Here is a 65,229-nt window from a genome sequence, read left to right on the forward strand (position 1 = left end):
ACGAGTTCACTATTTATTCCATTTGTTAAAAATTCAGTTTTGATGAATATATAGAGCAAGTGAATTTTGACTGCTTGAGTTAAGAGAGAATAAAAAAATTAATGATAATTGTTAATGACTGAAATTTTGAGAATTGTCGGGCGGTCATTAATGACTGAAAATTGTTATTGACCGCTCATGGATAACCCAAATTCAACGTTGTCAGCGCCAAATTGATGGCTGCAGTGGGAATGCTGGCCTATTACGATTATAGCAAATCTGCCGTGTCAGCTTCCTTCTGTCGGTTGATGATTGATGTCTCGTAGCATAATCCTTGTGAAAAAACCTAGGCAGCAGGAGACTAGGCCTAGAGTCGACCGACGCTGACTTAGCGCTAACACTCAAAGCAATGCGCGGGCCATTGCTCGAGTCGAGATGCACTTTATGTGGGCCACCCTGGACAAATTTCACCGGCAAATGGGCGTATCAATGTTATATACTAGTGCGTTCTCTGCTGTGGGCAATATAGTGAGTCACTACTTGGACAATGACACATGAATTTTTTCCTAGTTTGCGTCGGCGTATTCTCAATGCGCGGGAAACTGTCCAGTGATCTTCCGTAATCCCACGACGCAGATTCGTGATCAATTAAGACCAGCGCGAGAAGGAAATTCTTTCCTTGATTCGTACATCATTAATCTCAAAATAATGGCATGTCTAATACGTGCCGCTCACCGTCCGCCTGCTTCCCTGCAGTTCGTCTTTGTAGCTCTAAATGGAAAAATTCTCGACCGATTTTCATGTTGTTTCTATAGTTGTCTTGAGAAACTAATTAAAATCAAAGCGAACTGCCTGAAATTGTGTTCAGTATTTTCTTCAAGTTCAACAACTTCATTATATTCTTCAAAATTTTCTTCAATACAGAAATCGATAATACGTTCTGAAATCAAAGATAATGATTAAGTTCAAACTATAGCAGTGTACCCACCACTTTATTATTCGAATTGTTTTTTTTTTGACATGCTGTTTATCCCGGCCTTAATACTGACTACAGACTTTCATAATCATTTCCTAGAGAAGAAATTTGTATTTTTATAATTGAGGAAAATTCGTGTTATAAACATATGAAATGAACCATAATGGAGCACTGGTTATACGTTGACTAGGAGCAGTTAATATATATTGATATTTAAAGACGTTGACTATATAGGAGCAGTTAATATATATTGATATTTAAAGTCCAAGAATATTGGTTTTCTCGAGCTATTTTAGAAGTGTAATACTTTGTTACAATAATTAATGTCAAACCAACTCTTATTTAAGGTTATGCGAAGGTTAGTTTAGTTAAATGCATATTAACTAGATCGCAGGCGAGGTCCTAATACCAATTGTCATGTTACTTTGGCTTATCTGTAGTAATTCATTTAGCTACCAGACAAACTCCTGCCAAGAAGTTGTTAAATAAACAATTTCAGGAGTTCTATGGCTAAACTAAATCAATGACATTGGCGGCTCTGAGTCTTTAATTATGATGGTATTTATTTAAAATAGCATTTCTTGATACATTGCAATTATAACATTTTTTTATTAATTTTCAATCATAAAATGCAAGTGAATAATGAATGGTAATTATAATGAGTTGGCGATGTATGAAATTCATAAGCCATTACCCGTAGCGATTGGGTGGTTATAACGGGAGAAAATTGATTAATAATATAATAAGTGCACTGAAGTTAATTTTTACTGTGAATTCCCTTTTTTCAGACATCGAAACATGATATTTAAAAACAATATGTCATTTACTGCGGGTCAGTTGCTTGAATAAAAAATTTAAAAATATATGTTTAACAATCATCTATTATTGTGGTCAAACTGACGCGTATATGGCAATCCGCGCAATCTGCTTCAGATGGCTGCAAAGTATAATTCTTCGGCTAGTGTGGTGACAGATCATTAATTATGTAGAATTTTATCAAGGCTGTTGTGAGAAAATTGCGTCAACTTTAGCTGCGGAGTAGTTTAATATAATGCGCACTCCCACGTATAACACTGCAAAGCTGTGACCTACATCAAATGTTGAACTTTATTATCACTCTGAGATCTACGCGCCTGTTTCCGGTGGTCGACAAAATTGCCAACTGTCCGTGGACAGTGATTTGGCTCTGGATTTTATAAGGGATGTTGTGTACTTAAGAGCACTATATAATGCCGAGTTTTTATGTACATAAGAGCGCTATAGTGTTGAGTTTTGAAACAGGTGCAACTGAAAGATTTGCTGCCATCTGCCTGTTGCGAATGATGATCTTCTAACGCGCTTCTCAATCGTTTTTAAGGGATTACTTTATCAGGTTTTACTCAAAATACATTTGTCTTCAACTTCACTAAACACAATTCGTTTGCGGTGCTAGGGTTGCCGTATCTTCATATAATTTCTAATAGACATTTTGCTTTTGTCGCAGCTCTGTTTGCCCTTTTAACAGACATCCTGTTTATGATTTGCACTCCTCGGTTGCAGTAGGGCGCGTTCTGTTCTCCGTGATTTCCGTAACGTGACGCAACGCGTTCACTCTCTTCTACGACGATGTTTGACGCTTCATTTCCCTGGTTTGAGACGACATGCGTCGCACTTCCTTGTCCTTATAGAAGGAGCAGTGCGGCGCATCAGCAGTTCCTTGCACGAATGTAAGTGCCAGCGTCGTTACCGCTAGCACATGTCGCTCTACTACTGGCTTCATAGAAGGGCAGGCCGTGTGGGAGGCGTTGAAGCACACAACGCTCGTCAATTCCCAACTCATGAACCGGACGTTCCATGCAGACTTGACAGTTTAACGCCCAACTCTTGAACACCTCACTCTGACATGCCAGTTTGAATAAGAAGATGATGTGGCGCTCTAAGTCAGCTGAATTTAACTTGCAACTCGAGCGGAGTTAGATCATGAATACATGGTAATTAATTATCTCTTCAGCTGTAAGAGATCACCTCATCTACATCTGACTCATAACTCACGTGGGAGAAGACGTCTCAACTCTGAGTAAACACTGAATATGCGTGGATGGGCGTTCTCCAACCGTGCATGAACGGTGAACTATGCCTGGGTATTGTCTTCCTAAAATCATTATAGTTCTAAATATATTTTATTTTAACTTCAGTGTTTTTTCTAGGAGTTGCGTCTGACGGTATGCGTTGTTGCTGACATTTCGTCTGCCATGAAACGGTTGATGAACTGACCGTTGGGTTTATGTACATGAATGCAATCCTGCGTTTATTCTGTTTGAAATGTGCTTAATATGGACAATTTGATATTGGGAGCAGTTTTTCACGCCGTTCTCGCAATTATCGGTAAAGATGCTTGGTTATTGTCCTCCCAGCTAAATGTCGCAGGTAGTAGCAACATTGAAGACTATATATGAGCAATGTTTTTATAGTTATTTAGTCTAGGGGCCAATATAGTCCAATTAGTATTGTGTGTTCGTGGCTGATTGCTTATTCTTAACAGATAATAATAGCTATATGATGTTATTGTTCCAAGTTCTAGGGCTATAATTATAGAATTTTTCTATCGTACGTTGCATGCAACTGGCTGTGTCACTGAGCCCCTCCCACGCGTCTTAGACCGAGCGCAACACATGGTTGGACCGAGCGCAACCCATGGTAGGACCGAGCGCAACACATGGTTGGACCGAGCGCAACCCATAGTTGGACCGAGCGCAACCCATGGTTGGACCGAGCGCAACCCATGGTTGGACCGAGCGCAACCCATGGTAATTGGACCGAGCGCAACCCATGGTTGGACCGAGCGCAACCCATGGTTGGACCGAGCGCAACCCATGGTTGGACCGAGCGCAACACATGGTTGGACCGAGCGCAACCCATGGTTGGACCGAGCCCAACCCATGGTTGGACCGAGCCCAACCCATGGTTGGACCGAGCCCAACCCATGGTTAACTGGACACATAGGTCCAATATACATCTCTGAAGTTCAGGGCTGTATACCCCCTCACTGGGTTGGTCAGTTTCACGATGGTCGTGAAACCTGCCTTCATGTATACTATTGACCGGTTTATTGAGAAACCTAAATGGTTATTGGCTGCGGGATTTACGATGGTATAATGATGCGTAAAATATAGGGCACCCATAGGCGTTCTTCTTCTCCTATGCAGGAACTTGGACTGACATACGACAGGGAAATTTAATTGCACGAAAAGAACTTAGGATTCATGGATTAGGCGGATGTATATGTCCACTTAGTTTTTTTGATTAACATAATACATGACGCTCTGGCCATTCATCAAACAATAAGACGCTCCATGTGATTAAACTTTTGAGTCTTAGATTCTAAATGCTGAAAAATATTCATGAGATTAAACAAACTCCTTCTATTTCAAGGTCGAACGGATGGTTTTCATTACTCATAATGACTCAAGTACTAAATCATGAAATATACACTTTTGAATTGGTTGGTGTATATAGGCGTTCTGAAATGTCCTTGTAAACTCGTAATTGTATTGTTGATTTAGTCGTAATAATTTAATTCGACTAACCGTATTTAGTCGTAAGACGTAACCCATCTGAAGATGACCTCACGGTCTGGATGACTGGTCGTCGCCGTGGGCGTTAAGGAAACTATTTCGAGTGTGTGGGCGAGATCGTGATTCTCTGCACGTCTTTTATTGCCGTGTTGAGATTGTATGGAATTCGTTTAGTTACATGTGGAATACCTATAGCTTTATATTCCTCATTAGGTTATTGATATTCATAAATTTAATTGTCGACAATTGATGCCTAATTCAATTCTTCACACATATGCATCTATTTTCATTTTCAAGAACTATGCTTCGTTAGCAAAGATTTTCGAAATTACTTCAAAACGAAGTTAGTACTATACGCACACTATGTAGTGTATATGTACACGGACCGCCACTTGTTCTATGGCATCGCACCAACTGCCACCACCATCAATTCAACAACTGTGCAACACCACACGTGCCACCATCATCAATTCAACAACTGTGCATCGCACCACCTACCACCATCATCAATTCAACAACTGTGCATCGCACCACCTTCCACCATCATCAATTCAACAAGTGTTGAATTGATGTTGGAATTGAATCGTAACAAGTGTTGAATTTAATCGCAACCATCATCACCAACACCACTATATATACCAACTTTAGAGTAGGCCAGCGTGGTCGAGGAAAGACGTGTGCTTGTTTTCCAGCTAGAATTTTGCTGCTCGTTAGTTGTAAATTGTAGCGATTACAAGAGCGGTTTCTTGCGACGGGCTTTCTAATTTCGACCACCACTGACCCTTGCTGGTGTGCATTGCTTGCTCAATCATACGAGCGAATACTTGCGCTATGTGTGAAGTGAAAGCCATCGCTTTCGTGACATTTTGCGAGCTGTTGACAGCGGTACGAAATAGAACGTTATTTTGAAGATTCTTGGGAAAATTATAGTACTTTTTTCACTTTGCCTCATGCCAAAGATACATCTGTATGATGAATTTATTATAAATTAGGTTTAAAGACGATCGCGCGCACGAAAAAAACTATAATTCTGTTAAATGTCCTCTTTTTAAACGTTTTACAAATGATCATTTCTCCTCCAAATCGCCTGTAAATTTTATTTGTGTTTTTTGAGAACGAACATTGATGTAAAAAGGAAATGTGTTGAAAATTTCAGAAAAATTTGAAATTACATGTTTCTAGTTAGCCGTCAAGAGCAGCCGTTGACGTATTTAAATTGTTGAAAGAAGTGAAATTTAAGTTGTAAATTTGGATCAGTATACGAAGAAGATATAGCCGAAGCTAAACAACTTTATTAATAGTAATAATAATAACAATAATAACAGCTTTTGCAGCGCATGCGCGTCCAACAAATCTCACGGCGACGTTCGCGATGCCTACTTATGCCGTATAGAGCAGGTCTCCCGCGGTAAACTTTTTACCGCCAGCAAATTTGAACCCTTATTACTTACTATAATTGAAATTCACTTGCTATTTCTTTGGCTTCTCTCTTTTTCGGGTTAGAACTGTCATGCTGAGAAAGTGTATGCCTGCAGTTTCGATTGATTAGCTGGACGGAAATCACGCTTATCTTATATAAATGATACTTGGCAATGAAAGAACACCACATTAATACGGAATAATTTCGTGTCCTGCATGAGCAAATTCGAATACGAATCGTATTGTCCTTTAGAAATACGGCTATTTTGCGAATATAATTTTTAAAGACCATTTTTTTTCTCTGGGACAGAGCACGGCCCCATAAATGGTCATGATAACATACAATAACTGGTGGGAACGACGTTTAATTAAGAGAGTCTCAGACTCTCAGTCAAAAATAATTTGTGCCTACTTAAATATAAATGAAACTAACCATAGCTTGGCAAGACATTTACCTTTAATAGACAAAGGATCTGTACCTGTGGAACGCGCAACTAACGTATTCGCAACCGTATTCACGCAACACTTGAGCAACATAACGTATTCGCATGTTGCTCAAGTGTTGCACTCACTTGTGAGCTGCGCGTCACAGTTCGCATTGATTTTGTGTGTAGCAGATGCATATCTTCACAGCTGCCTTCTGCTTTTATGAATTCTACTTTGGTCAATCTCACAGTTCTTGGTTTTTGCGTTATCAGAATTTCGCACGCTGCATCCAAAGAAAAGTTATAACACTTAGTGCGGATTGTCAGTAGAATTCTAGTGTTTATGCAGAATTTGTGTGACGTGTGAAGAATTTTTCTATTTCGTGCAAATTTTGTATTGTCTACGAAAAGTTGTTCATACTACAGGAATTTCTTCTCTGTACACATGTTTCAAATACAAAATTAAGTTAATCACCCGCAGTCGAGATGTTAATGACTTGCTGTCTGGAGTAGGTTTTCTCATTTGTTCCATTTACGTATTCGGGATTTCGATTGGTCAACTTCTTGATTCACTTCTTGCTTCTATTCTCTACTCTTTAACTAGAATAAGTCTCCTCCAGGCTAGATTATACTCTGCTAAAATGACTATATTACATTTATGCTAACCCAATTCACTTACTATGATCGTCTAATTATTCGGTTTATTCTTCAGTCTGTACGTGTAATTCTTCCACTTTCTCTAAAGTCTTTGTTTACCAGAGCCTCAAGGCTGGCGTCGTCTCGTTGCCAGTAAAGAACCATTGCTTTTCCTGGTTGAAGAAAATTGTTTTGAAAACTCCCTAAAGAATTTGGTATTAAATTCTCGCGTCTTTTCAACTCGTGCAGTATTTTGTGGACAGAGTTACGCACGAAATTTTGTTTACGCTACACGAAAATAATCGATCTTATCATATTCCTTTTAATGCACGAAGGAGGAAAATTCCGACTGAAGCCAGAGACCTGAGAAAGATCTTTATGACATTTTTTCTTCATGGAACATTTTTTGCTCTCAATGAATGATTTTTGCTTCCTGAATGATATTTTTAACTACTCCCTGCTTCTGATAGTAAATTAATAATGTGTAGTCGCTTAACTTCTCTAGTAACTAAATGAATCGAGTGCACGTGACCGCTATGGTTGACAAAGGTTCTCGTTAGCGCTTATCGTGCGCATTTTTATTCTATGCATTCTTTGTGAAGCATACGGCCGAGGCGAATGCGTATAACATTTGTCTCTTTACATTTTTGTGCATTGCTATCCGCTAAATGTCGCATCTGTGCAAGCAAACAAAATTAATGCGAACACAATTTCTAATAACCATAATTGCGATTTTCCTTCTCTCTTTTGTTCAGTTTCTCTTCTAAGCTTGTCAATCAATGAAGTAGTGGTTGTAAGAATGTGCTGGTATCTTCATGCTTATTGACCCATGCATATAAGTTATAAGATGATCGACAAAGTCCACAGCGTGTATTTAAAAAAAATTAAGTTAAAAAAAATTAGTTTATGTTTAAGTTAAGTTAAGTTTTAAGTTAAAATTAGTTTAAGTTTTTACTTAGTTTTAAAATTAGTTTAAGTTTAATTAAGTTTGAAAAAATTAAAATTAGCCACCTACGGAAAACACCTTTCGCCATCTGAAAGTTATTTCCGCGCGTGTCAAAATGAAAGTAATATATGAGGTATTGCGCCCATGTGTTAATAGTAGTTTTTACGCATGCGTGAGTCGCAAGGAACATATGGCGCGGCGCGGCCCCTGGTTGCATGGCGTTTTGCGTAACCTTGACATCTTCGTAAACGCGCGGACCTTCTCTGTGGGAAGGGACGGTGTGGAGCTTACACAGCTGTGCCCCAACCTGCTACTCTTCGATATTTGACGGTTAATCGGAGGCCATTCAATGACTCGTGTTTGCACTGAGTATATAAATTCTAAGAAGAAATGTTGTGCTAATACGGACACCTGTTCCTCGTATACCAGTTGTGTAGACGATCATCTTGCCAGGATGTTTGTAGTCGAGGCTGTGACCACATTTGAGGATACGAACTTGTCGATGGTCATGATGGCCACTCGATAACTGAGAGTATAAGCTGTTCGTTAGGCTCTTCTATATTACAGGTGTAATATGCTTGGAATAGTTTGAGTGTTGAATAATTTCGTTTGCGACTGTCCTCGAAATTATAAGTTTTGCCTCTTATCTGAAATACTATCCTGAGTGTATTAAATTGGCTATTACGCTTGAAGTGATTTCATATATTTAATTCATGCCGAATTCTCTTAACTGGCCCGTGATGAACCAGCAACGTAATTTGATGCACCTCTAATTTATGAAAAATTATCTTTTTGCTAATATGTAAAATGGATCCAGTTGGAGTCCACGCCAGAATCAGTAACTGTAAATTGAAATGATCAACCCTTCAGAAGTTCAGATTTGCGTTCACTGCGTAGCATTATTTGGTAATTACGTCCGCTATTTTCGACATTGCTGAACGACCATGAACTGGTTTGACTCCCGTATAGTCGTTGAAGGGCATTACTCAAATGAATATGCGAGTGGTGAACGTCGGGAATATAATATTTAGGATAAACATTATCTAGCGTTTGACTCTAGGCCAGTTAAGATTATTATTTGCAATTTAAAATACACTGTTGAAACTTTTATGATCAAATTTCGACCGTTCAAATTATTTTGCAGCACGCTTGGCATGAGTACGCAGCGAGCGTTGCGTATGAGCGACCTTCATACCCCCCATATTTGGTGCTCTACTACGACCGGAACATTCCAGCGTCCACCTGCCTCTACTCTCTTATTTACTTTCATACTTCAAGTTCCGTTGTAACATTTTAGCTATGCCGCTTTCGGTTTCGCAGTCTACTTTGAAGTTTCGATTCGTTTTCATTTTTTGTATCATTTTTTTTTTTGTTTTCCTCCATTTTATAACAAAATTTCTTCCCATTCTGCCCCATGTTCTTTTACTTCTTCCATTTTTCTCAATTACATTTCATTTTCGTTGTTTACATATCACTCTCACCCCGCTCTGTTTTTCAATCACGAAAATTTTCTAGCCCAGGGCCTGTACTCTCAAAAAAAAGTTGAGAGATCGTAAGTTCATCAGCCAATCATTGACGGCCTTTCAAGCTAAATCTACCAATTTTAGGCAAGAGAATAGTGCGTATGTACTTACGTTCACTTAGCGAGTTTTGAAAGTATGGCCCCTGGACATGACTAGCTTGCTCTTGGAACTGAGCGCCTGAGCCGCCGTTGATAATCGAGACACGGCCGTCAAATTGTGGATTTTCTTCAGGTCTGATTTCCGTTTAGGTCGCGACGCCTGCTGATTATTAAAAAGTAATGTCGTTTTTAGAAGCCAAGAAAATCAACTGAAATTCGAGTCAAATATGGTTGCACAATTAACCTTGAACTTGCATCACTGCCTTGTAATTCTTGATTCTACGTTAAGCGATTACAACCTTCTACTTACATCCATAGCTTTCGAAAAGACGAACACATTTTCTTTTGAACCCATCGATAGGAAAGGCGGTGGAGGTGTCTAAACCTACTTCAACACGAACTAAACATATGAATTTTAGTTCTGTGTCGGGCGCCGGGTTTTTGACCAAATAACTGTTATTACTCTTATAAATAACGTTTAATTCTCAATTTCTCCCTGGGTTATTTTTCTTAATGTCATTAACGCGACTATTGGATTATTAGACTACATAAGTCAGGTATGATTAATGGCATTTAAGAAACGTGCAATGATCAATCACTAGTCATCCAAACTGGAGATACAAGCTTGTTAGTGACTTCTAATTGAGAGAAACTGATTTATAAATATAAATACCAATTTAAGGAATGCCGGAACAAACCTAAAATAGAATAATTCAAATAAGTAATAATTTTAAACGTGGTTGGGGACATAAATAAAAAAAAAAGTGCCCCAGGACCGGTCATGCGGAGCTATTTGTAGTAGCCGACCCGTGCCCTGGCCTTGAGAAACAGCGGCGCGAGAAATGTGCAGAAAAAGCAGCGGTGAGCGGTCGCCCAGTAACCGGCCGCTGCCGCGCTGTCCAGATATCGGTTGCGCTCGACTGGACCGCGTCTACGAAGACCCTTTCAGTAACGTAAAGGCACTGAAGTAATATACGCACGTATTGTGCTTTGTAACCGGACGCTTCATCTGAAAAGGAAAAGGTATTGCATTTTAAATAATTCCATTCCTTAGTCGTAGCTCACCTCCTATAGAAAGGTACAAATTGAATAGTTTTCGTTCTGTTATTCCCGTCTATCGGTTGTACTGTTATTCCCATGTATCGGTCGTCTGATGGAAGTGCTCGAAGGAAATTCATATAATGACGATCGTCCCGCCTTGTTTAATATTTAATTATGACAAAAATTTATTATGCAACGTTAATGTATTTTCATGAAATTCGACCAAAAGCTAAACTTATTTCGCGCGTTCGCTTGACTCGACTTTTTTCATTCGCACTACCGCAGACAAACGTCTGCATCGTATTCTTGTCGCAGTTCCCAAGAGATTTCGTTACAAATTTAGTCAATAAAACTGCCTATTCGGGAATGAGTACGCTGCTTAGGTTTTTCTAAAACATCCATCACTAATTAAACTGAAACCTATTCGATTTTTCTGTTTTTTATTGATAAAATTTAATCAGAGGAATTGAAAGAATAGGGATCGCCTATTACAAGGCGACTCATGCACCTGGCATAGAGTATCATTGAGTTCATTTATCTATACTTGAAAATCGGTTAATTTAGGCCCATAATTTCACTGGATACATTTTCTCGTATTATTATTCAGCAAATATCATTGGTAGTGAAGGCCCACCTTGAGCAGGTACACACCACGCGTGTTAAAAAGCTCAAAATTGGTCAATCCATAGCTGCAGCTAACCCTCGCATGGTTCCGCAGCTAATGTTGATACTGTTCTAAAATAGCGCGTTTCCATGTTGACCCAAGTTAATTCTTGTTTCTTTAAAACCGTAATATTTTTTTATGTAGAATGTGAGGTAAATTTACACCTCTGCCGTTACGAGCGTATGGTTTCATCGATCTCGGCCAATAGAAGAACAAATGCAGTTTAGGAGCCAGCTGCAGTTAACATTCTACGCTATATACAGTCTCTTGCATTTTTTAAGCCATCGTCAGTGCGACCTGTCTAAAAGAAGAATGCGTACTCCGCGCCTAAGCAAACCTTATAGGTTCTCACCGTGTTTTTTGTTCTTTTGACCTTGCTTTCTCAGGCATGGGTTGCAGGCCTGGTTGATTGAAATTGTTCCTCATATGCTTGCTTTGGTGGCGTGTGATGTAATTGCAAAATTCCCGAGGATGTCGTTTATACGATACTAGATGGATAATATACCGGGTGTACTTTTAAAAGAAGATTACGAATATTCCACTAGAGACAGTGCAACGGGAAATTTGTACGAGTTTGAGATTTTGGTTTGTGCATGCGTTCGAATCAATGTCATGTAGGACATTATGCCAGATGGTGGTTCGTAGGCCTAGCCGACTGTTGGCCCATGTGTGGGCAACCTGTGATGTCACTCCGACCTTCGCATGCATTCACTCCTTCTAGTGCATATGTCCATTATAATTCTGATATTACATTGTCTTTGGTGAGTGTTTCTTTGTACGTTTATGAGATGGAGTTTAAGTTATTTTGTTTGTAATGACGGCGTGTGTATTAATATTAAAAATTAATTTTTAACTAATTCAACTGGTTTAAGCTGAAAATGGGGATAAATGCTGCGCATGAGGTCGCGGTTCTATTTGGCTTAGCGCTCAATAAAAAACAGTTGTAATTTTTTCAAAAATCTAACTTACTATTATTTCTAAAGTGTTATGCATAATTTCAGTATAACTTTGATATGGCTACCTTGATACCTAAACTAACGCACGCGTTAGTTTCGAGTGCGTACTCCTATTTTCGGATGCGTACTCCTATTTAGATGCGTACTACTTTTCTGCTTATTCCTTGGCAGAAAGCACTCTTTCTTCACCTAACGTTCAAGTTTATGAAATGGATTTTGAAATTGTGTAATTGATCATTTTTAATGCGCATTACGCAATTCGATGTCAATTCAAACTCCCGACAAAATACCACGTGTGTGATCATTGGTTGTTTACTGTGCATTATGCATTAATATGACGTTATAGTGGGGTCACAAGTGATCAGCTGCAATGCAAGTATATTGCAGCGGTGAAGACGTGTCCCTGAAACATGCTGGTCCAGTGAAAGCCTTTCTTGAGCCTCGGATACACTGATGTCTTGAGTACACTGAGATCTTGAGTAAACACTCCTGCAAAACATGAATATTTCAAGTAAAAACTGCATAACATGACTGGACGCAGTGCACACTGCTGAAGACAGCAACAGGATTAGATGATGCGTAAACGTGAACGGACATTTTCTAACGGACTGAGTGTGAAAAAACTGGACTGCGTGAGAGAAGATTGAGCTAAAGAGGTTAAGGAAACTAGATGAAGAGAGCGACAAATGAAGTGTCATATATAGTCAAGGGAAAAGCTAGGAAGAGACGTCNCATGTCTTCATTATTTTACTACATAGACAATGCAGATAATTACTGTGGCTCTGAGAAAATTTAGCAAGCAAGTCGCATTTTATGCAGGGTAAGCAACTTGGATATTTCCGTGAATTATCATTACACATTATAATAGGATTTCACGTGTTTTTTTATACATCAGACTCTATGACTAGTTGTTTTCGTCATAATTCCGAGGAATGTAATTTAACTTCCCATATTTCAGAACGCCCACCTACTACAAGTCTACTCCCTGCACTTATCATTTCAATGATAAGTACTAGGAGCATCAAAAATTAACATCCAAATTGCGAGATATATTTTTACTCACTAAACGTTACAGCTGCGTGCAGACCGATCCGCCATGACTGAGCACGCGCGTATTTCAGCTATGACTAAGCTATTCCACAACTTTAGTCAAACCTCAGCCGCCATTGTCGACTGCATGTATATTCTATAACCTTTATTACAATGAGGACATACATCATGTATGTGTGTATTTCAGTGCAGAAAATTACTGAACACGAAATTTTTTCCCTCGTATATGTAATAATTTTATTGTCTCGACCGCATGATATATGAAACCATCAGTCGGATGTGCTGCCATGCCGGCAAGCTAATGGCGGAATTATTCATAAATTTACCCAGAGAAAATACAGTAAGTTTTAGCTTATGGTGACCTGAAATAAGGTAATTATTTCACCATCATTGTTATCTTCGAACTGTCAGATTGACAAAAAAATATTAATTATATCACTCTATTGCTCGAATCGCAGGGTAATCATGAATATTCAAAGACGAATATTTGCTTCTATAATTATTTGTGTTGTCTAAACTTTGGTTTTAAATCTACGGGCAATCTAAATTTCATCTATAGATCGAAATAATGTGAATAAAATAGTGTCAAGTGTGACGCATGTATTTTCAAATTAGTTACCCCAATACAGTGGCTAAGCGCTGCGTGCTTTGTGATGTCACTATTCCCTCCTTGTCAACTGTCCCTCCGTATCACTTGTCCCTCTTTGCCACTTGTGCCTCCTTGTCACCTGTCCCTCCTTGTCACCTGTCCTTCCTTGTCACCTGTCCCTCCTTGTCACCTGTCCCTCCTTGTCACCTGTCCCTCCTTGTCACCTGTCCTTCCTTGTCACTTGTCCCTCCTTGTCACTTGTCCCTCCTTGCCAATTGTCCCTCTTTGTACCTGTCCCTGTCTCTTATACACATCTAGATGTGTATAAGAGACAGCACCTGTCCCTCCTTGTCACCTGTCCCTCCTTGTCACTTGTCCCTCCTTGTCACTTGTCCCTCCTTGCCACTTGTCCCTCCTTGTTACTTGTCCTTCCTTGCCACTTGTCCCTCCTTGTCACCGGTCCCTGCTTGTCACCTGTCCATCCTTGTCACCTGTCCCTCGTTGTCACCTCACTCACCTGTCCCTCCTTGTCACCTGTCCCCCCTTGTCACTTCGTCTCTTTGAGATGCTAACGCTGCTTCTTCTAAGCCAGCTTCAGCGGGCTGGACAATTGAGACCTACCGCCCCATGTGGGTGATGAACAATTTTTGATTTGAGAATCTTTCTATAACTGAGACCTTCCAACTCGTTGGCGATGTTCATCTTGACTTTCTTTGCGAGATAGCTAAAGACCTGAAGCGCTAGTAAACCTGTGGCTGCTAAACTAATTTATTTATTGAACGCACTTCTTATATAGGTATCGTTGAATTGCAGCTTAATCGATCTAATTCCAGTTAATAAGCTTCGCACCAAACCATCTTCAAGATGGTCGGTAGAAGCTTCAAAAATATTCAGCGCACTTGATTGCACTTTATACTTCGTACGCAATAGCATGGCAGAATGGATGTAACACAGTCAAGACTGAGCACGCAAATGTCTCGAGCGCTGACTAAACTATTCCATATTGCTGGCAATCTTCAGCACGCCATCATCGACCGTAAACAAATTTATTAACATCATCACAACGAATACATGCATCAAGCATGTGTAAGAATCAGAGCTGAAATATGCTTAGCGTGGAACACTTCCTTATATAATTTTGTATACGACTGCATTTGCCATGGAGTAGGAGGATCGATTTGTCATAGTCTCTCCTGGAATTAATTGAAAGAAAATTTCTGAGATGTGATGCTTCATCATGATCTTGTTACCAAACTTTAGTCAAAAATACTTGAGTACGCCTCCCAAAAAATTTTGCGTTCATTAATCCATTATTTGCAATTAAAGATGTTGTCATTGTATATAATTCTGCAAGAAATCTGTCAATATTATTTTTATCCACGAATCTATAGAGGAAGAAAAGTTTGATGCATTTTCTTGCCTTGGACTTCTTTTTCTTCTAGTCTTCATCTGAAAAGGAACAGATGGTCGGCCACCGCTGCTGTACATCTACTCTTGCCACGAAGAATTTGTTGCGCATGAAGCAAAAAATTTTTCGTGGCAGCCAGGAGTTGATGTACAGCAGCGGTGGCCGACCATCTGTTACACGTCGTGAAACGACGAGTATAACTCTCGACATACGTTACATATGACCAACAGCGGCTCTATATCATCTTCTTTGTGAAGCTAATATATTACACTCATAGTTGTACCTTTTTGAAATCAAAGTCAAGAATCACTGAACATTACAAATAATTGATCACCAACTATTTTATTTTCCAATCAGGTCCCAATAAAACGGTAACAATTTTGTCATAACACAGGACCCACCAATCAATCAACACCGAGAAGGATTGATTGATTACACCGAGAAGTAATCCTTGTCGCAATATCCTGCATAACAAGCATCAGTAATTATGTTCAGACAAGCATCAGTAATTATGTATGTTTATTAATCTTGCTAGAGACGTTAAAACAATTTTTAACCAAAATACTCTTTCATCCTCGCAATATACAATTTCTTAAGTGAATCGGATTGATAAAATTGGTATAAGTGCAATATTTCAATTCAAAATCAAATTCAACGTCATCCAGTCAAACATGGGGACCTCACTTTCTTGTGTGCCGCCGATTGGTGCGTGCAGTCTCGTGAAAACAGGGGGAAACATTTCAATGGTTTGAGACACATGTCCCATGTGCTGCGCTAGTGAGAGCTACCCACTAAAATCCTATAGGGTTACACTCCATTATTCCTCAAGTTGATTACTAGCGGGATTCACACCTCAAAAAAAGTAAGTGACTGAATAAGACGTGCTGGATTGAACTCCGTAACAGGGGACCCAGTGGACACCGTACCAGGACAACTGATAACTCTTATACACATCTAGATGTGTATAAGAGACAGCTTGTCACCTGTCCCTCCTTGTCACCTGTCCCTCCTTGTCACCTGTCCCTCCTTGTCACCTGTCCCTCCTTATCACCTGTCCCTCCTTGTCACCTGTCCCTCCTTGTTGGAGAATCTCTTTCCGGAAAGCGGTCTTCAAAACACTGAACAACTTGATGTAAACTTCTTGCCTCAAAATAGTTTTCGACTCTTTGCTCTTTTGTGAGTTGCATAATGAAGGGATTTTTCAGCAGTGAAAACGAAATACCTTGTTGCACTCAACATTTTACTGGATCGAAGATGTATCAAGGATACAAAAAATGAAACAGCGAAAAGAAAACATGCCAAGACAACGTAATGATTATGCAAAATTATTTTACTAAAACTTTGCGCAATCACGATTTTAGCACGTTACTGAAAGTTCTATCAAACGCTTATGGCTACATCGATCTGTCTGATTTTTTGGTGGAGAGATGGAGAAAAACATAGGAAACAAATCCTGACCTTCCAAATTTTTTTAACTGTATTACTTTTCGAGTTACAGCCATTCAAAGTTGAATATCGTTTTTTTGGACACACGGTATATACCGTCTATCAGTATGCATGGTATGTAATTTAGATGAAGTAGTTTAGGGCATTTATTAAAGAGTAAATCTTGGTATGATGAAATTAAGATGGTGAGGTTTAAACAAACTGACTATTGTCTTCTTTGATGGAATGATATTCAACTCCGATGAGCATTACATTTGCTTTCTATCCCAGTATATTTTTGTTGTACAACAATTTTGAGAAGTAACGACCCTTACCGCAATTATTCATTGCAAAATAGTGCTAAATATTATTTTCTAATTGAATTCTTGCGAATTATTGGACTTATGGGAGCTTTCGTTCTTGCAGGGAATACTATACTCCTATTTTTAAAGTGAGTTGATACATGGTCACTTTATATGTTATGCGAGACAATAAATCGAAATAAAAGTTATGAGAAATAAATAAAGTTTATGAGAAATAAATAAGTTTATTATGGTTAGAAAAAATTTCTTCGGACGACCTTGTCACCTGTCCCACCTTGTCACCTGTCCCTGCCAGTTGCACCTGTCCCTCCAAGCTAGCTGCAGCGAAGTGGACTTCCACTTTGTTAATAATGTTTACGCATGACTTACGGCGCGAGACCGCTTTATTGCTGAAGCATAAGCTAGTATATCAACTGACCGGTAAACTAACTATATAACTTACTAACTTACATATCTATCTTTGTGCCGTTATTGTATATCAGTATATGCTGTGGCATAATTGTGCCGTAATTTTATATGCTGTGACATAATTGTTACATTGCCCTCAGTCTTTGATTCTTATTAGAACTGCGTTCTCTTCCTTCTTTGTATCTCCTATACTTTGCTACCATCATTTAATCTGTTCCGCGAATTAATAACGAATCCAATTCCAAGTACACTTTTCAATCTAATCAGTTGCATACAATCATTGCTGAAAATACGAGTTCGTGGCGATCCACATGAGCTTCGTGTCTTAAATATCAGGTACCAATATTCGACGCATTGAACAGCAAGGATAATAAAAGACAGCATAGCTTATGAGTTGTATGAGAGGTATGGGCGCTACATGCCGTTGGTTGGGCTACACTGAGCTATACTGAGGCTACACCTACGGAGGTATGGTGGAATCATCGACTACGCAAAATGAGTGTGCGTGTTATGAGTCGATATATTAGACTGTGAAGTTTAGTCAGTGTCCCGAACTGAGCCTCCTACAGAGTCGTGTATAGAATGAATCAGATTCCTGAGACAGTGTAAGGAATGATTTTGATTACTAAGATACTATATGGAGTGAAAGATGCTCCTGCGTAACTCAATGTTCCTCATTGGAAATACGACGCATTTACGGTTAGACTATAATGAGTCAAATGAATCGATAAATATAAATAAATCACACTATTGCAAGCAGCCTCCCACTGTACACAGTATTACACTACAAATAGCATCACACTGCATCATATTACCATACATTTTTGTTTAATAATTCCTGAATGACGACATGGCTGAAACGGAAGGCAAGTCTATTCGAAGCATTGGATGAAAGAGATGTTTTAAAATTATCTTTTATTTCTAAAGTCTTCGATTTCCTAATGCAACTTAGGCGCAGTGCCTGCAGTCGACGGCTTACACAATGAATCCTAATACACCAGACATTAATTATACAATGAATATTAACACTTAAGACGGCAATTATACATTCGGGTTGAAACACAGAGAATCTTGATACCACAACGGCCACTTGACAACACAAAAATCATCAAGTCAACATTCAACGCCAAACTTATGAATCCATTTAATGAACACAAATGCCGCTTAACCTGCACTATTTGAAATTGAGAAAATGTTGCAGCAAATAGAATTTTCTTAAATTTCAAAGAAATTTATAATAAAATATTTTCTCTTGCCGATGTAATACAATTATTGGCATAAAAATATAAGCATTGTTAAATGTTTTACGCATAAATTATTATATTTAGATGCCTCTAACATTGAGTTCAGTTCTTCAAATGATAATTTGCTATCAATGGCAGCTGACGATATTCACTAAAACTGAAACCTTCTGTCCCTGTGCCACTTGTCCACTTGTAAGACAGACAATTTGTTTCGGATTCCATTAACTTTGTTAGGTTGATTCAACGGGTGTAATAATTTATTTTGAATATTTGTCTCGTGTATTAGCTCGCTCACATGTTCAGAATAATCTAAAAATACAAATTTTGTATAGTTAATCTGTGGCTGCAAATTGGCGCAGCAGCTTAAGTATGTGAGATGAAGAGCTACGTACTGGTTTAGCTGCACTATTAATACCGTTACAATGACAACCTTAAACAGGAATCAACACTGTTACAATGACATCCTTAAACAGGAATCAACTGTTACAATGACTCCTTCAAACAGAAGGTGCAGTGGTAATGTTAGCCCAAAGCCTTAGGGACGAAGGTATGTACATTTATCTAATTAGCTTATTGGGAACAACAAATATCTTTTAGACTCATTATAATCAACTATTTACATCTTATTAGTACGAAAGCAAGACTTGGCCGCAATATTACAACAAACAAGCAAGCGATATTTCAAATTCCAAGCATTTAAACGTAGATAATCATTGTGAATACATTTTATAAATCTATAAATTTACATTAATTTCTAGAAATCGATTTGACAAACATTATATTATTACATATTTGAATGATAACGGAATAATGGATATATTGTTAAAATTTAATGTAGAGCAACAAAAACTTTTAGCGCTAAATAAGTTTGCATTGTTTCATCGTCAAGTGTCAGGGAATTTAAGGAAGGGATATCCATAAACAACGCATAAACTATCACTATAGCAACTCTCAAACATACAATGTAGCTTCCTTAAATATTTTCATATTATACATCACCTTTAGTGAGGATCAATTTGTTTACCCACGAGTATATGTAGGTCGTGAAATTAATATTATTCTTGTATCGTACTTTGTATCAAATACCGAGAATAATTTTAACCAAATTTACTAGCAAAATATTCACTACTGCAAATGCTATAGCGCTCATAGAAGTTCATTTTCTAGATAATTGTGTCATACTTTATTTAATTCGCAAGTCAACAATGAATATATAAGCATTTAAGCAAAGGAAACGCCCAGTGAAATCGCCATCACTAATTAACTGATAAAAATATCTAATACTTGTTTTAAATGAAGACATGGTGCATTTATTGGAAATTTTGTGTGTTTTTAAATTCTCTATTAACTTGCAATTTAAGTAAACAAATGATATAATTACCATGCATTTTTATAACATTTGGAATTTGGTTCATGTGAGTTGGATCCATATTATGGGCACAACATTATAATTTAATTATTTTAAAAACATCTTTAAAGTACAGATAAACTTTAGGAATACGATGAACGCGATTCAAAAAACTATGTACATATTTTCATTAAATAATTATAACTTGAAATTTTGATGCTCAGGTTTGTGCTGAATACCGGCGCGTGCTCGGGCAAAATATCAAATATGACTCAACAAATTCATCGAATATACTAACAAAACATGTTGGAATATGTACAATGTTTTATGCTGCGTCGCTACGACTTGAAAAATTAATACCATAATTTTTGGATTGAAATTAAGCTATAAAATCTCAGAATTATGATAGCCCTAACCAATGCTAAATTAAATCAGTATATTTAAAATTTTAATTTGTCATATAAGTTTTCATCGTCCGATTTGTGTTGATAGTGTGTGTGTCTGCGGATCTGATTTTTTTTATTGCAGTTGTGCACAGTTGACAATTTTTGTATTAATACCGGCAGCTGGAATCTTCATTATAAGTTATTTTATAGTTATTTTATTACCTATTCATTAATTTATTATCAATTATTTAACATAAATAATGCTAAAGGAGCGACTCGTTTCTCGCTAACTCTTCCAGAAAAACTGATGGAGTCTCGGAGATGAGGTGCACTGTTGAACAATAACTTATTTTAATAACAATATCATATCAGCCTTCCATTCTGCGAATTCATTGTTAGTGTAAGAAAATGATATTAGGAAATGAGATTTGATATTTTGTTAGCAATAAATGCTCGTCAGTATCTGAACAATATATATTTGTTTTAATCTTAGGGCTGGCGATCGTTTGTTCGTAATTTTCATATCTTTGCAGGTGCGTGAAAATGGAAATGGAACTGAAAATTTGTGAATGTAATAAGTGAGGTATCAATTAATATATACAATATGTTATTGTGTAGCTTAGGCGTCGAGTCAATGAGTTAGAACAATATTCAATATTCGAACGAACCTTGTAATATCGGAAGCTTATAATATAAATAATCTCAATTGGTAAAAATTTCTTAAAACATCGAATAAAGTTTTGTTGTTGAGGGAACTCTATAACTAGACATCTAAAATAATACATACATTAAAACTACACTGTCCGACTAAGATCATACAATTCATCATCTATTGCAATCAGAATTCATCTGTAACGCTATATATTATATACAGAGTACGTTTGTATGAGTCGCAGAAAATCTTTTTCACCATGTTAAGTAATAGAATAAATTTGATTGAAAATATCATTGTAAAATCTTTAACACTTGCAGTCAGTACTCTTGAATATGCGCGCTCACGCGAATGCATGAGATTTCACCTATTATTATTTAAATCGGCCTAAAAAATGCTATCAGGAGCATATCGTATGTAACATTTTTTATTATCTTAAGTGTAAAACACAAATTTTTGCTCATCCATGATAAGAATATTTGCTGCTAATCCAATCGTGAACGAATTTTTTCGAATAGATTTGTGTGAGCTGAACAGGAGTTGTCACAAACTATATATGGATAAATAGTAAGAGATCTTTGGTTGCACTGTTTTGTTCATGTTTATCTAATTTGAATGTGGTTTATGCTTTCTCATACCTAGTGAACGTGCAATCATTTTGATTTAATATCACTTACGTAACTTCATTTTCAAGTTTTATTTTCTACACGGAATGACGAACAGAGTTTCAATTTCCACCGACACTCTTACGATACATCAGTCTGATTTGCCAGATTAATCTGGTAACTCACATTTTCGCACTCTTGAAAAATTAAAATATGTTGCTACAATATTATTGTGTATATGAAATGTATTGATGAGTTAACAGTCTACCTAGAGCCGCAATTAATTACATCGTAAAGAACCATTATAATGTTATTCTATTCGCCTCACCGTCCACTTCGCTTATATCGCTATCCATTTCGTCTGTCAACTAACTTCATAAGTTTATAATTATCATTTCTAAACCGCAAATGCTTATGCTTTTAAATTTCTTCGAATTGCGAGGTTTCTTCATTCTTTGAATGTTCTAGATATTTCATCGAGCAACGTAACATATATAGCAAGGTAAGATTTTGTTATATCGTCTCCTTGCGTTTCACAAAATTACACAAAAAATTAGTGCATTCTAACCACCACAACAAGTGAACTTAATGAATAATTTTAAATGTACTACCCTATCTTAAGTCTACATCTACTCACGTCATAATTATTCGAGTATAATAATCTTCTATCCATACCCTCGACAGTCAGCCTTAGCCTTCATGTTTATTTGCTACTCTCTTCTCAAGTTCTTACTTACAGTTTTATTCCAGAAAATAAAGTAATTGATCTTAATCTTCATTAATTTCTGTGACAATAATCACTATTTAAAGAAGAAGCTTGTTGTTTACTTTACATAAATTCTTTACTAGTGATAATGAGTGTAATTCTCATAATTTTTTCAACATCATCAACATTCAAGTGCGGATTAGTTTACTGTCAAGTTTACCGTAAAGTTGTTCATGGAATCCACTTCTCTAACGACAGCGATCCATTTTAAATTTCCAGAATTTCACCGAAAAAATAAAAAAAAATTTGTACTTTCTTTAACGCATTTCTTAAATAAAGAATATTTTAATCTATCAACTTATCCGGCATATAATTTAGAATGCGGTGGCCTCTTCGAGAGAATCTTGTGCATCAGTTCTATGTTTTCTCTGAAGAACTTGTTGTTCATGCCGTGACGATGGACTGCCTAGCTGGAAACTCAGTTCAGAAAGTTGTTGCACTTGTGCTGGCTGTCGGGGGCGATTGCTAAAAAGAAGTATCATTTTCCGGTCGCTTCCTGCAGTTGCGACAAACCAAAATGATGACCCCGACTGCTACGACGGCTCCTCCAGCGGCACCCAAACCGAGCGCAACATAGTTCAAGTGAGCCGAGGTGCGGGCGTAGCAAATTTCGGGTGCCTCGTCGTGCATGTTGGTGTTGTTGCTGCCGGGGCAGTTGTGGACACCATTACACACTAAATCTTCATGAATACAAGCCGCTTGTCCTGGACACACAAACTTACACTCTCCAGGGGCCGAAAGTTTCGAAGTCATGATAGTACCATCGCTGTTACGTGGAAGCTCCACTAGCTCTGTCCATGTGAGCTGGAAGTTTGAGTGCCCAGGTGCTTGTGACTTGAAATGTACAATCAAGGAGCCATCGCGAATGTCCTTGGATTTCACTGTTAAGCTCCTGGCTTCCTCAGGAGCTGTTGCACAAACTGTGAACACTCGTCGTCCACTGACCTCCACCTCGAGAACTTCCTGGGAGCAATCCTCCAACGAAAAGTCCATCCTTTCCAAAGATATCCAGAGATCCCGTTCTGGGCTGACTTTAACCTCCCACATACAATGAACGTCTTCTCCATATCCTCCGTACACATAAGGTTCATATTTCGGGTAGACAATACTACCCTCTGACGCCGCTGCCATCACAGTCGGCCCACAGATGGGACTATGAATAAACTTATATGTTCCTTCAAAGATTGGAATGTTTGATTTGAAGTAATTTTGTGTGGCGTGCCGCCGGTCAACATGGAGACTTAGCTCCAAGGAAGGTCCGTTAGAAACTACAATGGCTGGTAGCCGTTGTGAATGGACGATACTGTCGCAGATACAAACGTCCGTCCCGTTCCGGAATGGATCTCGAATGATAATTTTGTCAACTGCGTCGTTCAGGCAATCCAGACAGGCATCCTCATTGTGCTTGAAGTGGGTATCGTTAATAGTAACGAGAATCCTGCGGTACTGGTATCGAGGAGCCTTGAAGCTGTAGCGGCAACGAACGTCTTCATCAGTCTTGTAGATGAGGGTGTTAAGAGGAGAGCCAAACCTTCCTTCAGGTCGAACGTAGGACTCAAAAAGTTCATCACAGACCGAATCTTCCACCGGTCGGCCATAATGGGTGTTGTTGAAAAAGTCGTATTGAGCCCAATAATAGAGGGAGGAACCGTCGTAACTGCCTGTGCGACTGTCGAACTTGACGAACATCGAACTTCCCGAGGAGATGAAGTCGTGCTTCTCTAATGGACGCGAAAATGTATCGCAGAACATCTTCATGATACGCGAGTCGTCTGGGCGATCAGAATCATAAATAATGAGAGTTTCGCCACAGTCTCCATCGTAGGGTCGTATCGGAGCCTCAATGGGTCGCACTCGAAATGACGGGAAATACATGCGTACAATTTCCCCAGGTCTTCCTCGTATTAGGTATGAACAGCTCGTCCCAGCCTTGTACCAGTGAGCAAGGGAAAGGAAAATAGACTCTTGACCTTGCTCCACAGTGTCACTGCTGAAAACCCAATCACATGTACCGTTACGAGATCCGGCTGATTCGACATGTCCAGGCCAGTTGCCTACGTTGAAGTGAAATCCAGTGTTAAGGAAAGGGCCGGCAGGAGATGAAATAAATTCAACCATAATATCTTGTCCTGATCCGATAATTGAGTGTGGGAAACGTCCCATGCCGCAAAAAGTGCCGATCAGAGGAGCCTGTTCGTTCTTACCATCGTATATGCGAATGAAGTCATAAGGACAGTCGGAACCTACCGGTCTCATTGGGCACATCATTGGGTTTTCGCACCTCTGCCCATCGATATTGAACTCTTCATTTTCGATGTAGAGTTTGATGAACGGAAGCCGGGTGTTGAGATAGTACTTGCAATGAAGGTTACGTGGGTAAACGCTCGGATACCCCGGAGATTGGACGAAGCATGATTGCAATTTACAGTCGGTAAAGATGCGTTCGCAATATGTTCCTGGGACTATCTCCCCCCTGCGGAACGGGTATAGCACAGGGTTGGGACCGTAGCGCCCGAACACTTCTTTTTGCTGTTCAACACGAGAGTCGAAGCTGAAGTAAGTCTCTTCAGTGAAATTCTGCACATCGAAGATTACTTTTACGAAGGAAGTCTCCGAAATGAAAGAACGGGTCTGCTCGATCTCTCCACAGAACATCCCCAGCGTTCGTCGGTTCGACACCTCCGTCTGGGAATTACCGTCCATAATCTGCAAGAAAATAACTGAGGTTACGAAAATTATCACCTTTAAAAAAATTTCGTCATGTGTACAGATAGTATAATTAAATAAAATTTTTTAATAAGCAAGACAAAACTGATATCAACAAAGTCTGAATGATGATTAGGAAAAAGATGAAATTTTTATAAATGAAACTTACACACTACGACATATCGATAAGGTTTGTGCTTGCATTCAGTAGCACAGTAGGTATGTAAGAAACTATTTTATTGGAAAACCGTTATAGAAAAATTTTCATAAAAACAATTTTGAATTATACAAGTACATTAAAATATAAATCCTAGGCATACGTAACTCATTATTGATTAACATGATTTGTATTAGTTTAACCCATATCATCGTAACTTCAGTATCAAGTTCCTAAGTATTTATTTACTTTTTCAATGATGAAATGTGTCCCCCAAAATTTACAAATAATTGTCGGCTCCTTAATCATTATCGGCCTGTTCATCATCTCGATCATCTAATTCAATACTTCTTACAACCAGAACCTTTACAGCTGATCACCGTCGGCTGTAATCATCGATATCATCACCTCATCACCACCTGCAACCACCACCAACTCATCATCATCACTTCTATCCCTGCTCCGACAATCACGCAGAAGCCTTCATCAATCGCCAACTCTCCGTTTTAAGCAGCAATCACGAGAAGTTTCCATCTGAGCGCTGGAGCGGAGCCAGATGCTGCTGCTCCTTCTCACGCCAGCGGCCAACCTCTCAAATCATTGCACGAATATTAAAAAGGAAATAATGAAAAATGAATGAAAAATTATTTATTACATCAATTTTAAATGAATAAGAATCCTTATGGTTGCTTGCTCTCTGTGACGCTTGTTCTGAGCCTATATGAATACAAATTTTTAGTTCATTTTCTCTTTTATGGAAAAAAAGGCGCTATTGTGCTCGTCATGTCCGTCCGTCTGTCTGTCCGTCTGTCTGTCCGTCCGTGACTTCACGTTTTCGTCGACGAGAAAATGCGCTCTTTGTCACTCACTGCAGTGAATACCGAGTTATATTTTTTACCGCTCGCTTCGAGGATTGTTCGAAGACGGAGAGAGATCAAGTCTACTTCGTGCCCTAAAAGTTTCTATTTAGAAAAGAGCACAATGTTTCACAAAATATTCTATTGGTTTTAAAATATCGCAGTAATTCGCTTCGAAATCTGGACAACTCCGTTACCCGAAAATTAAAATATAGGTTAGGTTAGGGTTTGTAACACTCCACTGGGTTGTGTAACATAACATAACATAACAGTGTCATATTACAGAATAGCAAATTTTATTACTTCAGTCTTAATCGAGAAAGCTTACGACACTCAGTGAGTCTTCTCGGTTCAAATTTATATCTGTCCAAATATTTATATGAAATTTTAACTTTTGCACGTCTCTTAGTTCTCCAAATGTTCTCTTGTTTTTCTCATTATTCTATTTTTATTTAAAGCCCAACTGGCCCATGTCAACTTTCTTGTGGTGTTCTTACCCTCCAAATATTTTTCTACGTCCGTTCTAGTTCTTCTAAATCTTCTCGTCGGCCAATGATAAAGAAACAGATTCGTCTCTGCATTCAGAAAAACGCTAAAAATATTCTTGAAAATCTGGAGAGGCTCAAGTTACTCTCAAGAAAAAAAGAGGTCGAAGTTTGATGACGGGGAGCTTTTTTTACCATAAACTGTACGACTTGTAGACCTTCCTCCGTACCTTGGTGAAAATTATAATTTGAGAGATTTTTACAGGCCTATTCAGGAGCAGGTTGGAACTTGGAATGCGATGAAGAGTTATGAAGTTTTCATAGGTCCTGTTAGGAGTAAGTTTGAATGGAATGATAATATAAGAGGTTTATGCATATCTACTTAGGAGTAGGTTGAAATGCAATTGTAATATGAGAAGTTTTTGTAGACATAATAAATGATAAAATGTAATGTCATGATAATATCAGAGGTTTATATAGCCATGCTCATTTTTCATTTTTTTTTCAATCCTATTTAGGCGGGAAACATTAGCTATTGCTGGAGTGCTGTGAGTAATGTATTCAGTAAAATACATTTTTTGTGCCCGACATTTTTTGTGACTTGAGGGCTCTTTTCGCTTCTGCAGTCATTGCTATAAAATAAAAATATTCACAGTGTTATACTTTCTTACGGATATAAGAGCACTGATAAAAATGGGAGAGAAATATCTGCGAACGCGCTTAAAGGATGAGGAAAATTACGAAAAGTACTTTAGATGCAAGAGAGTAAGTGAATAAGAGAAATGAAGAAAGAACTTAACAACTAATATAAGAGTCGCCCATTCATCATCTGTGCATACTTCTGTGGTCATCTGTCAATGCTTTTGTAATATATTCATCATTGCCACTAACAAAACAAAACTCCTCGTCTTTACATTATTTCAATTCTTTTTAGCGCATTTTCTCATTTATGGAAAAAATAAGGCGCTATTGTGCTCGGCATGTACGTCTGTCTGTCCGTCTGTCCGTCCGTGACTTCACGCTTTCACAGACGAGAGAATGCGCTCTCTGTCACTCACTGCAGTGAGTACTGAGTTATATCTTTTTTCCTTATTTTCACCATCATTAATCTTCTCTACCCAGCACTTCCCTATCTTTCAGGCCACATCTCCACACTCTATCTCATTTTACCCATAGTCATCTCATCTCTCTCTATCAATTTCCTTCTATTTCTCGTTCATATAATCCACTGCCCTCTAAATTTGTTTTCTCTATTAATTCGATCCATCTTACATCCCTTTCATTCGACCAAGATTCTTTCTTCACTTCCATCTATAACCTCCAATTATGCTTTATCCTAACATTGTCAATCATTCTTACTTAAATTTTTCTCATACCTTGTGAGGAATTTATCATTAAAATAACATATCGGTTATACCGAAAGCGATTATGAAGTTTGTTAGAAACGGAGACCGGATTTCCCGAGGGACTTGGTATTGAATATTTTGGATTGTTGACGCTTATTTCTCATCTTCTTCTGAATTTGGCGTCCTTGGATATGCTTTCCGACTTTTTTCTCCGTGTGTACTATCTGAATTGCAGCTTACTTCAAGAAATATTAGTCTTGGGAGCGTGATCTCTTGGAAAGCTGGCAGGATGAAAACATTTACTAAGTTTGATATACCTTCTCTCCCTATACATTCACATTTGCCTTCTTCACGACCCCTTCTGTTCTCTTCCTTGAAATCTTCACGACGCGACCGTTCGCAAAACCGCACCATTTTCACCGCGCGCTCGCTGGCAACACCGCAATATCTTAACAGCACCCGATGGCAACACCGAAATATCTTCAGCGCACCTGATGGCAACACCGACACGTCTTTGCCGCGTATTAGCTGGCAACATCGCAATATCTATTATTGCACGCCCGATGGTAACACCGCAATATTTTAACCGCACCCGATGGCAACACCGCAATATCTTTAGCGCACCTGATGGCAACACCGCAGTATCTTTATTGCACGTCCGATGGTAACACCGCAATATCTTAACAGCACCCGATGGCAACACTGCAATATCTTTATTGCACGTCCGATGGTAACACCGCAATATCTTAACAGCGCCCGATGGCAACACTGCAATATCTTTACCACCCGCCCGAAGGCAACACCGCAGCGCCGGTCCGAGGGCAGCCCCTCATTTGTCAGCGCAGCCCTCACATCGCCGCTGTTGCCCTCGGTTGTCCTCTACTGTCCACAGCCTGTCGGAAATTCCTATATTTTTATTCCATTGGCACCAAATAATAAGTCGAATAAATATTCGGTTTTCTTCCCATCTCTTCGCTGACCTTCTTGATCATTCAATCTTAGATTCCCTGCGAATCTATTTCTTTAAGGTATATACAATTCTCCTTCCTTTAATATACATTCTTTTCTTTCATCAGATTTGTCCCTTCTTCCTGCACTTTATCTTCTCTTGGTCTCTTCTTTCCTCTTCCCAAGCATTCTTTTTTTCTCAATTTTCACCATCTGTGTTCGCTTCTTCCCCTCGTTCTTTGCCCTCTTTCTTCTATCATCTCCCGTCTACTCTATGTTTCATAAATGATTTTTCTATTCTATATATTAGACTTTATCTACTCTTTTCCTCTCATTCAATCCTCATTTATTTCATTATTGAACTACTTAATATCTGATCAGAATTTGAGTGCGGTTCGCCCTCTTGTTTAGTACATTAGAGGCGATTAAGGGCGCATTACAGGCGTGTGGCCGCCGTGCCTGAAACACGAAGAGTTTACTCTAAAAATTACGTCAGAGAATGTTTTTTTAAGTACATAATACCAGTGTTAAATGTAGGCACAATTGAATTTTTCCTTTACACATCAATCCATAAATATTTTCATGCAGTTTAGAAATAATGATGAAGTTCCACTGAGCTTAAACTGAAAACGCTCGCACCCTAAAGTGTTTGTCCCCTTGTGCATTGTTTTATAAACAAACAAAATTTTATCAAAATAACAATTATAAAATAAAGTTATGAAACTAATTGTCCTCCATCAAATATGGGTTGGTTAAATACTAACTACTTTTGTTACCATGTTTGAACTCCCGTACACTAAAAGACTACACGCAATATTCCCTAATTTAGTAAACTTTTCATAAACATTCAGTCTGACATTCATCAGGAGTACTTAAGTTACACGCGAAGTCATTGAGAACTTGCAAGAGCCTTAATTAGCATCGCAGTAAACAACTTAGTGCAGCTGGCCTCTCCTCCAGCGATCTCATTAGGAGTCGTTTTCTGAAGCAGGCACTCAAATAAATTAGAGGGCCCGTCTAAACTGAGCACTTTAAATGGAAAGTGTCTCATTTATACGCGCTCTATTTTTAAGGCAGGGAGAAGAGGTAAAATAGGGTGAAAAAGTTGTTGAGTTGAGAGGGATTAGAGTGCAAGTACTGGCGTGTAGTTGAGAGGGATTAGAGTGCTATTGAAGACATATGCGTTGATGGGGAGTAACTAGGAATGTAATGAAATCCCCAAAAGGGCATGAGAAGTGTAACTTTAGTGAGATCCCCAATAATTAGGAAAAGGAGAAGCTTAAGAGCTTCCCTTGAAATGAATGAGGGTTGAGGAGGCTCAGGCTCCTTAGGGGGTTCAGGGGATTGTTACGGCTCATATGGCACAAGGGGCTGAGGGGTTAAAGAGGCTCAAGGAGTTCAGAAGGCTCAAGAAAATCAAAGGATTCAGGAAGCTCAAGCGTGGAATGTTGATAGGAAAAAACTTGCATGGAGCCACTGCAGTAATGAACATTCCAGGCCGGAGTTTAAGACCTGGGAATGTGGCCCTCCATTGCACAGCTGCACAGCTGCCGCGTGTGTACAGCTGCACAGCTGCCGTGCGTGTACAGCTGCACAGCTGCCGCATGTGTACAGCTGCACAGCAGCCGCGCGTGTACAGCTGCACAGCTGCCGCGCGTGTACAGCTGCACAGCAACCGCGTGTGTACAGCTGCACAGCTGCTGCGCGTGTACAGCTGCACAGCAGCCGCGCGTGTACAGCTGCACAGCTGCCGCGCGTGTACAGCTGCTCAGCTGCCGCGCGTGTACAGCTGCACAGCTGCCGCGCGTGTACAGCTGTACAGCTGCACAGCTGCCGCGCGTGTACAGCTGCACAGCTGCCGCGCGTGTACAGCTGCACAGCTGCCGCGCGTGTACAGCTGTGCAGCTGTCGCGTGTTCTCCTTTAATTGGATGGCGCAGGCTGTGGTGGTGATGGTGCAAGCGTCGTAAGTGATGGTGAGCCTCACCACTCAAAGTTCACGCTGCATACGACAGCCATGGCATATATTGTGGTGGTGTCATCACACGGTGCACCATACAGCACCATTTTCTCTAGTATGAGATTTGTTGTCGGAATGGCTTTCGAAAAATAAATTTTTTTTCCTCTTTATCATCACAATATAACGAATTATCATCACACTTTAACGCCTCATCTTCACAATAGAACACGACAGCTGTGCTGATCGCAGCAGCTGTGGTGATCGCAGCAGCTGTGGTGATCGCTGCAGCTGTGGTGATCGCTGCAGCTGTGGTGATCGCTGCAGCTGTGGTGATCGCTGCAGCTGTGGTGATCGCTGCAGCTGTGGTGATGGCTGCAGCTGTGGTGATGGCTGCAGCTGTGGTGATCGCTGCAGCTGTGGTGATCGCTGCAGCTGTGGTGATCGCTGCAGCTGTAACAAGTTTTATTGCGCGTCGCAACTTTAAATTGGGCAGCAAGTCCCACAAGTTGGGGACGCTGGCCGGGACAGAGCCGCAACTGCACGGGACAGCGGGACCAAGTACAGGACACAACTGCGGGGAAGTGAGGGGAAGCGAGGGGAATGTGAGGGGGGAAATGGGGTAAGAAAAGAGGGAGAATTAGTGGAAATAAAAGAATAAGTAGTGGATATAGAGAGAGGAGAAATGGAAGCAGTGAAAGTGGATAGAGACTGAAAAGTGGAATATAAAGTGGAAGTGAATAGAGATTTTATGAAATAGAAGAGAATACGTGGAAATAGATGGGGAAATTGTGAAATAGAAGGAGTAGTGGAAGTAAAGGGTGAAGCAGAACGATCTGCTCGCTACGAGATGAAAAAGAAACGAAGAATGAAACTTGTGTGTTTGTCTAGCAAGGTGAGAACAATAATACTGTAATGCAGTATATATGAGATGGTTATGCAAGAACTGTTGCGATATACTGAAATACTAGAAAACGTGTTTAGAAACGATTATAGGGAATCTTCGTATACTTCGTAGGCATAACGGGCAAATTTTCAAGCGTAGAGTCTATATGACAGAGATGCAAACCGTGAGTTTGATGTTCGCGCCACGTCTCACGTCCATGTTTGCCGCGGGCATTCCTTCTCCTTACCACGGAAATTATTACTCTTCATTGCATACACACTTCCTCTTTATCGATATTATTTGCATTCACCATATTTCCCCTTAATTACTTTCAATTCTATTTTGTACTAAGTACACCATTATCTTTATTTCAAGCATATCTTTATCTCGATCATACTACAGTAATTTAACCCTACAGCCGAGCAAGCAATCCTCGGTCCCCTCAATCTTCATTTTTACGTCAAACCAACGTAATGGAATATCTTAGCATCACAACGACAACCTAGAAGTAGTTGCTATCAAAGTGAGTGACCTTGATGGCATTACTCACATCAATGTTCAGATATTTATTTATACCACCTAATAAATTAAACATATGTACCCTGAGGCATGCGTTACAGTGCGCGGCGTTGATGATGGAGTGTCATGTAACTTGATAATATTTAGTTTAATTAATATCCCATTTGACCTACCTTGAGGTATCCGTTACCACAGTGCGAATAGTTCATGAGTTCATAGCGTAACCTTATATCATAGTATTCATAACATTAACACCCCATTTGTCCCACCTTGAGGTATCCGTTATCACAGTGCGAAGCGTTGATTAGTTTATAGCGTAACCTTATAGTATTCATTACACTAACTCCCTATTTGACCTACCTTGAGGTATCCGTTATCACTGTGCGAAGCGTTGATGAGTTTATAGCTTAACATTATAGTATTCAAAACCTTAACACCCATATGTCCCACCTTGAGGTATCCGTTATCACAGTGGGTGGCGTTGACGACGTTGCCGACTTTGAAGCTCTTGAACCTGACGACGATGACCCAGTCATCCTTGAGCTGCGGCTTGGTGACCCTGAAGCGGTAGTAGCAGCGCAGGGGCTTGTAGCGGTTCTCCCGGTCCAGGTCGGGTGACGTCACGTCCTCGTAGATCTCAACCGTCTTGTTGCAGTGACTCCGTGCCCGCTCGTCTGGGGGAAATAACGGATGAAAAAGTTAATTATTTTCCTTTAACAGGGAAATAACGGGTAGAGGTTAATTCTATTCTTTTAATCAGGAAGTAACAGGGTGAAGCTTATTTCAATTATTTTAACGGGGGAAGAACAGGGGAAAGGTTAATTTTTTTAGATGTACGTTGCATGGAATAATCAACGTAATTAGCAGTATTAACCGTGCTTCTCTTTCTGCAGTCACCAGGAATTAATCGGATGCCATCATTTTACACACAATGATGAGTGGATGTTTTGCGATTTCTACGTCGAAGTTAATGATAGTTTCTTTGTTAATAATAGTAAGATGAAAGTTACAGTTTAGTTGCAAAAGCATTCTTGCAAATTAATGCAAACAATTAGGGCGCCACAAATTTTTTATGTTTGGAAAGGATTGAACATTGAATTATTTGTATATGAAAAATTCGATTATTTTCGGCTTCGATTAATTCTATTCTTTACCAACTTACAAATAAGTTTGGATTAACTACACGGAAAATGATGATAATTACATCAGGTTTTGCTGTTATTCATAAAGTGAAAATGAATGAAACCCAGAAATTAAATATTTTTTATTGTTTTTTTACTCATGTTATTTGCTGCCTTTCTCTCAACTCATGTCTGAAAGTTGAAAATTTTTAAGTTTTTGCCCGAAGTACCAAATGCAAGCGAAACAACATTGCCATAGTTATCCCTCGTATAACTGTACAAGGTATGCAGAGGACGTTTGAAATAATACAGGCGTTTGCAATTCTTTTGGCGTGCCGTTTAAAGTGTTCAGGCATGACGCTGAATGAATCGAGACGCTATCGTAATAAAGGTATTACTTTGTTGTTGGGAATGCTTCCAACTTTGTCGTTGGGAATGCTTCCAATAATTATTAATAAAAAATGATAACAGGTAATCACTAGCTTCACTGCTGGAGCCATCATCTTGAAAAACGTAAATCCCAGTCCGATTTACATCGGGTATATATCGCATCATTGCAACTTTTCCATTATGCAAATCCTATCCATTATCTAGTTGCTATTTATTAATTTAACATACTTTCCTTGGGTCGAAATGAAAGCGGAAAAGAATTAGTTACCGATAGAATACAACCAAATTTTTTCCTCGTTCACCTGAGGTTCTGAACCCCTCTTCCCCTCTGCCCTCGCCCTCATCTCGCCTTAAAGCGGAAGGGTTTTCTCTCACCTGCAGCACGCCAGACCCTGACTACAAATGATAAGTTTTATTCGTGCTTTAAAGACTGAGTTTGGAACCGTGATATGACTAATGGGTTCACGGTTCATTTAAAAAATTTTGAACACTGCAAAGGAAGCGGATGCTGGCAAAACATGCATTTGGTTTTGCGTTGTTGTGTAAATGACCAATCTCATGTTAAGTTATGCAATAATTGTTTAATAATGTCTATTTTTTGCTAATGAATTAAATTGCAGCTGGCCGTCGCAACGTACAACTTTTGTAGGTACGATCGTAACTCTTTAAAGTACATATATGTATCTTTTTAAGAGCTTACGTCTGAGAACTTGCAAAGAAATTGTAGTTAACGGAATGTAGCCTAGTCCCGAAATCGGAATTAGAGCTTTCTTGAGGATAAAAACATGTACACTATGTAATGCGTATAAACGAACTGAAACTTTCATTATAATGTAATGGCACTTATTAAAGGCCTATATGACATGAATCACATGCCAACACATTTAAGGTATATTATGGGCTGTGCTATATCAGAACAAATTTTGACTGTGCCTAGGCCTAACTCAATGGGCTCACTGAACCTAACTGGCTCTGCCCACTACCCTAACGTTCTGTTACAGCATTATTACATATTTTTCTCGATCGATGTGCATTTTCATAAGAAATAAATTTACTAAATTATTCTTTTAGATATTACGTGGTTATCAACCCCTTCATACGATTATATTCCCCGTTTTCTTTTATACATTACTCTAACATCGATAAGCTTTTATTCCAGTAAGGTTTCCTTGTAGAAACGTAAATACACAGATATTTACCATTTTCGTAAGAATTTTCATTAATTCCAGTCAGAAAATTTAGTGCTGACATCAAGGTTTCGTGCTGGCCAATCAGGCTCTAGCCGTCGCCCACAATCCCGAGCAATCGGCGCCGGATCCTCCTGATCAAAGGCTCGGGTTAATCAGGCAGTAATCAGGTATCCTGCACATAGGATAGTCTTTTCTTCTGCTCTTTCTTGCCTGATTAGAGTCTCGGGTTAATCAGTTAGTAATCAGGTATCCTGCACATAGGATAGTCTTTTCTTCCACTATTTCTTGCCTGATTAGAGGCTGGGGTTAATGACAGCCTGCGTACGTAGTTGTTCGAGCATTTCTTAACAGATTTAAACTTTTTCGTATTGCTCTAGCCCTTAATAATTGGTGCAAGGAAAGACAGTGATAAGAGTAAGACAAAGAGGAAAACAGTGAAGGCCACTCATGAAATGAAAAGAAAATTATAGCAAAATATGAAAGTGGTGTACGAGTGGCCTACCTCGCATCGCAGTACAAACTGACAAAGTCAACCATTTCCACTATCATGAAGCATTAGGAAGTGTTAAAGAAAGCTGATGTTGCAATGGGAATAGCAAATAGTAAGCAAAGGCTTCACATAATGGAAGAAATGAAGAAGTTGCTTCTTATCTTCAATAAGGAAAAGATGTTGGCAGGGGACAACATTAGTAATTAAAGCTCTCACAAATTACGTACCTAAATTATACAAAATTGTTTATAATGCTTTATCTTTCTTTATCGTGTACTACTTGTGCACATTTAAGTCTTCATGGTTGTTTAGATACACGCTCATATAATATTTTAGGTATTTTTTAATGGTAAGAACAGATTAAAACACTTTCCATTACTTCTTATGAGAAAATTTGTTTATCACCGTCTCAGAACGGATCATGGTCGAGTACCGATCTGCTCTCTTTTCGAGTCTCGAGGTACTACTGTATTTGTCTTCCAATTACGCGATTTAGAATCAATAATTGGACCTAACTTTGGTTCGATTATTGCAGTACCTAATTTATTACTAATTTTTCCAGCGTTTATCATGATTAGTGACAAAGAAGCTACTAATTCAGTTTCTTTATTTCTTTAATAAAGTTTCTCAAGTGAAAAAAACTTTTCGAATATTTTTCACCGTGATTTTATCGTCATTTATTATCTTTCATTTTGAGTATTATAGTTCAAGTATTAACTTCCTCAGAATCTTTATTTAACTTCCATATACTCTCTACTTCCGTACTGTTATTGCTTTCGGAAATGTTCTGTTTTTGGTCTCATACATCACGCGTGATAATTAAAGTGTTGAACGGACTCCATTTGTTGGCGCTATTCCGCTTATCAGAGGTCGTTAGGGCAGACCATTACACGCCCGAAACTGCCCTTTTGCCCTCTACACAATACTGCCCTCTGCCCTCTGCCCTCTGGCCTCTGCACTCTGCACTCTGCTCTTACACGCCCCTGTGCCCTCTTCTCTGAAGTGTCATTTCAATCACTACCCAAACTTTCATCTGCCTATATTTTTGAGTGCAAATAGAATTGGCCTATTAAATCTGAATTATGCAGCAAAACTTTTGGACCGAAAAAATTTTAATAACTCTTTAAAAATATTGGTGTTATATTGCCTTGTTCAACGCCGGCTAACTCTTCTCCACCACTTTGGGATCCAGCAGGATTGGGCAGTTTCCCGACTCAGGGGACTATATCGAGTTTGCAAGAAGACTTTTGAATTGGTTAAAGAACTCAACAGACTTTGCAAGATCTGATCTTGTAGGACTCTAATTTTTTTAGAACTGTGAAGTTTGCAGGAGGGCAGAATTTATAGTACTGTAATGTTCGGAGAAAGGGAGGGTTTGGCGAGCTGAAAAAGTTAGGTTTACTGTAGCCTGATGTGTAGAGTTGGCTGAGTGAGAGACATAACTCCCATGGTCGGAAGCAGTCGATCGGAACAGCTTCGGGGAAAACAAGTTGGCCATCGCAAACAAGGCACTGTCGATAACAGGAAATGATAACAGGATGCCAGGGCCAAGCGCAGGAAACTCTTGTGAAAACAGAGAGCTTTGAGCGGAGCTGCCGGCAGAGCTTTCAGCCGACCAGCCTCATCCAGTGCACAAACTTGCTGCAATCCGATCTCGTGTTTACTTGAACAATTGCAAGATATTGTGGAATCATTTGATCATTTATGTTCGATCTTTACGTAACTACATGGAGCATTAAGACATAAATGTGGAATACCTGATATCATCAGTGATATGTTGCCTCGCTAATTTCATTATAACTTACTGTACTATACAATTTCATAAACTTGAAAAATAAAAAATTCAAATTACCCTACATATGTCGTCAACACACACATGTAAGCGAACAAATTCCAATGATAATTTGTATTATATTATATTTTTTAATAATATGATTTATTTTCATAAAAAATAGTTCCCTTTGCGACGTAAAAAAATCCGATTTGATTAGTATTCCAATAATTCAATTCCCACCGCGACGATCGACTTTTCGTTAATTTATTTAATGTTTATCAATTTTTTTTTCATATTAACAGATTTATGATAAAATGAACCATGATTTCTATTATTGAAGTAGTTGAATGAAACTATTATACTCTACGATGGCCTCTGCTACATAAGGTGCCGAGTTCGTAGTTTAAGATGCCAGAGTATATAGGCACGCTCGTTGGGTTACAGGACTTCGTAAGGACATGACTTTATTCTTCAGGTTAGCGACGATGGCCCATTCAGTATGGCGGCACTTACAAATCCAAAATGGCTCTTGTTCATGGATTTTCAGAATAGGCATCGACCGACTTCGCTGCGTATGAGGTCTTCGCTGCGTCGGGAATGCTGGGAATGTCTTGGAATTGCATTGAAGCCACTCAAGAGCTTGTGGCTGTTGTGGCCTCGCATGATGCATCGGGAACTCTGGCAAACTGAGCGAACAAATTAATTGAGAAACTCAAAATGTAAATAGGCAGACTGATTTTGAAGCGTTGGAAATGACAGACTGATTTTGAAGCGTTGGAAACGGCAGACTGATTTTGAAGCGTTGGAAATGGCAGACTGATTTTGAAGCGTCGGAAATGGCAGACTGATTTTGAAGTGTTGGAAACGGCAGACTGATTTTGAAGCGTTGGAAACGGCAGACTGATTTTGAAGCGTTGGAAATGGCAGACTGATTTTGAAGCGTCGGAAATGGCAGACTGATTTTGAAGTGTTGGAAACGGCAGACTGATTTTGAAGCGTTTTGAATGACAGACTGATTTTGAAGCGTTTTGAATGACAGACTGGTGCTATAACTGCGGGTATAACAGACTAGTTTTTAAACAGTGGTAATAACAGCCTGATTTTTGAACAGTAGATTTTTGAAGCTGTTCCAGACTATGATACAATCCACGTAATGCAAGTAAAGACAGCATTGCGAATCCCAGAGTATTACTTTATTATCGTCTTTTTATTACGTATATATTGTTTCATTTGATATCTACTACTTCTTTCAACATTTTTACTTCTATTTTATTAGGACTTCTGGCCCATGAATGTCCTACGGAATCATTCCATTAACAACTCTTCCCATTATTCACACTCACATATTTAACTTTTCGTTGTTTCTTCATTTTTCTTACACTAAAGAAAATTTTGTACTAGTACATCCTAATAATTCAGCAATTTTTATAGATCTTTTTATAATTTTTAAAGCATTAAATTGCTTTATGCGTTTATTAAATTGCGTTGCAATACCCTGATCTTTAATATGATCATGATTCTTGCACGTCAGTGAATAAAACCCAATAAGAGAGAATCAGAGGACGTCAGAGAATCGTGATTCTTGGACGTCCATTTCCCTTCCGTGTTTCAGTTCAGACTCTGATTCTTCTTTACCAACAGGAACTTGGAACAGGAAAGCCATTACCGTTGCCGGTCTTTCTTCGGGATTGGCATAGGAACGTGAGCTGATAAGACGCATGGAGAAAGCTAACCAAAAAGCTTCACTTTTAATACTTTTAATTGTTTATTTACTGAAATAATTGAAAGCATAAGTTCTATTATTTAGATAGTGATAGGAAGTTTTTATTAGAATGTAATATTCGAAAGAAGAGAGCTTTAGAGCATTTCTTATTGTCAGCTAATTATGTTTTAATTCACAAATAATTGATATAATTATTAGTATAATTCTCCATTCGATAATTATACGCTCTTTTGGCCAAAAATCGATTTAATTGGCAATTTTTACAGGAAGCAATAATTAAAGCATAAGTTAAGCAGTTGACTGCTTTGCAATCTGAGAAACTTTGCCAACAAGTAGTATAAATCTACGGAGTTGACTACCAGGATTTAATTATAATTACTCGTGTAGAAGATCTTTCAGTCAATGATGACTATTTTCACTATTATAATTCCCGTAATTTTCTTATCGAGAATTTTTCCCGTTAGAAAATATCATAATATTCTCTTATGTCTTCTGTCTTGGTATAACTAACACTCAACACTTCTCAGAGTTCCAAAAAAACGTCCCGAAAATGCCTTAAAAGAAAGCAACAGAATTCTGATCGATTTTTCATCTATATTCCTACAATCACGAGAATAATTTTGCCTGTTCCCTTTTTAAGTTTTCTTGGATAAAATTGTTTACAACTATCGATTTACTCGATTGAATCTTATTTATTTCCATACACATCTTCAAATTACTCATTTAAACTCACCTTAGTGACTAAAGACTAGCGTCTTTAGAGTCAAAACTTGAGTAATTATTTATAAATAAATTTCCAACCCATTGAGTAGTTCATTTAATCAAGTACGTTACTCCAAATAAAGGATAACCCACACAACTATTAATAATAGCTACCCGTGGAGCTACACATTTGTAAGCATTAACTCAGCTTCCAGCAAGGCTACTAAAGTTAACTAGCGCGGCTAGGTCGTAACATTGCTCACGGTTAATCTCGTACGAAAGCGCCAGTTAAGCTCAACATTTAGTCGTAACTCTGGGGCTTCTGATGTAAACGTTCATTTACAGCGGGCTTCTCGCACCCGCTGTGGCAATACCTTTGTTCGGCCTGAAGCAATAGGCACAAGCCTCAGTAAAGCCTGAATGCTTTCGATCGTAAATATCTCAACATATGACTAGTTTAAATCCAGACATATACGCTGGATTATATCTAAATGATTGCGCTAGCCGCTAGCGTACGTATACATTTGAACGCAGCAACGAATAAACGTGATTGTGATCACAAAAACATCCCAATGAGTACCCAGTTGTATAAGAAGCAATTTACAAGCCTTCCATTTTATATATAATAAAGGTTCTTGCATAAATCAACGAGGTATAAGAGACAGCACTCTCTTCTCGCTTAGTCCATGTTCTCGAACGCCCTGTGGCAAATTAGGCTCTGAAGATGCCCTTTACAAGCCGCTCCGCAATTTTAATTGGGGCTTTTGCATAAAATTCCGGAATATCCTTGCCACACAATCATTGTAAATTTAGAAAATTAAATAGTATTGCCGATAATATCGCCTCTACAGTTCAGAATCAATTTTCAATAGCACGCTCAAAAGATTGCGGGCATATATAAAATGTACACATGCTGTGATATACAGATGCAGCTTTAAGGAATCATAAACGTTTCAATGTCGTTGCGTGTATGGTAATAATTTATTTCAGCCTACACGTGCATCAGCCTAACTCAGAAATTTGTACAATTGCAAACGAATATTAATTGTTGAGAAAATGGCATGGTGTACAGGAAGTCAAATAACATTCATCATATGAATGCACTTCTGATGCACTTCATATGATGAATTTCATATGAAATTCATCATATGAAACAACGCCTGGTCTTCGAAACCTGAAAAGACCAGGTGGTCTTCCCTAGATGGCATCTAGAGGACGAAAAAAAGTTAGGTTTTTAGCAGTCTATGTATGAAAACAACACCGGGTCTTCGAAAGTTGTCATCTAGGAAATATCACCGATTACAGGCGGACTGCAAGGGAAAGAACAACACATGATTTTCGGCAGATGTCATCTAGAAAATATTGCCGGTCTAGGTGGGCGGCTAGTGAGTAAACAATGCCGGGTCTTCGACAGATGTTATCTGAAGAATACCGTCGGTTCTAGGTGGGCCGCAAATTAGAAAACATCGCATGATTTTTTAAATTTACATCTAGAGAAGACCACCAGCTCTAGTTAGGCCGCCCGCTAGAGACGAGCAGCAGGTTTGGGTTCGCGCCAGTTAGACAAGATCCCAGTTTCCGAGGGGTCGGTCCAGGCAATTTACGAGGCATTAACGGCCGATGTTTTGGCGGAAGTGAACAGCGCGAGAGCGTGCGCACTGAGTTACGTCGACACCCATTGCCTGCGGAGCGTCTGCTGTAGAGTTGATGCGTCCACTAGTGTTTTCTTGAAATATATGTTACAGTCTTGGATACAGTTTATTTTCAGAGCCTCACCAATTGTCGAAGTTTTTATTAACAAATTTGGTTTACACCCACGGCCTTCATCGCTCAATCAGTGCAAAGGGTTTGAAAATAAGTGCATATATAATTTTATTTTAAATAAAATTCCTATTAAAATATATCAAAACTTGATATAATACTTCTTTATAATATATCGTTTTTAATGTCCTATTACGACCATCTGTCTCTTAAATGATTTCGTTCGTGTGATAATTTAGTAGTAACTATTTGCTTGAATATATGATGAATATATCAGAAATTGTGATTTTGTCCAATTCTATGAATATTCCTCCAAAAAACTTTCATGAATTATTGTCACGCAAATCAAAAACCTCAAAAGTTATCACCATAAAAACATCAATCTCCACATTATTACATTAGATATTATTACAATTTTCTCGTGCAATCACAAAAGAGTGAATAAGATAACAATATTCAGTCATTTCCCCCTGAATTTCTGTTATTCAATATTAAAAAAATTAAACTAATTTGTGGCTAGGCAATAAGAAGTTTCCGTTGGCATTATCGATATCCGCCTGATGTCCACGGCCACGCGAGCGCCATAGCGGCCGCGCGGCCCATCGGAAACCGTTGCCGGTGAGCGCTCGATAGCGGCATCGGCGCACGCATCATCGTTCTCGCGCACAGCACAAACTGCGGCGAGCAGTTGAGCGAAAACTGCGCAAAGCTATTGAGCAGCGGCTCAGTAGTGATGCGAATTGCGTATGGCAGTTGAGCAGGATGACGTTGATGATAAAAAAATGGCGTTTGGCAGACAAGAAACAGTAGCTACGAATTGAGCAAGACTATTTCGATCACTTCTGTTTCCCGTGTTCTACATGACACTCAATCTTTTATATCAAGAGGCCTCGTCTTGAAGCTGGAATACACTTGCTTGACTCAGCTTCAAAGTCCCGTTCAATTTTCGAGGATTTCGCAATATTCGCTGCTGGTCGGAAGCTCGTCGATCAGAATGATGATATCTTGTGGCCATGAGAATGGGATTGTTTGTCCAGAATTACAGGGCTGCATTGTGGAGATGTGCTCGGGGGCGGAAACGTTTACTTGTTCTATTATCGAGTTTAGATATAAAATCTGGTTAAATGTTCACATTTTCTGTTATTTATTGTTTGAAAAAAGAGGCGGCGTTCTTCTTGCTTGAGAAAATTGTATATAAATTGAGTTTTCTTTTTCAATACCTGGAAAAACTCGTATTAATATAAATATCGTTTTGTAGAGACGATTAGATGCATAAAATCGCATCGCATTTATCTCCTAACGACAATCTTCCACAAACTTGAGTGCGAAAGTAACCTAAAGTTTATACGAGCTTTAAGTAGTCCAGTTTACTTAAGCGGACGGTGGCAAGTTTAGCACAAGCTGCGACAAAAGAGAGCGTCGGTGTCGCCGGGAGAGGAATGGCCTTCCTGAAAAATTGCTTTGCTTCATCAGCGTTGAAAACACATGGTACGCGGCAGCCATGTTGGCAGGTCTGGTAAACTTGGTGAGTATGAGCCTAGTATTTTGAACTTTATTGATAAAATTAACTGTTGAAACTTTCTGATGAATTTTCATTTAGAGAAGTTTTTAGAATTTAAAAAATTTCAATAAGGAATTTTTAGAATTTCAATAAATAAGTTTTTGGGAATAAATATTTTTAAAGTTCAAACTGCTGCATTGAAACTGTTGCATCATCTTCGCGAACAGAAAACAAAATTGTCATTGAATAACACAGTTTCCTCGGATAGTAAAAAGAAGGCACCTCTTTTTTTAGCCAAGAAACAAATGGCGACAGTAAAAGCTACAAATTTTGCTACCTATGTTAAAGTGTCAGCCTAACTCAAAAACAAAACTATAGTTTTGAAACCAAACAAGCCCTTGTAAAAAAAACTACGAAGAGGAATCCCAGCGCTGATCTACAGCTTTTGGTCTCGGCGAATCCCGCAAAAAAAATACCGGAAAAACTACCCCGAAAAAATACCCGTGTGATGCATGGTTGCCGGTTTGTACGAGCCTAAATGTGGGCGAATATTTTGGAAAGATAAATGCATAGAAATGTTGGGGTCTATATAAGGAATGTTTCTGGTTTTTGGGAAACGTTAGTAAATGTTAGAGGTAATTAAAAATAAATGCTGAAAAATTTTAGGAAATGTCAAGAAATGTTAGAGGTAATGTAAGAGAAATGCTGAGGAAAGTTTTATTGTTTTGGGGGAATGCTGATTTATGTTGGATGTCATGCATGATAAATGCAGTCAAAAATGTTAAATGATGTTAGCGGTCGCGTATTGGTATGGGTGATGAATGCTTCTATATTTTGGGAGAATGTTACGTAATTTCAAATTCCCTAAATAGGTAACGTCGAAAGAAGTACTTGTTTGCGGACATTTTGTTGTAGGTTAGTGCGTCCACCCGAGCAATAAAATATAGTAATTTTTTAAATCTAATAATATTTTCAAACACTGAAAAATGTGGCATGTTTAGCAAATGTTAAGAAACATTCGGAAATATGTCTTTATGCTTGGAAAGTGACAAAACACGGTCCTTACGTCAGCACGACATCATTAACGAACTGCACGAACGTCCGCAACGCACGGCACGTCCGTCAGCATCGCCCGATACGAACGTCGGCAGCACACGACGCGAATGTCGGCAACGTATGACACGAACGTCAGCTTATACGCACGACACGAACGCCAGGAACGCACGACACGAACGCCAGCAACGAACGGCACGAATGCTAGCGACGAACGTAAATCAGATAGGACATATGGCTGCCCTTGCCAAGGCAATTGGACGCGTCTAACAAGACAAGTTGTGCGATAGCGACTTGATGCATCGCCTTTCTCAAGGAGGAACGCAATATTTTTCTGAAGAGACATTTATATGTTTTGTAGTCCTGTCATGACTTTTTGAGGACAAGCCACAATGAACTTTAAATTTTAATTTAGCGTGACCTTCTTTAGTTTATTACTTTTTCTATGGACATTTAAAACAGTCCCACTTCTCATTTAATGTTTTCGGATTCCGTTTACCTCTTACTATGGGAACACGACCTTCATTTCCTCACAAATGTACCGTATATTTTTCACTTAAACCCACCTATATTCTTCATCTATTGTTTCATGCAGCTCCTCCCATGAACAAGTATTTCTTAAAATGTTCTAGTAAAGGTCAGCTTCTCCTAAATTTTTCTACTATTTCCCTAACTAATGTCAGGACTAACATAACTGGAAAGGTCTATGAACCGTACCTAGATATTCTATAACTCGGACCATGAACATGGTATGGAATATCTAAGATTTTATTAAAGGACACAACAGCTAGCAGGTCACATCTCATGACATATTTTAACCGCAGGCTTGACATTCCCGGCCGCGCCTGCGTCGGGAGGCGAGACGTCAAAATAGCTCCTGGCCTTTGCTTTGTTTTCTATGCACCCCCCAGGGGTCTACCTTCTGACATTTCTCCCCTTCTCTCTTCGGTCCACTTTAGCAGTATATTGGGACGACCTTACGATAATACATAATACAATACAGAACAACAATACATATTGTTATGTTGGGATGACCTTACACTACAAAGTAGCATGCTGCAATGGCATTGTTTTAATAAATAATTGCATTGCATAGCCAATCCTTTTGAGCGATAGCTCATTAAAATTTCCCGTGGTCCTTTCAATCATCAGGCATAAGACGCTAAAAAATGCTAATATGAAAATTAATTAAAATCTGCTAGAATTATGTCTTTGTGTTGCTGGGATTTTCAAAATAAACTGAAAGTTTCACTCAGCCTTTACGATGGCGATCGTGACGTTCAAGAATGGCCAGAATAAGCCCGCGGGCACTAACTTACGAGGATTACTTAAAATAGATCAGTGAATTTTCAAAGGCGATAAGGTTTATTTTAATGTAGTAGAGAATCCGCAGCAACGACGCAGAACTATAACTAAATGCAAATAAATTGATAAATGTTCATTAATGTCTGGCCTATTAAATTTAGAAACATTACAAAGTGTGGTTAGGCAAGCAAAAGTGGGCTGCATACTCGTAATCAGCTGCTTCCCGAGTAAACTACCTACTAGTGATTTTTCTCTTCAGTCTTTGTCAGAAAGGCCGGCTACTGATGAAACTAATAGCGCTTAAAGCGCGACCAAGGCTGGCCCGCTACATGCCTCCCCCAAAACGTACCAGGCCACTCTTCCACGTACCAAATACGCCACTCATACCAGGTACCATATATCCCACTCATACCAGGTACCAAATACGCCACTCATACCAGGTACCATATACGCCACTCGTACCAGATACCATATATGCCACTCATACCAGGTACCAAATACGCCACTCATACCAGGTACCATATATGCCACTCATACCAGGTACCACATGCGCTACTCATAAATGGCTTAAGGACATGCGGTTTTTATAGAAGTCAGATGCTCCCTGAGTCTTTCAAGATTATCGGCAATCGTTCAATGACCATCTCCTGATTTCCTTCAGTCTACAACCAAAAACCCGTTGCTCACAACGATTGACGAGAGTTAACAATTGGAGAGATTTTTAAGCGAGATTTTGAGAGATTTTGAAAATCTCGATCAAAAATGTCTCTAAATTTGTTGACACAAAAACATTCTGAACGTCGGGACTTGTTAAGTTTCGCAGCAATGTAGTTTCGCTGCAACGTTACAACGTTGTACAGTTGTAAATAACACAATAAAGGTAATTTCTCTGCAATGGTCTCTTCTGATGAAATTCAGGACAGCGTTAACAAGCAAATGGAGCGCTCTTATGACAGCCAACCTACAATTGTAAAATTGTAAATGAGAATTTCAAGCGCTAATCACAGATACAGCAACGTGTATTACCATCGAGTGCTTCGGTCCTATCATTACTTTTAGATAAAGTAAATTAACTGTTGGTAGTAAGTAAATTATGCAAGCAACTCTCATATTGGCTCGGTTACGGTGACTGCCCACCGAATTAAGATAGATTTACGACCAGCGCTGGTGCATTTACGACTATTTCTGGTCCGTTTAGGGCGCATTACGACATCAGGAGCCTAGACAGGCGAGTAGCATCTGCTGTAGGTCTCATCTTGCCAGTATCGACCTGAGCTGTGAGACTCGGACTGCTCTTTACCGAGTGCTCTTTACCTACTGCTTTTAACCTGCAGCTCTTTACCTACTGCTTTTTACCTACTGCTCTTTACCTACTGCTCTTTACCTACTGCTCTTTACCTGCTGCTCTTTACCTACTGCTCTTTACCTACTGCTCTTTACCTACTGATGCTGCTCTTTACCTGCTGCTCTTTACCTGCTGCTCTTTACCTGCTGCTCTTTACTTGCTGCTCTTTACCTGCTGCTCTTTACCTGCTGCTCTCTACCTGCTGCTCTCTCCCAGCCGGACACGCCTCCCCTGATATTTGTGTTTCTCGAGAAAAATTTACAGTCTACAGTTTACTTCATCTCAGTTTTAAAGATTCTTAAATTTTTCTTTCCATCCGCTCGACCAAGTTGTCCTTTTTAGTTCCTCGCTCCGAAGCTAATCTCGCGAGCATTCTTTTCCTATTGCCTGTAACGTGCCTCGACAAAAATTCCGCTTTTAGCAAAGGTATGTAAAGGTCAAACCTCAGCGCTCTGCTCTACTTGTAAATTGTCATCCTTTCTACTTTAAATTTTCATTACTTTTGTAAAGAGCGGATACTATTGCACAATTTAACTGAATTTCTATTCATTTACTAATTTTAATAGCAGGGAACTGTTGAATTGTTTTTTGGAGCAGAAATAATACACGAGATTATGACTGTCGAGAGGCTGAACCTCGGTTCTCTGGGTGCAGTTTTTACGTGAGATTTTCATGAAAATTTAGTGGCGAGATCGCGTTTTAAAATATTTGGGATGCGCTGAGCCCAGTCACGCGAATTCGTGTATGCTTGACACGGTTACTCAGTGTTCTTGTACTTGTAATTGTAGAATTAATGCTGTAGAATTAATTTGTAGTTGTAGAATTAGTGATGGCAATATAAGATACTTTACTCTGTCGAAGTCAGCTATCTACAGAGCTGAACGATCTGGCATTCTATGACTGATCTATTTTAATTAAACAATTCATTCCAAGTGTAGGTTTATCGCTCATATATAACCAAAGTCATCAACAATTTTTAGCGATCTGGGTGAATTATTTCTCATGAATCCTTGTTTATACGAAATAATTACCAAATAAAAACATTAGGGTCGATTTTAAATTCTTGATCTCAACTTAACTCGTTTTCTGGTAAACGTAGTTCGCTTTAGGTGCGGTCACATTCTTCTTAACAAAATTGCATCATGAAGCCATATCCTCATTAACCTTTGTATTTCGTCACCCAGGTAAATTTGACCTCGTCGAATTTAGGCAGATAATTCTACTTAATCTTCGATGGAACAACTATTGTTTTTTTATTTTTTGACTGTGTTTTCCACTGATTTTTAAATGCAGTTATCCTAAGGTCACTCGTGTATTCTTGCTTCAGAAGACAGAAAATTGTTTCTCTTTGTTGCTACTTGAGGTGTATTGAAATATTCTTAAGAATTTTTACTTGAATAACATACGCAAACAGCATTAAATACTGGTTGAAGCTTCAACATTCACACTGTTCAAGTATTTTTAAAATCAAAATTATTAGCCCAATATTTCATAAGAACTAAACAACAGTTTCGTACATGCATGGATAATTAGTAATCTCTGATTTCAGCGTTCCCTTCTTACTACGTTCCCATTTGACTGCAGCAATTGAGTACAGAATTGACTGGTGCATCATTCTTTTCTTCCCGGCCGTCATAACTTGAAGCGCTCGGCAGAACTTGGTCCGTTTTTCCGGAACTCGCGTAAAAGAATCAGCAATTGCCATATGCTAACCGTGCTCTCAATTCCAGAATGTCTCTCTAAGGAAATCACGCGAGCGCGGCCCGCTGGCAACCGTGAAGTTGTGAGGCGTCTTACCGATACTGATCTTACTGATGGCAATACCGATACAATTTCCAGGGATAGTGCAGTGCCGATCTAATGAAATTGTGCAATGTTATTCGAACAAATACTGAGAACGTTACAATGATCTGATTGCTTTGCACTCGAGTGTTCGAAATTGAAACTAAATCGGCCAAGATTTATACCTGCGTTTTTTGAATGCTTGTATTAAAATGAAATTATATTCCAATCTCCTCTTGGCATTACAGATTTCATTGCACGACCTCCCCAGGTGCTTTATATTATGGAAATTGCAGTTGTGCTCTTCATTATGAGCTATATATTATTATGCATGCAGGATTGCATCTTCGAAGTGAATAAAATTGTAGATCACTCTAGCTCGATTGCAGAATTCAAATAAAACTTGCAACGGGCAAACTTTTCGGACAAACTACATCAAAATTTTATGCGGCATAACGACGTCTCCGAGTTTTTTTTTCGGTGATGTTAGAAGTTTTTCTGCGGACCTAATGAAACTCTTCCGGGATAAGAGGAACTCTCGAGGGACTGAAGGTTAATCCCTCATGTGGATGAGTTGAGAAAGCTTTTTTTTTTGTGCTTGAACTCCAAACTTTGAAATTCGTTTGAGATTCATTGTATTTGTCAATATTAATTTAACGACAGTTATTGCTTATCTTAATTTCACTCAACTTCGGTAAATTTCCATGTGAACAGCAGGGATTTTCAAAAAGTAATTATAGATGAACTAACCAATACCTGCTAGTAAGTTTATTTCCTCAAATCACTTCACACTTTGCTAATAACTCTTACATGTTCTCTCTGTAAACGCATGCCTAAAAGTCATTGATCATCGACTCGTTACCGTCTCACTGTCAGCAGTCGTTGCTCACCGTCTCGTCGACAGGAGTCGTTCCCGTCTCGTTGCTGCTCACCGTCTCGTCGTCAGGATTCGTTCCCGTCTCGTTGCTGCTCACCGTCTCGTCGACAGAAGTCTTCCCGTCTCAAGTCACTGGTTCAGAGCTCACAATTTATGGCTCACGAAACGGGCCAAAAGTTAGGCGACAACTTTGAACGGTCTTCTTAACGGGTCTTCTCAACGGGTCTTCTTAACGGGTCTTCTTAATGGGTCTTCTTAACGGGTCTTCTCAACGGGTCTTCTCAATGGGTCTTCTCAATGGGTCTTCTTAATGGGTCTTCTTAACGGGTCTTCTTAACGGGTCTTCTTAATGGGTTTTTCAGCGAGTCATCTTGGAGGGTTTTCTTAACGGATATATATTAAAGGGCCTTCTTAACAAGGCCACCTGAAAAATCCACCAAATAAAATAACGGCATTCTCCCTGAACTTCCTGAAGTGAATAACTTTTGGTATGGAATCGTAACGATTCTTCCCAACAGAATTCTCTATACAGTGTTGCTTCAAAGTTAACAAGTCTTTCCTGGTAGTACTTTCAATTTTTTTTATATACGATCGTCGACGGATGTTCTCCTGTGTAGTAACTTTTAATAGTCCCATTTACATGCCTTTAGTATTCTGAACACGACAAATGGTTGATCCTCCTTTCCGACTGGCGGGCATAACGAACGGCAGTTCGAAACTAGGCGGTAAATGTTTGACCGTTCAGACTTATCGTTCCCTATGGCCATCGTAATGTCGTTAGTAACCTACCGAACGTCCGTAGAATGTCATTTATGAAAAGATACTATGAGCGAAGTTACATAACAGTGGCGTTAGTGCACTTTATCTTATGGATATTATTTTTTAAACTTTATTCATTTAGCATTGCTTTTATTTTCCACATCAACCTCCCCATGCAATTTCTATCAGCGCACGCTTCATCTCTATGGCCTGGACAGCTAAATCTTTTATTGTCTGAAACTGCTATATCACGTTTAATAAAATACGAGAGATCGTCCTTGTACAAGATACGCACCGTTGGTTAACTGTATCAATACACTGCAAACATGATGTGCTTCATCATCGGTGTACAAGATACGCTACGTCATCGGTGCACAAGATACGCTACGTCTTCGGTGTACAAGATACGCTACGTCGTCGGTGCACAAGATATGCTACGTCGTCGGTGCACAAGATACGCTACGTCGTCGGTAACAACGATCCATCAATATATTTTCTCTTTTGTCACATCCAGTCTGAAAATTTGGTATCGATAGAAAAACTCGGTTGAAAAACACAATAAAACTCACACTGAGCGGAAAATCTGGCGGCTTTTGAAAGATCTAAGGGACAGCCTGCCGATATCAAAGGCCCTCGGTTAATCCTATGGGCGATTTACCGGTGGCCGGATGGAGGGCTTTGGCTGGCCGCCAGCAAAACAAACATAAATTTTAGGAACAGCTTAACTGTGATATCGAAAGGCAAAATTTAGGATGATATATTCAGTAGCGGCGGAAAATTTATTGGTGGAGAGGAAGTTTATTCGGAGACCGCGAAGAGAATATGTATAATTATGTCCTATGCATGAATTATGTACCTATTTAAAGAAAACTGGCCGAACACATGATTTGCTAATGGGTTGTGAGAATAAAATAGCACAGTAATTTGTGTAAAACCTAATAGTAAAATCTCATTTAAGAATTATTTTTGATTATTATGATAATAACTGAACAACATGCCTATAGTAGTGGAAATCAAAACCGAAAAGTTTATTTATTTTAAATTATACCCACTGAGATGTAATGAATTATTACATGAATATTTTTTAATTTAAACTATTGCAGTTAAACCAAGTATATTGATGCCAATTTCAGACAAGCGAATAATATTTCTGATAATACTTGAGGTTCCGATTTCTTTTAAAATTTTTTATAAAACTGAACAGATACTGGAAGACATAACCTTTAATTGGAAGTCAGCACTAGCTTCATAGAAAGAAACCTCATTACCTAAGTGTGTCTGATTAGAATAATTTTACAGTATCATTCGCAGGCTTAGCAACACCTCTGGTCCAAGGTATCGTGGACATTTGCAATACATTGCCGTGACCGCGCCTCGATCGTAGTTGTGGTTGTGAGTCACAGCTCATCTCTTTGTCTATTCTGTGTGCCGACTTCTTACAGGGAATATACTTCCATGTCTGTGTCTGAAATTACTACCTCCTAGAGTGATACAATCACAAGTTCTTTCTTATTGAGGACGATCAATAACAACAGTTAGAATTTCCTTGTTTCTAGAGCACTTCATAAATGTACAAGCAGAATGTAAAGTAAAATAAACCAGAAGAATTTTTATGTCGCTGAACAATTCTCGCCGCAACTTCCGTTGTCGCTCTCAGGTTGTTCTCTATCCTGATCGTTTTTTGGGGAGGGATTCCAGGCGACAGAATCCTGTTTTTGGCTGCTTTAAATTCCGGGGAGCGTCAGCTTCTTTCTCTGAGCTTGACTCGAAACGAAGGCGGCATGCATAATGGGCGCCTAGACATCGTCTGTCAAGGTCTAAACAATGCTTCTATATATAGGAATTATAAGCCTACGTACTATTTGTACGTAGGCTTATACTATATGGCCATGAGCCATAAACTTAAAATATACAAAATACGTGGAATCGAAAATCGGTCCCCTATGTTCTACCTTCGTAAGCCTACACGTCATTTTTCCATGCTATCCGTTAAGGTAAAAACGACGTCTGACAAAACATCAGCGACCAACACAGGCCTACAAGCCGCTCTATAGGCCTACACTTTGCAGTCAAGAACCAAACCACAAGCGGCAATTTTCCCTCAATTCGGCGGATCCATTCAACTCACTTACGGATTTGCATGTATTTCTTCTGGCCAGCAGGAATTCCTACCCATATGAAGGGAAACTGGTAAAGACTCCAATTTATTTTTGGTTTGGTTGATTGATTTTTTTTTGTTATTTGTCACTCCGTAGCATGCAGTTTAACTTGATTTACCTTGGCGATGTGGCATTGCATCTCCGAGGATCCAAGCGTAACATTTTTTTCCGAATGAATTACCGGAAGTTGTTTAGCTGGTGTTGAGACAATTCATGCATGAACATGAATTTTAAAACTGAAGATGATTAAACTAGGATTTTATTTATGACATGGACGATCTTGCCCTCTTGATCCTTTGTCCGCTCACTCATCAATATAGACAAAGACAAGAAATTATCCAGCATTGGAACTGAAATTGTGTTTTTTCTCTTAAAATAAAAAAAAATCGACAGCCATTTGTTTTAATCCTAATCGAACTAAAGACAAGAAAGAACTAAATGTAACCGGTTAATATCGTTCCGGCTATTTTCAGGACGTTTCCGCCGATTTCGAGATTCATTGTACGAATTATCACAAATTTACGATAATGCCAAATTCATGTCAGTCGTAAAGTAGTGACTCACGAACATGAGTCGTAATAATATGCGCTAAATCCAAGTGGCTCGCTTGTTAAAAGTAAGGGAACGAAATTTTCAGGGATTAATGTCTTTGCGGTCTAGGAAATCTGGCATTCATTTTCACTCTCAACTGTTTGCATCACTCAATTTTGCATTTTATTTTTTTTTTATTTTTTGTCGGTATCTTTTCTAAAGATTTTAAGTGTGAAGGCTCGATTGGCTGAAATACGAACGCTCGGTCTACAAATTCGATGGCTCGATCAACCGAAATCCGAAGGCTTGATCGGCCGAGAGGCAAAAGCTTCGATCGGTCAACGTACATAAGCTCGATCGGCTCAAATGCAAAGACTATCGGCCGAGTTCCAAAGGCTACATCAGCCATCCCGCGAAAGAAAAGAAAGACCCGAAAAATCTCATCTATCTCTTTGGTATTACAAATATACATCCAATGAGCAGGATTTCCATTTCAACGATACGTCTGCTTCTCCGTAATAATGCGCTTTGTGTGACATAAAGTGCACCGGGCTCAATTGAGATCGTGTATTTAAGCAAATGATTGAGATTGAGTTTTAATCGCGATCTGTGTCCGGGATTTGATGCAAGAGGTCAGGAAATATAAAAACGACAATACAAGTATTTCTTTGACTGAATAAATAAAAAATATCGACTAAAAACACATCAACCTTCATGAAAATTCACAATCCGATAAATCTGAGAGAATGTTTTGCATTTTTTCACGCTGAACTGACGACTGACAAATTAAATGTCAATTCCGATGTGATTCAATCGATGCTCACTCGCATGTAAATTGTTTACGAGTTAACTTTTTTAGAGTTAATTTTTGTGAAAGATATAATCTTCAAAGGGATGTTGATGTTATTCAGCGAAGAAAAAGCTCTTTTATTGGCACGTTTTCAATCGTGAATTTAATACACAGAATTTTATTCAAAACAATTCGGTCTTTCTTTGGTCATAAACCGCTCGCTGAAAAATAATTTGAAGGAAGTTATAGAAGGAAAATTCAAATTATGATTCCTGTTATATGTTCTACGCCGTTATTCAGAATATATCTCGATCTTGTTAAGCCATTTTTTTAAATTTTATTTTGGTCTTCTGCTACCGGAACTGCGTGGCTCAATAAGAACTTTGGCTCAAGAGGCCAAGGAGTTACAGCCGAGGACCAACTCGAAGTTGATATCGCGGCCCCTATTGCAGACTTGACGGCCTACACTTGACTTTTATTGGCGAATAGTCGAGCGCTTGGGGCTGCCTTCCGTTGAAAACTATCGGAGAGTCAAAGACGGCCAAATATCGGTACCTTCTAAAACAGGCATTTAATTTCTGACTGGAAATTATCATCTGACCAAATACTTGCCCCGATATTGCAATACGAACTTGCTTTTGCATGTTCGACGCCAAACGACAAGATTTCGGTTAAACGTTAGGACGTCTATCCAAGACACGATGTGTGCCGTGCAATTTTTGGCACATGACAATATTTTTTGCCCAAACTAAAGCTCGAAAATCGAACAAGTCTGCACAAGGCAGCACCGGTGTTTTGCACGACGAACTGTCTGCTGCTCGCATTGTTTCCCGGCTCGACGAACTGTTCGCTGTTCCCATATTGTTTCCTGGCTCAACGAATTGTCTGCTGCTTGGATTGTATCTCACTGGAATATTATGTCTTCCAATTCATACACTTGGTATCGATTTTTCGTCACGTAATATCAAGCTTTGAAGCATCAATTTCTTCTTAATTTCATTCTTTATAGCGTTTTGACATTACTAATCTTTTTAATCTTACACTGTTACCTTCCTGCCAACCACTTATACACGTGACCACTTCTTCTCCTGTGGTGAAAAATTACACTAGTCAAGTTTCATGCTGCTATAATTTTTTGCTGTCTAACTCAACTTTTCGGTTTTCGATTTCTTTGTTCCTTTTTCGGCTGGCAAATTAGGTTAAGGGCGGCTCGAGATTACGGATTGCCTTCAGATTGATCTTGTCCAAAAGTTGACGAAATTTCGAGGAAAGTTGCCACCAAGTTAGGCCTGCCCAAGTTCAGTTCATTTCTTTCCTTGTGGACGTAGAAGTGCAGAAATTTTTCGTTTTATGAAAAAATCAAAGAATCTCAAATTCGGCATTTCACCGGAAGGTGGAAAGGTGGACATTTATAAGGTTTTAATTGACAGTGTTTCCATCATATTCATACTTTTAATGAAAAATTTTCCACCCACTATGTTGTTCACGTCATTGTGCTCATGTAATGTTTCCTTATACATCCTTGCTTTCTGATTCTTTCCTCGCTCAGTAAGGCATATAAGGAAATAATCAATATGGCTGACCTCGAAGAAACAAGATGCTCTACAAAAATCGAACGCACTAGAGCGACAAATTAAAACTTAGAATGTCTTTCTGTAGTTCGCTAAGTAGTAAGAAAAAAACTTTTATTTCTACTTATTCTATTTTTCCAAAGAAACCTGTTGTCAAAATTGTAGCCGTGCTTTCCATTAAATTAGCAAGGCAAATAACTTGCAATCTAGCTCTTAATAGTTTTTTTAATAACATAAGCCAAAAAGACAAGTCTTTCTTTACAACCTCTATACTGGAATCATCGTACGGCCTTTAATAATTATTAACAAAAAATTAATATTTCAGCATTTTTACTGTCAAATGCCAATTTAATCAATGGTCCCAGCTGTGCAATTTCTATTGACTACATACGTGAAGTTTACATTTCGTCATCTGTTTGCCATAGCTATTTACTTCTATAGCATTTACATTATTGCTACAAACATATCAAATTCCCACTTGTACAGAATCTATTTTCTTACATATAATGTTCATTCTTTTATCACGATCATTTCCACTGCATTTTTCTTGACAGTTTTTCTCCATCGCTGCCCTGCGGCGCCAGCGAATATCGATGCGAAGCTCCGGTTTGTGGACAGTGAAGGATATCAGCCTCCAGAACCCCCCACCCCTCATACTCCTAGCCCATCAACCGCCCCCCTCACACTCCTAGCCTCTAACAACCCCCTCATACTCCTAGCCTACAGCAACCTCCCACATCACCCTAGCCTCCCACAAGCTTCCCTGATCCCCTAGCTTCTAGCAACCCTCCTTCATCCCCCTAGCCTCCAACAACCTCCCACGTCACCCTAGCCTCCAACAAGCTTCTCTGACCCCCTAGCCTTCAGCAACACTCCCTCATCCCCCTAGCTTCCAACGATCCATCTCATCCCCCTAAACCTCAGCGATATCTCCTACCTCGCTAGCCTCCAGCAACTCTCCCTCATCGTCTTGCCTCCAATGACCTCCTCATCCCCATAGCCTCAAACAACCGCTCATCCCCCTTAGCCTCCGGCAACCCACCACATCCCCTAGCCTCAAATGACCCTCCCTTTTCTTCCTAGCCTCCAGCAACTTCTCTAGTGCCCTTAGCCTCTTGTGACCCTCCCCCCCTCTAATCCCTAGCCTTCTGAAAACCAACCCATTCCTCTAGCCCCTTTCGGCCCTCTCCCCTTATATCTTCTCCCTCATCCATCCTCACATTTCCCTCTAACTGCTAATTCCATCTCATTCACTTGTCTTAATAGTCGTTAACCACACTCGCTTCCCTTACTTTCCTCTTTATTCTCCCGCTTACTCATACCCTCACTCTAACCTTCACTCTTATCCTCACTTTCACCATCACTTTAACCCTCACTCTAACCCTCACTCTTACCCTCACTCTTATCCTCACTTTTACCATCACTTTAACCCTCATTCTAACCCTCACTCTTATCCTCATTCTTACCCTCATTCTTACCCTCACTCTAACCCTCACTCTTGCCCTCACTCTTGCTCTCACTCTTACCCTCACTCTTATCCTCACTTTAACCCTCACTCTAACCCTCACTCTTACCCTCACTCTTATCCTCATTCTTACCCTCACTCTAACCCTCACTCTTGCCCTCACTCTTGCTCTCACTCTTACCCTCACTCTTGCCCTCACTCTTACCCTCATTCTTACCCTCACTCTTATCCTCATTCTTACCCTCACTCCTACCCTCACTCTTACCCTTACTCTTACCCTCACTTTTACCCTTACTCTTACCCTCACTTTTACCCTTACTCTTACCCTCATTTTTACCCTACCGTTTACTCATCCTATTTTTGACAATCGCACTTTACTCTTCCTTCACACTCCACCACTTTGCCCCACACTCTACTTACTCCTCCTCATACTCCCCATCATCCCCTTCCCACTTCCCTCACTCATCGAGCAGAAAAAAATAAAATCGTGATGGGGCTTGGTTTTTTATTCAGATTATGCAGATTTGATTGAGCCAATGGCCTATGCGGGGCTCCGCCCCCAACCAGCCCCTGCCGTATTGCCGGCTTGGCGACGTGTGGAGATACGGTGACGTGTGGAGATGCGGTGACGTGTGGAGATGCGGTGACGTGTGGAGATACGGTGACGTGTGGAGATACGGTGACGTGTGGAGATGCGGTGACGTGTGGAGATACACACTTGGCAATAACATAAGTTTATTTTTAATTTGATCACCTAACAAAATAACTGTATTGAAAGTTGCTTTAAAATATTATTTATTCCGAAAATATTTCCAACTGTTAATTCTAGCAAATGTTTTAACGGATACTTTTGCACTTACTGTAGGACGAAGATTATTTACATCATAGGATGGATTGAAAAATATATGAAACAACTTTACCAACGAACTACAGTATGTCAGGTTCTTGATACCCGAAAACCGTTAATCATTTTGATTCGAATTTTTCTTATTTACAATCATAGCTGTGTCATTGTGGTCACCGTCATCACACCACCGTCATCCCACCACCGTCATCACACCACCGTCATCACACCACCGTCATCACACCACCGTCATCACACCACCGTCATCACACCACTGTCATTCTCTCAAGTCTTGGCTGCAAACCTCTTCAGTAATGGCAACAACAAATTTTAATGTCCAGTTTACCTCCGAACGTTCACTACAGTCACTCAGCTGCCACTTAGATTTTGTAGAGAAATGTACCACATAGTTTTGGGGCCAGTGAGTGGTTGAGGCACAAGACAGTTCTTCAATGTTGACTACAAACTGTTACGGTTTTTCATAATATATTTCATGAAAATCTCGATTGTAGATTGTTTTACAAAACTGAATATGTATATTGAAAGAAGACGTTGGAGTAATGTTTTTCTACTCGATGTTAGGTGCTGCTAAGCGTTTTTTCATCCGTTTAGATCACTACAATTCCTGCCGTCTATTTTCTTCAGAAAGTTAAAACCTTTCCTACTTCAGAACGGCTCTCATTTACTCCTATTTCCATTTGCTGCCATTAAACCCCTTAATTTCTTCATTATCGCAAATTCCACGACAATTTCCCTCGCCTGGCTCTTATAGTTAGCACCAAGCATTGCAATTTTCACTTAAAATTACGTCTGCACTGCAAACGTTAATTACCTCGTGGAGTTTCAAAGCCTCTGGCAATCCGCAACTCAGACAAAGTCGAAACTGCAATAAAACTCCAACCCTGAAGCCGGAAAGCAATAACGGAATTTCCTCTGCTGCGGCTGCGTACAAAAGCATTTCTTCGTGAGCCTAAAACTCGCGTTGGTGCTTTGAATCATGAAGCTTGGTGCGTCATGAAGCTTGAATGGCGAGTGTTTGTCGTAAACAGCAGCACAAACAGAAGCTCAAACACTTGGGAATTATTCCCTGGAAAGTGAGCAAGGAAGCTCAATGTGAATAATCCCGAGGCTTTAAATTAAAATTATTAAATTAGCTCTTTATTTGGGATTAGAATTAGGATTTTAAGCTCTTACCTATAGTTCATTTAAGCTATCATGTAATATTACGCTTATTCGTTTGAATTTTAGTTGAAAGACTACCTTATACGCAAAAACTAAACAAACAATCAAACAACCGAAGACAACCTTATATGCAAACAGACCATTGAGAAAGCATTCCAATGAGCAAATAGACCAGTCCAGTTTGTCCGTGCAAAATTTATAATGCGAGCAGGCTTTAGAATATGCACACAAGAGGCCACGGTTATGCAGATTTCATAAGGCAAGCAGGCCTAGGCAAATAGGCCCAGGGAAATTTCATGAGGCCGTCTACAGCTCTCGTCATGCGTAAGGTCCATAAAGCACCGCCGTCAAAAGAGCCTCTTTAGGCCTACGTAGCAAATTTATGGAACCGCCTAAAAAATCTGAACCAAAATTTTACGGAACGAGTTCCTTCCTCGGCAACGCTGAGGCGCTTCCCGTTGATAAGAATTATTAGCATTTAAGAAATCTTCTGGCCAGCCTAAGACTTAGAACGGGTAGTTCAAAAATAAGAGTTATCTTCTGAAATATTCTGCACGATCGAAATTTTAGAGCAGTAAGTGGAAAATAAGCTATTCTTTATTCTTATAGTAAAAAGATTATTCTTATAATAATCATAAAACGGCACACCTACCGTCGGTGTAGTGGTTGGTGTACAAATAATTTTGATGTTTTATTATCTTTTCCTTGGCAAAAGGTTCAGTAGGTGGTGTGAAAATAAGATTTGTTTCCTATAATCTAACGCCTGGCTGAATATCACGAGTAGAGGATGTGAAAAATAAATCAAGCAATGAGAAATTTACGAGCGCGTGAGCATGTGGTTAAATTTGAATGAGATAATTATTACATGTTTTAAATGGGATAAAACATCTAACAAAGAAAATAATTTTTGAAGCACAATGAGATGAAAATGTGATTTGACTGGCACAGAAGAACATGACCATAGAGAAAATAAGACCTTTTAAAAAAATCAATTTATTTTTTTTTAATTTCCCATGTAAATTATCGCGAGCGTTATTACTGTCACTCTTGTTACTCCTCGCCCATTTTTCATGTTTCTGAATTTCTGCAAATAATTAATTCTCAATAAACTAGATTTGATTCGACATTTTTAATTGATCGATCCGTCAATAGCCAACTGCAATTACATCCGAGAAAAAGCATAAGCATTTCGTTATGGAAAATGTATTCTTTAGATGACTGTACTTTTCATATTTAAAAAGTCAATTTAATGATAAATTTTAAAAATGAATAATAAAATTCTTCAGTCGATGTTGGCATATTAAGTCCTGATTCCATCACATGATAATATCAATTCACAGAAAATTTAAATGTAAATCTTAGATGAAAACCAATTCGCAAAAAAAAACATATAACCAGCAAAACAATATTTCCCTAAACAGTAATTTTCTGTACTTACTTCTTCTAGCAACTGCAGGAGATGCTAGCAGCGCTAGTGCGGCGCAGATAGTCACTAGTCCAGCTGTAGGTAGAACTAGACCACCTAGCAGCTTCTTAACTTTCTTCAACGCTGCCTTCATTGTTCCAGACCACGTATTCTACAATTATTCTCTCACACGTGAGATCCAAGAAGCTTTCGATATTTCTTATAATAATCTCGACTGTCCGTACATTAATTGAAAATTTTACTACATTTCTTCGTACCTTGTTGTTTTGGAATTGTTATTTAATGTGCTGGTTAATTCGTATTCTTTACTTTCCGTCCAATACTCTATCTTTTTTGGTTCAGTAATACATAAACGCATAGGCAGCGTTCCCTTTTTTTAATCTGAACTCATCTTTCAAAAGGATGAATGGTTTTCAGTTTCAGTAATGGTTTTTAATTACTTCTAACAATTTTCAACTAAAATCGTGGAGTAAAACTTTTGGATATTTTTCAGGTTTCTTCTGAGACGGCGATTTTAAAGTTGGATTGTAGATTATATAAATTTGTAGCTAAATCAATTGCGAAAACGTGAAATGACGCAAATTAAATTATAATATACAAAATAGTACAATTTTTTAATTGGATTAATCAACTGTGAGTAAAATTTTTTACCTCAAATCTTACTTTCCATCGTTCAACTGCCTAATATTAGCGCTTTTCAAACATTGCTTGCCTCCTTCTCAGTGTGGCCGCTGAGCTCGTCCATGCCTGACTGCCTTCCTCTGAATGTTTCTACTGAAGTCAATACCTGCACGGACGCTTGCTACTCTACGGGATTCACTATTCAAGTTTCATGCTGGATATTTTCTTTTTAAACTTAGTAGTCACGTAACACCTCAGCTTTGGCTGAAGCTCAACTTTGCACTCTTAGTCTCATTTAAATCAACTACATAATGCATAAGTCCGAAATAAATATTCTATTATCAGCGAGAGCTCTGCACAACCTCTCTCCACCATGTCTGTGCTGATACTATGAGCCTAAAGCCGTCGTACCTCAGCCAACTTCCTCGCTCTATCCTCATACAAAACTTCGTGTTCTGACACATTTTTACTCATAATTACCATTTAAATTTCGGTTGCTGTCACTCGGTAAAATAATCAAATTATTCTTGCACGAAATCAATCAGGGAGGCTTGGGAATGTTATGTGATGTTTGTGGTTGAAAATACATATACGTTTCCAAACTAGCGTTAAACAATCTTCTATTAACAGACCTTTCAATTCTGCAGTCGACTCTCGATTTTTCTGAAAATCACGCGTTTGTTGGGAAACTTCCTTCGAATGATGCGATAAAGTCGAATTTCTCAAGGACGTCAAATGTTTGCGTCGGTCTTCAAAGTCTTCCAAGAAATTGACTCCTTGAAACTAAACTTCCCTTCCATTATATAGCTCTCCAGGCAGACCTGCCACGATTTTGAACTGATCATTTGATAATATTCTAGTAAATAAATTAGGCTGACAGCAAAATTTGAGAATTTTATATCAATTGCCTTCAAACGTTTCCCGTTGATTTCAACTTGTATGACACGGGAAAATTTTTAATATTTGTGCACCTAGGCCATGAGTATTGATATTCTCATTGCTTTTTTTATATCATTTTAGTTATGTATGGGATACAAATTATTTTCAAATTGAATAATTTTTGTTTCAAATTGTCAATCCCAACCCACCTTTTTCTAAACATGGCAGCCAGCTCCTGTCGCTAAACTCTACGGAAATTACATCTAACATTTGAGTATCTTATGAATGACTAACTACTCTACGGAGTTTACGCCTAATATTTACGTATCTATGTTAGGCCATGTAAAATACATAAGCTTATTATTGATGACTTAAATTCATTGGCTATTTAAGAAATCATTTCCATTGAGAGCACATTAAAAAATGTAGAATATCTTTCACATGAAAGCATATGTCTCAATACTTTAACAAACTTTTTGGCAATGTCTCGGCATTTAAATTATAAGTTCCTCCTCATTGAAAAAACAACCATCATAAATACATATTCATTGTTAAGAAACGTTAAGAATATGTTTATATACATTTGCCAAAACGGTCAATGATTTATATTAATTAATGAGGCCTCATTTCCAAATGTGGTGCAGCCATTAAAGTAAAAGGTAGAATTATTACAAATATCTTCTATCTTTGCACAACCCATTGTGATCCAAAAGTATTGTGTTATGGCACAAATCATTATGAAGTATTGATGTGTGTTTTTTCAGAACCTAATGTCTCATACTACAGAAGTTAAAAGTTAAGAAGTTCATTCAAAAAATATCTAGATTATCCTGCTGGCTAGAATAGTGGGAAAATATTTGGTAGTCTGTATGACAAACTGACAAGGAATAGAAGTTTTCTGACCATATTGAAAGAAATTGATTATTAGATTAGATTAGATTAGACATTAGACTGATTAGATTAGATTAGATTAGACCACTGATTAGACATTCTTATGTATTACCAAATGAAGAATTGATGGAAAATCTTGGTCGTTCTAAGACGCACAGCAAGGATAATTTCATGTTCAAAGAACAAATCTCAAGACAAAAAATAGAGATTATGAAACTTCTAAGTCTTTGCTTTCGACATTTCCATGGTGACCTCATTACAGTATGCAAGTATACTCACGCATTATTTAAGATTCTTGAAGGATTAATTGAGAATGAAACGAGTTGTAACACCAAGGTTATACACCTACAGACTTCGGTGCAGCTTACTAATGCAGCAACGAGTCAATGAGTTCTCATTTCGAGTCAATGATAAGTAGAACAGACACATCGTTTACCTCTCAAGCGTAAAAGCGTATTAATATGTAGACTACATGAAGCGATGCGCAAGTAAATGTTAAGACCTCAAGTGCCGTCAACCTCACAGTAAATAAAAAAATGTAAACATTCAATAGGTACTTCAAAGTTAATTTTGGATAGATCTGGTCAAATGACAAGTTTGTAGATCGCTAGAAGACAAGTCATGATCATTGCATGAATACGCAACATGCCTAACTTGGCATATTCTTCAATACCAACACTACTATTCTAATGATAGTACTATTATAGTAATAATACTATTATAATCGGTGTGAATTGTATAGCTATGAATACCGCTCATATTGTCCGATGATCTGGTTTTCAAAACATATCGCAGCACAAATTTCTTAATTGTTGAATATTCTGCATAGTGCAGTCTGCCTTAGGAGCCTTTAGGAGCCTTCAATATAAGCTAGCTTTATAATGTATACAGAGGTGAAAATGTAGGGATATCAATTGACTGATGATGCTTTTAGGCACAGTTTATTTGTTTGTGGAAAATTTATTTTTACTGTAGTTGCTCTTTTATGTTTGTTGAAGTAGTTTCCTTTCACCGTGTCCCTCAAAGTGAAACGCCATTGCCATTAACACCCGTCAACGATATTCTCCTTTTAGACCACACAGAGAAATTAATGAGGCTTTGTTATATAGCCATGCCTCTTTATGTGCCCGAGAGGACAAAGTGTGGGCCATAGCAATCAGTGCTACGTCCAAACTGTGCTTGTGCTGTGGGTTCAAAAGTTTGTCAATATTTAAACAATTTGACATGTTTATTTGGCCATATTGTCCCAGTCCATGCATCCACACTAAAAGAACGAAAACGTAAAAAACTAAACCATTATATAGGTACCTATACATCTTTGAGGATATAATTGAAGGAAATGTAAGCAAACAGTTAAGAGGAAGTCCTCACTGTTATGAAGTAAATGTTAAATATAATTAAACCTACCTATGGTAATAAATTACTGTTCCAAAAAAATCGAAAAATTTACGTGAACTTTGATAAACAAATATTCTACTAATCGACCCCCTTCACACCGCATACATTTTCCTACTCATTAATCCTGTCCTCGACCCTCGGTTGTCGATATCTACCCTTCTACCGGCTTCAGCCTAGCACACCAAAACACAATTAATCTCACTGTCCTGAATGCTATAAATTGAGATAGCATAGCTATTTCAGTGTTGATTAAGCCGGTAGACCTGTCGCCGATCCAGAGCATCGCAAAATATCCACAGCATTTTCTGGGTCTCGACCACGTAACTCACTGCTTCAATTTTGCTGTGCTTAACCGCCCGACCCTCTTGGATGTTTACTAGGAACTGTTCCAAGTTGCTTGGATCAAACCCATGGCTCCAATCCTGTTACCATGAACTGTTAATACTGGACCAGATGTACTACTTGTGTGAACAATGTGGCATTGTATTTTCAATATTTTAACAATTTAATGCTGAAGTGTATTTGCGCAGCATAAAATTAATTCTTACGTTAAAAGTCCAGCAGCACGGAAATTGTTGGATCATAGACGATTTGGGAATCATTAAATTCCTGCCATCCGGTGTTTAGTTTTGTTGTTCGAGAGATGCAGTTTAGGGTTACAGGGAACGAATTTTTTTTTTTCCGGAGAAAGTCAGTTGCGTTCGTGGCGAAAGCACGTGTGTAATTTTCGTTCCTTGAAATAACCGGCGAATTTTGAAGCTATAGATATTCAGATTTATTTGTAATCCCTTGCTCAAACCTACAATTAATACATTCAGACGCAACTGGCTCTCTCCCTCTGGCCTCTGAGCCTCTGAGGTTTGTCAGTCTGCTTTGAATTTTTTGAATTTTTATTTATTTTATTAGTTTTTTTTTTCTATTTGTTCAATTTTTTTTTTCTTTCTCCTTTTTTTATTTATTTATTTTTTTACTATTTTTTTCTTCCTCTTTTCTTCTTCCCTTTTATTTATTCCCTCTTTGTTAATTTGTTGCTGTTTGTTTTCGTTTATTGGGCAAGTTGAACTCTTCCAACATGAGTGATCCCAGCTGCCTTGCTGGCGCAGGGTTTGGTCCTCCTGAAATTAGTGGAAGCACAGAAGATGGTGGTAAGGAAAATGTAATGATAAGTGATTGTCTGGATGATGAGGTTGTTGCTTCTGATGGTTTAGTGGAAGAATCTGAAACTGACTGTGGAAGCATCATTGAAGCAACTCCTAATCCTATGGAGGCACAGATTGTTGGACGAAAGCGCAGAAATAGAGAAAAGAGCTCATCAAGTGAGAGCCTTCAGAGGGGAAACGTGAAGCGTCCTGCAGTGCAAAACAATAGAATTCAACAGAGTGGCTCTGCAAAGGGCACCAGCATGACAAACGTCAAGG

The 65,229-nt window shown here is 38.8% G+C and overlaps 1 protein-coding gene across 2 annotated transcripts; it reads right to left on the reverse strand.

Moving 5' to 3' along the window:
- Positions 1-22,670: 22,670 nt before the first annotated feature.
- On the reverse strand, positions 22,671-60,589 carry LOC108682983 (cubilin). Of its 2 annotated transcripts, XM_018172252.2 has the most exons (3): positions 60,035-60,589; positions 32,732-32,955; positions 22,671-25,127 (listed from the first exon to the last, which is right to left on the reverse strand). In XM_018172252.2, exons 1-3 carry the CDS (start codon positions 60,153-60,155, stop codon positions 22,887-22,889), a joined length of 2,586 nt encoding a protein of 861 aa, XP_018027741.1. In that variant the 5' UTR covers positions 60,156-60,589; the 3' UTR covers positions 22,671-22,886. The 2 variants fall into 2 exon arrangements, with proteins under 2 accessions (XP_018027741.1, XP_018027742.1); XM_018172253.2 differs by lacking the exons at positions 32,732-32,955; positions 60,035-60,589 and adding an exon at positions 32,551-32,568.
- Positions 60,590-65,229: the final 4,640 nt, after the last annotated feature.

Source organism: Hyalella azteca, unplaced genomic scaffold (genome assembly GCF_000764305.2).
Source record: "Hyalella azteca isolate HAZT.00-mixed unplaced genomic scaffold, Hazt_2.0.2 contig5048, whole genome shotgun sequence".
Taxonomy (NCBI): domain Eukaryota; kingdom Metazoa; phylum Arthropoda; class Malacostraca; order Amphipoda; family Hyalellidae; genus Hyalella; species Hyalella azteca.

Excerpts from the sequence above, each read along its gene's own strand:
- LOC108682983 (XM_018172252.2), bottom strand. The coding sequence starts at position 60,155 with ATGAAGGCAGCGTTGAAGAAAGTTAAGAAGCTGCTAGGTGGTCTAGTT. Across the intron at positions 32,956-60,034 it reads TCCTGCAGTTGCTAGAAGAA|ACGAGCGGGCACGGAGTCAC; the intron begins GTAAGTACAGAA and ends TATTTCCCCCAG. Across the intron at positions 25,128-32,731 it reads GTGATAACGGATACCTCAAG|ATTATGGACGGTAATTCCCA; the intron begins GTGGGACATATG and ends ATTTTCTTGCAG.